Genomic DNA, 72089 nt, shown 5'->3' with positions numbered 1-72089 from the left:
GCCTTTGCGACTTGCATTGAAGGAGCTGCTGAGCATTGAGACGTGAAATAGTCCAGCTGAGTTCTTCTCTTGTTTCTTTTAGTTATAGCAGTTATGTACAGCAATCTGTGAACAAGACTTGGTGTGAGTTAGGATGAGATCAAGTTTATAGGGGGTGCGAATTGTCATTGGCATAAAATGTCATAAAACTGCTCCTAAATATTTAATTGCAGTTAATAACCTGTTGATCAGATTTGTTCTCCAATTAATCCAACCTTAAAATCAGACCAGACCTCCACTGGTCATACTTTACCTGTGAACATCCTCTGTGACTGGGCAAGATATCTTCTCCACTGAGTGTAGCTGTAGTTACTTGTCCCTTTAGTCAATTGGATATTGTGCTGTAGTAGCATCACAGAGCCTAACAGATGCAGTTATTGCACAATAAAGGAAGTAGGTGAATATATTTGCACTATGGTTTGGAAGGAGCAGCCTCAGCATAACCGCTTTTCAAATCTTAGCTGCAATACACTGGAATCCACACAACAGTGAAGCTAACAAAGTCATCACTTCGACAACCAGATAGCATATCACCATTTTTCAAGTGTTCTGAATTAAGAGCAATTAAATATTTAGGAGCAGTCTTATGACATTTTATGCCAATGATAATTTGCATTCCCTATAAACTTGATCAAATTATAGCTCATACCAGGTCTTGTTCACACATTACCCTATGGGCTTGTTAACTTCCTTAGGTGCCCGGCCTGGAAACATCTCAATTTTTAAATTCTCATCTTTGTTTTTGAAGCAGTTCATGCCTGCACCAATCCCTAATGTTGTAAACTTCTCAGACTCTACAACCCTCTGAGATGTCTTGATTAGATTAGATTAGATTAGTTACAGTGTGCAAACAGGCCATTTGGCCCAACAAGTCCACACCGACCCTCCGAAGAGCAAACCACCAAGATCCATTCCCCTACATTTACCTCTTCTCCTAACACTACGGGCAATTTAGCACGGCCAATTCACTTAACCTCCTCTTCACTCCTCCATTTCTGAGCTCTTTCACATCCTTGATTTCCATCGCTCCACCATTGGTCATTATGAATTCTACTGTCTAGATCTTTAACACTGGAATTTCCTCCTGAAACCTGTACTGGCTCTCCTTCAAAACATTCCTTTATGCCTTTGTCCAAGCTTCTGGTTACCTGTGCTAATGTAACCAACTCCTAATGTGACTTGATTATGGAATCCCTACAGCATGGAAGCAGGCCATTCAGCCCATCGAGTCCACATCAACCTTCTGAACAGCATCCCAACCATATCACCCCACATTTCCCATATCTAAACCACATAACCTGCACCTCCTTGGACACTATGGGCAATTCTGCATGACCAATCCACCTAACCTGCACGTCTTTGAACTGTGGGAGGAAACCAGCAAACTCAGAGGCAATCCATATTGTCAGGGGATGATGTGCAAACTCCCATACAGAGAGTTCCTGAGAACGGAATCAAACCCAAATCCTTGGTGCTGTGAGGGCAGCAGTGCTGACCACTGTACCACCCTGATGTCAAATGCTATTTGACAATATATCTGTTAAACATTTTGGGACATTTCATAATATTACACATTTCACTACATTACTGAAATTGCATAAGAGATGCATGCACTTCCAGGTATGGTATATGTATACTTTCTGCATTATATTCAAATGATGAGAGTTAATTGTTTAAATAAAATGAAGACACAGACAATAACTTGTAATTTAGTGTGTCTCTTCTGATTTCACATTTATCTCAAACAATGTCACAGGTAATGCTACAGGTCTAGTCGGTTGATAGATATATTTATACCAGAGAATGCAGCACAAAAATGGATTAATCATTCTTACATGTGACTAAGGAGTTGGTTGCTGTAGATAGTGGTGATTGGGCAAGAGAACAAGAAACTAACCAGTTAAGTTCATAAGCTGAACACAAAAAACCCCCACAAATGTTGGAAATTAAAAATGACAGAACATGCTAGAAACACTCAGTAGGCCAGACAGCATCAGCAAAAAGAGAAATAGTTGAAGTTTCAGGTCAGAACTAGAAAGCGACAGAGATGTAACAGCTTTTAATCAAATACCAAGACAGGCAAAGACGTAGGAAATGGGAGGACAGAACAAACTGGATGGAGTTAAATGGCAAAATGGATGATGATGCAAGGCAATTGGAATGATAATGGGACAAGGAAAGATGGATCTATCCATGTTATAAATGTCAGCAACAGAACCATTAACAACACTTGCTGTCAAAAAGAAATGCTCAGTTGTTAAGGTCTGAAATTGCTGTAATTTGTGCTTAGTCCAGATGGTGTCAGGTGTATAGTCAAAAGAGACATTTTATTCCTCAAGCTTCTATCAACTGTACAGGTTTGGAAGGACCTGTAGGTCTGATTATAAGAAGTGGGATGAAGAATTAAAATAACACATGACAAGAAACTTAATGTCAAAATTTGTGAACTGAATTGAGTTATTCATCCAATCAATCCCCTAAGCTGCATTTGTCTCCATATTGTACAGAAGGCCACACTTTAAACAGCAAAGTATACTAGCACTAAAGCAGAGTGTATCAATTACTGTTTCATCTGAAATGATTGCTGGAGTTCTAAAGTACAGGTCATATGACCAAAAGGACTAGGTGCTGAAAATAAACCTTTAGCCCATCTGTAGACTACTCTGCCATTTGATAAAATTACAGCTAATCTGATTATGGCCTTAATTCATTGCCTGACCACATCTGCACAGTTCTTGTCAATCAAAAAACAGTTCAACTGAGCTCTGGGCATATTCAATGATGGAACTGCCATTGGCCTCTTTGAAAGAGAATTCCAAAGACCAGTGGCTCTCTGAGAGAAATTTCTCCTCATCCTTGTCTTGAATGGAATGTGCCTGGCTCTGGATTTCCCTAAGTGAGGAAACATCTTCCCAGCTTCTATCCCTTTCAGCCTTCTCTATCTTTCAAAATTATTATTCTTATTATTCAATATACCAATGAGTATCAGCCCAACCTACAGTATCTTTACCTCAAGACAATCCTTCATTCTGGGAGTTAGCCTAATACATCTTATCTGAACTGCTTCCAAATATAACCTTCCTTAAGTCAGAAGATAAGAACAGTACATATTACTCCAGGTGCAATCTCATCAATGCCCTATATATTTGTATTAAGATTTCCTTACCTTTATATTTCATCTGCAATAAAACTGAACATGCCATTGACCTTCCTAATTATTTGATATACTTGCATGCTAATCTTTTATGATTCATGTAAAAGGACACCCAGGTCTGTCTGTCCCATGCTTTCTGCAGAATCTCTCCACTTAACTACTGTTCTGTTTTCTATTCATCCTGCTCAGAGGATGGCAGGAGTTGGTTTCCTGACTGTCTTCATATCATCATCAGAGTGGGCTACAATGCTGCATTGCACTTCATCCAAGACAGGATTATCAATTGTCAGTAGTAGAATCCCCAGCACTGGTCCTTACAGTGTTCCATTCAATACAATTTGCCAACTAGAAAATTACCAATTTACTCCAACTCTGTCCTTCCTGTTTGTTATCCAATCAACTATTCATCCTAAACATTTGCGAGCCCAGATTGGATGGGCGGTACAGTGGCTCAGTGGTTAGTACTGCTGCCTCACAGCACCAGGGACCCAGATTCAATTCCCACCTCAGGTAACTGTCCATGTGGAGTTTGCACATTCTCCTGTGTCTGCGTGGGTTTCCTCCAGGTGCTCTGGTTTCTTCCCACAGTCCAAAGATGTGCAAGTCAGGTGAATTGGCCATGCTAAATTGCCCATAGTGTTAGGCGTAGTGGAATGGGTCTGGGTGGGTTGCTCTTCAGAGGGTCAGTGTGGACTGGTTGGGCCAAAGGGCCTGTTTCCACACTGTAGGAAATCTAATCTAATCTAAAAATCACCCACTTTGCTATTAGTTGTTTCCTTGTGCAGTAAATATTTACATGGCATTGTATCAAAATCTAATTGCACTACATCTACAAGTTACTTCTTATGCGGCTGGTTTGTAACATCATCAAAGAATACAGACCATCAGGTCCAGGGAATTTATTGACATTTAGGCTCATTAGCTTTTCTAGCACTTCTCCTTGAATGTTCATAATTTCAATTTCAAATTCCTCCCTATCTTTTGCCACTTGATTTACTTTCTACTGTAAAGACAAATAAAAAATGCTTGCTCAAAGTCTCTACAATTTCCAAAGTAACACATTACTGATTTCCCAGTCTCATCCTGTAAGAGACTGATGCTTAAGTTTGCTACTCTCTTGCTGTGTAATATTGTAGGAAGTTTTAATATTTGTACTGATTTTTTTTGCTAGACTTCTCTCATGCTGCAACTTTTGTTTGTGCTGCTATAGGAATACTGTCTTCATCTGGTTGCAACTGCCTTTATTAAACTTAAGGTTACTAGTTTCAGACCCAAATTCCTCACCATCCAACTGAATGCAAACTTTTATCATGTTATAATAATTTTAACCTTGAAGAATCTTTACTAATGAAGTCAGTATTAATATTTTCACATTTTATATTACCGGACAAGAAAAAAAACTGTTCTGTATTTGGTTGTAGAACATTTTGTTCTAAGAAACTAAACCAAAATACACTCTACCAGCTGGTCTTCCTGGATAGTGTCCTGCAACATACTATCAGGTGGCTAATGACCTATTCTCACGAGTGACTTCTTTCCTTTACTAACTCTTTTCCTCACCCAAACTGATTTTGCAATTTGATTCTTTGAACCCAAAATCATTTCTCACTACTTTACTGACCTCATCATTTAAGAACAGTCACCTTTTCCTTTTTCTCATAACCTCCTAGAAGAACCAATCAGCCTGATTCATTGGCACCCAATCCATGGCGATCAACTTTCACTCCCTCCACCATCGATGCACAGCGGGACAAATGTGTTTCATTTACAAGATGCATTGCAGTAATTTACCAAGGCTCTTTCAACAGCACCTTCCAAACCTGTGACTACTACCACTTTGAAAAACAGGGCAGCAGATGTATGGGAAGATCCTGCTCTGCTAAGATCCAAACAATCCTGCCTTGGGACTGTATTGCTGTTCTTTCACTGTTGTAAGGTCAAAAGCCAGGAATTCTCTTATTAACAGCAATGCTGGTCTATCTATATCATTGACATGCAGTGATTCAGCAAGTTGGCTCCAAAACTTTCTCAAGGCCAATGAGTGAAGGGCATCAAATGCTAACATCATATGTAAGAATGCTAAACAGTTATATAAGAATGTGCAGTGGGAAGGGAATATATGGAGCAATGTTTTTGGTGGTGATTTGCTGCTGGCATGGTTGGGAATAGCTGAGGATATTTATTAAATGTGGAGGTTGCTGGGATGAAAGATGAAGAGATCATGATTCTGGGATGGAAGAGAAGATGTGACAGCAAAAGTGTGGGAAGTGGGGAAGACACAATTAGGGGCACAATCAGATGCAGTGGAAGTGAGTCCTCAGTGAAGGAACAAATGATAAACCCATCGAATGCAAACTCTCCATTTAAGGGATTAGGTTTAACCAAAGGTTATAATGCAAGGAATGTGAAACACAATTGTTTGACTATAACTGACAGCTGTCTCCTCGGAAATAGCATGTTTTTTTCACATTAGATTAATAACAGTGTGGAAACAGGCCCTTCAGCCCAACAAGTCCACAAGTTACCCGCAATGCACTAATTAGTCAACTGCATTGAGCAGATTTTGATAAACATATATTATTGCCTTTGTTGGATTTATATTTACAATGGAGGTAAATTGATTTTGATCAGTTCTGTCGAGGCTTTTATTTTTAAAAAATCAGAAGTAATTTAGACAGAAATCTAAATGTATAATTTCTAAGAAGTTAGTCAGGTGGATAAGAACTCCTGTAGTGTTAACAGATAAGTAATTATACTGTTGAGTTCACGACAGCTAGACCTTAGTTATAATTAGGCAAAAGTGAGGACTGCAGATGCGGGAGATCAGAATCTAGATTGGAGTGGTGCTGTAAAAGCACAGCTTTGGAGGAGCAGGAATATCGACGTTTCGGGCAAAAGCTCTTCATCAAGAATGAAGGCAGGGAGTCTCCGGGGTGGACAGATAGCTGGAAGGCTGGGGTGGGGTTTAGTTTCAGAAGTTCAAATTCCCAGTTCAGGGGAAGATAGAGTTCAGTTCAGAAGAGAATGATTTTTCTTCCTGCAGGAGAATTAAGCTTTTTTAGATTGCTCAGGGGAACCAGTCACCATGAGAGCAGTAGCTCCTTGTGTGTGGAGTTTCCAAGATGGGAAGGTTTTATACAAGTCTTCAAGTTGTTAGAACTGAAAAAGACTGAAGCCATCTGAACTGTGAAAGATTTAGTCCAATGTACTTGGAAAGGAATTAAAAAGCTGCCTTCGTTATCCAAAGAGAAAAAAAAACTGGGACAAGTCAGTTAAATAAAGATTTTAAAAAGCTGAGAGAGAACTAATGTTTGTTAGATTGAATGACCATAATGGATAGCGTTGGGATACAGGGTGAAATTTTGTTTTGATGTTTGTGCTAAGATCTTTCTAACTGTCTTATAAAGATTTATTTGTTTTATTTCCTTATTCTTTTGTGTAATAAACCTATGTTCTGGTGTTAAAGAACATTTTCAGCCAAATGTGAGCATGTTTCAGTGAAACTAACTGCAAAAACTAAACCACATGATCTACCAACCTAGGTTTCGCCTGTGATCGGACTTGTCCAATGTTACCACCAGCTGGGACCAGAACAGTGTGAGATGCGGCTCATTGATCACATTGTAAAAAAGGGAAGTGCGGATGCTGGAAAAACAGAAACAAAAACAGAAATTGCTGGAAAAATCAGCAAGTCTGGCAGCATTCGTGGAAAGAAATCAGAGTTTAACATTTCGGGTCCAGTGACCCTTCTTCAGAAATAGGATCAACTGAGAGGTGTGAACGGAGCAGTGCTGAGCTTTCAATTTACCTCAGGAGAGTAAGGGGAAAAACTTCGCAAAAAAGAGTTTGTGAAACATTGTGCTTCATCAGCTACGGTCACTTTCTGGTTTAGAAATCTTGTTTGTTTTTAGTTGCACGAGCCGCATCGGCCAACTTTATTTCAGCAAGTAACACAACTTCATCCCAGTCCACTTCCCCTCTTTTAATCCTACCCCCACCAAACTCACAGTCCACCTCGTCCCACTTCCTCACAGCAGCAATAACCTTTCTTGGTACCTACACTGAAACATTGTGAAACCTGCTGTGAATCCAGCTTACCTTCGGAACAGGCCGGATAGTCGAAAACTCGCCAATGCGCTCCTTTTATGTTTGGAAGTAACTTGGGATCGCTAATGTACGTGCTACACATTTTAAGGCACTGTTTGCAGTCAGACTCGATTTGAGGAGATGTGGTTGCTATTTCTTGCGGAAGTTTGGCGAAAGCACTTTGTCAATTAAATTTCCAAAAAAAAGAACAAAATGTAAACTGTTAACATTGGACACCGTTTTAGTAATGTTTGTCATCTCATTAAACCCCAGCGCTATGAATTGATGATATCCACGCTGACTGAGAAACGGAATGAAGCAGTTTAAGAGTCTGTGACTTTAAGCTTTCTCGGCTTTACTGCAGATATATCCCGTTGCTCCAAACAATTTATCCACATCCACATCCACATTTGTGGGCGGCACGGTGGCACAGCACTGCTGCCTCACAGCGCCTGAGACCCGGGTTCAATTCCCGACTGTGTGGAGTTTGCACGTTCTCCCCGTGTCTGCGTGGGTTTCCTCCGGGTGCTCCGGTTTCCTCCCACAGTCCAAAGATGTGTGGGTCAGGTGAATTGGCCATGCTAAATTGCCCGTAGTGTTAGGTAAGGGGTAAATGTAAGGGTATGGGTGGGTTGCGCTTCGGCGGGTCGGTGTGGACTTGTTGGGCCGAAGGGCCTGTTTCCACACTGTAAGTAATCTAATCTAATCCCAATATCCTGAATACTGCTGGGGGGTTTCTGAACAGTATTCACGAGACCATTGAGCCTCTCGGCGGACAATATTAGAAAACTTGTCCAATTGTCTGGTATACTCTGAACTCTGAAAGAATACACGAACGAAATGCAAAACAATTTCTTCAGGGATCAAGTAACACCCTGATGCCTTTTGTAACTCTACAGCGTTTTCATCCAATTTACAATGTTCCAAATCAAATCTGCCCACAGCATTCCGCTCTTGCAGTATCCCCAAGAGGAGGAAATCTGTGTTTGGAGAATAAAATTTCATTGATTTAATAATAAAATTCAATGAAATCGTGAAATGTCATAACTTGTATTTTATAATGTCGCAAATGACAACATTAATTGTATCATACGGATTGGGAGGTTAAATTGATATAACCCTGCTATGAACAAACATGTCCCATCCTCATTTTTGTTCACGGAGTCGGAGGATGATTCCTCATTGATATTCTTTGAGTCAAACCGGTTACAAATGTTCAATTATCGCGACGATCTAAATACACACAAAGAGTGAACTATTTACCGGAACCAATCCAGCACAATTTCCGTGGTAGGTACATTCTGAACTCCTCGGCCTGTGCCTGTGACTAACTGCAGTCGCCAACTCTTAAGTTATCCCTCTAAGGCGCTGTGTCTACTGCAGGCAAACCGAATCTCTCCCGAGCAACTGGAAGGGCAAGTGATCCGTCTGATTTTGAATTCTAACCCAGCCGATGAGATGTCCGCGAGGAGATTTATCTCCGTGACCTGCATAGGGTTAGGATTTAATTTGGTCCCAACTTTTTGGGACCTTGCTCTCTCTGAGTTTAATTAATACTTTTACCTTTTTGTTTCCAATATTGGTGAAAGATTAACGGCTCTCAGTGACTTCCAACCGAGTTCATTTTTGCACAGCCCTCTCGCTGAGTTAGAATTTAAATTGGAACATGTATCGATCCTTGTAAAGAATAAAGATTTAGTATCGATTAACAATCTTCAGTTAATATCACAATCTCCGATCATTCCACGTTGAGTGTATTTTATACAAAGGGGGACTGATTACCACATGTTCAGAAGATAATTTAGCACCCTGAGTTTGTTTTAAATTTTGGCGGTTACTGCCCTCCATTGAATGAGTGATTGGAATTGCTAACAAATGCTCCTGGAACAGTGGCGGTTCGGAAACGTGCGATATAACCTGGTTATTTCGTTATCAGCCTCACACTGGCTTTCAAAACATGGCAAATAAAACGAAGAATTGCAGGTACCGGAGATCAGACACAAAAAGAGCTGGAGAAATTCGACATTTCAAAAAGATTCACATGAAAGCGAAAGGCGGCGGATTCCGCTCAGGTCAGGACAGACAGGACACACCGTTCTGTTAAAATAGAACTTTGTGCACGGTCCCAGACAATAAGAAGGTGGTTTTGTTTCTTCTCCCAACGAATATCGAATTTGGGGTGATTTATATTTCATTTCCACGACCAGTTCATATTCTCACATCGCTCCTTTTTCCCAACTGATTGGGTCAAGTCTGGGCTGTGTGATCTGAAGGAATTAATTGGGCAAAATTAATTTCTCAGGTTAATTGTGTTTCAGTTGAATCGTTGGAAGGTGCTAGGGGTCTGTACAACGGAATTAAGATTGCCTTCAAATCCCTGACAGAGGACACACTCAGAAATGGCACTTTAATTCAATTCTGATACAATTCTGTTGCCATGCTTCCACGAACATTCCGATCTTTTGTTACAGTACCCGCTGTTTAGCCCGCTCGGTTAAACGAGTACGAGAAAGAGAAAAACAACGAATTTGCTGGAAAAAAAAACTCAGCATTTGTGAATAGAAAGCAGAGTTGACGTTTCGGGTTTAGTGACCCTTCTTCAGAACAGGTTCTGATCCTGCTCTGGAATTTTTCCAGCAATCTCACCTTTTGTGAGTTCCAGCATTCACGGTTCTTCCAGGTTTTTTTTTCAGATTGAACCTTTCTGAATCGGGGTAACCGGACTCGAAAGGTCTCTCTCTCTCTCTGTCTCTGTCTCCATCTCTCCACACGGGCTGCTAGACCTACTGAGTTTTTGTTTCAGATCTCCAGCATCCCCAGTTTTATGTTAGAGAGAGAGAAAGATAGGGAGCTGCGTGTAACTCAGTGGCGTGGTTCAATTTCACCGTGTTGTTCATTTCCCTGCAATGTCTCAATCTGTTATAGAGGTTTATAAAATCATGGCGGGCATGGATAGGGTGAATATTCAAGGTCTTTTCCCCAGGGTAAGGGAGTCCAAAACTAGAGGGGATAGGTTTAAGGTGAGCGGAGGGGGGACGGGGGGAATAAAATGGACCTTGGGGCAACGTTTTCAGTAGAAGGTGGTATGTGTATGGAATGAGCTGCCAGAGGGAGTGGCGGATGCTGGTGCATCCAATCATTAAATGTTGAGATTCCAGTTTACAACCGGCGAGTTTGTTTTGCATTTACCTAGCAACTTATTATCTACTCCAAACGCCATCGACGTTATGCTACTTTGAAATTCTGCGCCTCTGAAGGCGGTGGGTTCGCGGTCGGTTTTATGACAATGTGGCTGGGTTCTTGCTCGGTTGGGGAATCGAAGGTCCCGGGGATCAAATGAGAATATCAAGTTCGAAACACAAACAAGTGGTCTCACTTAAAGCCGCCAGGGCAGGTTGGAGTGCCTTGTTCGGCTGCACTGTGGTATGTTGGGTTTCTTCAGGTTGGGCCCCCTGCGTTACCCTGGCTGTATTGTAAAGACAAACCCGGAGACTTGCGGCAGCACTGTCAGGGTCAATGGCTTGTTCTGGTACATCAGGGGTACAGATGAGCCCGTGAATCGGACCTTCTGACCCAGGGGTGAGGACACTTTCTCCTCATCACAACAGCCAGTTACAAGTAGTCTGAATCTGTACAGAAACGTTATCACACACTGCCAAGATAGATGGGATTTGGACCCCGACCTTCAGGACCAGAGGCAGGGACACGACCACTGCAACATAAGGCCCTAGGGGAGCTCCAGATTAACCATGAAGTGGTTCTGTGAGAGAGTGAGGGAAGAGGTACCAGTCTGCACTGGGACCAGGTATCTGACAGTTCAATACTATGGTGCCTGAGACCACTATACCCAGGTACCTGAGAGCCCTATACCAGGGTACCTGAGAGCTCTATACCCGGGTACCTGAGAGCACTATACCAGGGTACCTGAGAGCACTATACCCGGGTATCTGAGAGCCCTATACCAGGGTACCTGAGAGCTCTAAACCTGGGTATCTGAGAGCACTATACCCAGGTACCTGAGAGCTCTATACCCGGGTACCTGAGAGCACTATACCAGGGTACCTGAGAGCTCTATATCAGGGTACCTGAGACCACTATACCCGGGTATCTGAGAGCACTATACCCGGGTACCTGAGAGCACTATACCCGGGTATCTGAGAGCACTATACCCGGGTATCTGAGAGCACTATACCCAGGTACCTGAGAGCACTATACCCGGGTACCTGAGAGCACTATACCTGGGTACCTGAGCACTCTAAACCTGGGTGCCTGAGAGCTCTATACCCAGGTACCTGAGAGCAATATACCCAGGTACCTGAGAACACTATATCTGGGTGTCTGAGAGCACTATACCCGGGTACCTGAGAGCACTATACCTGGGTGTCTGAGAACACTATACCCGGGTACCTGAGAGCACTATATCTGGGTGTCTGAGAACACTATACCCGGGTACCTGAGAACACTATACCCGGGAACCTGAGAACACTATACCCAGGTACCTGAGAACACTATACCCGGGAACCTGAGAACACTATACCCGGGTACCTGAGAACACTATACCTGGGTGTCTGAGAACACTATACCCGGGTACCTGAGAACACTATACCCGGGTACCTGAGAACACTATACCCGGGTACCTGAGAGCACTATACCCAGGTACCTGAGAACAGGTGGCACGGTGGCATAGTGGTCAGCATTGCTGTCTCACACTGCCAGAGACCCGGGTTCAATTCCCACCTCAAGCAACTGACTGTGTGGAGTGTGCACATTCTCCCTGTGTCTGTGTGGGTTTCCTCCCACAGTCCAAAGATGTGCAGGTCAGGTGAATTGGCCATGTTAAGCTGCCCATTGTGTTAGGTGTAGGGGTATGGGTGGGTTGGACTTGTTGGGCCGAAGGGCCAGTTTCCACTATTGTAAGTAATCCAATCTAGATGGGCTTTTCTTGTGGGTGGCACGGTGGCACAGTGGTTAGCACTGTTGCCTCACAGCGCCAGAGATCCAGGTTCAATTCCTGACTCAGGCGACTGACTGTGTGGAGTTTGCACGTTCTCCCCGTGTCTGCGTGGGTTTCCTCCGGGTGCTCCGGTTTCCTCCCACAGTCCAAAGATGTGCGGGTCAGGTGAATTGGCCATGCTAAATTGCCCGTAGTGTTAGGTAAGGGGTAAATGTAGGGGCATGGTTGGGCCCCAGTTCAGCGGGGCGGTGTGGACTTGTTGGGCCGAAGGGCTGTTTCCACATTGTAAGTAATCTAATCTAATCTAACACTAGATCTGGGTGTCTGAGAACACTATACTTGCTCTAAACCTGGGTGGCTGAGAGCACTATACCCGGGCACCTGAGACCACTATACTTGGGTACCTGAGAGCTCTATACCTCGGTACCTGAGGGCACTATACCTGGGTATCTGAGAGCTCTATAACTGGGTACCTGAGAGCTCCATACCCGGGTACCTGACAGCTCTATGCCAGGTACATGAGAGCTCTATACCAGGGTACCTGAGAGCTCTAAATCTGGGTGTCTGAGTGCACTATACTTGGGTAGCTGAGAGCTCTATACCAGGGTACCTGAGATCTCTATACCCGAATACCTAAGAGCTCTATACCTGGGTGCCTGAGAGCACTACACCCCGGTACCTCAGAGCACTATACCCGGGTACCAGAGAGATTTATACCCAGGAACCTGACAGGTTTATAGCCAGGCACATGAGAGCTCTATACCTGGGAACCTGACAGCTCTATATCTGGGTACCTGAGAGTTCTATACCCAGGTATCTGTCAGGCCTATACTCAGCTGCCTGACAGCTCTATACCTGAGTACCTGACAGCTCTATGCCCGAGTATCTGACAGCTCTATACCTGAGTACCTGACAACTCTATGCCCGAGTACCTGACAGCTCGATGCCTGAGTACCTGACAACTCTATGCCCGAGTATCTGACAGCTCTATACCTGAGGACCTGACAGCTCTATGCCCAAGTATCTGACAGCTCTATACCTGAGTACCTGACAACTCTATGCCCGAATACCTGACAGCTCTGTACCTGACGGCTCTGGACCCGGATTACTGAAAGCTCTATGCCCAGGTATCTTACAGGTCTATAACTGGGTATCTTACAGGTCTATATCCTGGTGCCTGACAGCTGTAAAGCCGGGTATCTGACTGCCCTGGGACCAGCCACACCTCCAGGTGCTCCAGAGCCACAGGCACCTGAGCCAGAATCCCCGCCTCCCCACTTCCCTGTCCAGCCAATCAGACCGTTGAGTGGGCAGGAGGCGAGCCAATAGGCTGAGGCCTGGATACGGTGGCTGGGCTGTGCCCGGGTTTGGTAGGGGGGGGACCTTTATCGGAGCGCTCAGGCGAGCGGCTGAACAGAGGCAGCTCCGGCAGAGCCGGACGAGATGAGGAGCTGCAGAGAGCGGACAAAATGCGCTGCCGGCTGCCGAGCCCCGGCTGTCTGATCACCCTGCTGACGGCGGCGAGCATCCTACCCCCGGGAGAGCCTTACTTCGGGTCGGTTCCTGGCTCCTCAATGTAACATCCATCCTCACAATAACTCTTAACGGGATAAAGCTTCCTGTTTCACGCTGTAATAAGGTTTCCCAGGAATAATAACTGGGGATAGAGTTTGAAATATTCCAGCCTGTCTATGAAAGCTGGTGAACTCAAAAAGAAAACCACTGCTGCCTCTGTAAAGTTGCACATTATTTGTCCCTGTGCTTCACTCTATTTGCGTCCGTTAGTCTGACAGGTACCTGTCCATTCCCCCCACCAGCCATCCTGAATCATTCTCTCCCTTTCTCTTGGAGCAGATTGACCGGGAAGGAGCCGCTCTCCGTGCTATCGAGCCCGGTCCTGGAGGACTCGGGGCCCGGGAAGGTTCACCTGAAGCAGTGCGACAGCTTGAAGCTGTTCCGCCGCCAGAAGCGGCTGTGCCGGAGAGAGCCCGGTCTGGCGGAGGGGCTGAGGGACGCGATCCGCCTCAGCGCGCTCGAGTGCCGCTACCAATTCAGGACGGAGCGTTGGAACTGCAGCTTGGAGGGCAGGGCTAATCTCCTCAAACGGGGTGAGTAGGGCGAGGGGTTTAGTTTGTATCGGTCCCTCAGAGTAAGCTTTGAATAGCACCACTGATAATGAATGATGTTATATTGGGACATCCCTAATTAGGTGAATAATCTGCTTTAGCTCCGGGAACTCTTGTTCACTTTTACATGAGCAACAATGTGTAGCAGATGGAGATCTGGGTCTCTGAGTGTTTTACGCAATGTATTATGTGTCTCTGCGCGTGTATATCCGTGCATATTGTTGTCTGTCTCTCTCCTCGCTGTTTGAATGTATAATCTGTGCTTGATTAGACCTCTAGATGTGTTGTCTGTGTGTTTGAATATACCTGGGTGTGTGTCCATGTGGTTAACTGTGTCCCTCTCACTTTGCACGTCTGCGTCTCACTGTGTGCCTCGCTGTTTTTGACTATATCTGTGTGTCCCTCTGTGTCCCCGTCTGATTATGTCGGTCACCCTGTCTCTGTTTTTAACCATATCTGTGTGCCTGTATCTCCGACTTTGACTGTGTGTCTTTTTGTGTATATCTCCGTACATTTACCACTCCTCCGTCTGTTTAATTTTCCAGCCTAAGGACTGGACACTTTAATTTCCGGGATTACATACACATTCGAAACCTCTTTCACCCCAACTGTAACCGCTCCGACCAATCTCAGTGGCTCGCCATCTCTCTCCGCCAGAGATGGGCGTGTTGGACGCAACTCCCAAATTGCTCTAATTCATAAACATCTCTGAAATGATCCGGCCCGGGTTGGGGGAGGTGCGGGTCGATACTCGAGCTCAGTGTTTTCAAATCGCGTTCAACAAGTTCGCCAGAACAAATTACTTTCTGGAGGTGCACCTCTAAACCAAAGACACAAAGTGCTGGAGAAGCTCAGCAGCAACTGTGGAGAGAGAAAAGCAGTACAACGTTTCGAGACCAGTGACTCTTCAGCCTCCAGAGCGACTTGAGTCTGAAGGAGGCAGGCTATGAGGTGGAAGGTAGTGTTCTCTGAGTAAGAGGAACCTGGGGAAGGAGATTAAACGAACCCCCGCTATTAGTGTGTGGTTTCTGGTAGTAACCTTTCCGAGTTCATTTCACTCGGCGGTGGGGAACTATCTTGATCCAGTGCTTGCCATTTTCTGTAGAGTATCAGTCGGTATTCCAGGCATAATCTTGTTGTGCAGTGTAGAATACCAAGATAACATTACACCCTATCATTGCCCATGTGATATTACTATGTTCTGAGGAATCCTGGTGAGTTACAATAGACCAATTCGCATTACCGCGAGATTCTCATGACCAATGGTCTGTTGAGCAATGCAAAATGTCATTCGTTGCAGCATGTGCTCAGCTCCGGGCAACCAACATATCGGAATATATTGAATTTGGCAGAACATTACTGTATTCGGCAATATTTGAGGAGATTACAGCGGATTATAGAATATCATAGATTAGATTAATATCACAGGAGGTAAAATAGGATACCTCGGACCACAGTTAAATATTGCAAATAAAATGTGACCCGGGAAATCATTGCGGTGTTATTTGGAAGTGGGTGCAGTGGTCACTGAATAGTTTACTTGCACACTGTAGTGAGGATGTTATTGGATTGTATCGGGTGTCATTGTAAACAGGGTTGGAACACAATGAGATGCACCGGTAGATTTTAGATGATCCGTGCCAGATCCGCACTGTTTGGCACCAGTCTGAAATAATATCGGGGGCTGTTTAATGACAGCGGGCTCGGGTTAAAACGCTGATTGGGAGGTCTCCTGGTCTGAGTGCAAGGCGTATTCCCCCTGTAGGAAACGGACTCCAGCGACTCGACAGGGAAACTCCCAAGATGCGAGTTTTAGCCCATTCAGGGGATATTGCCTCCGCTGGAGTGAAGGTTCTGCCAAGCAGTCCATCCCGCTTCAAGATTACCCATCCCACCCCCCCCCCCCCCCCCCCCAAACACACACACACACAAACACTCGCCAACCTCCACCTCCCTAAAAACTTGCAGTTGAGTCCTGGGAAGAAATTGCAGGTTTCTGTTTGGACTGAGCTGCGGAGTTGTGGTTGGGCGGGCTGGCCCAGCAGCTTTCTCTGTGTATGAAGCATCATTGCCCAGGGTTCATTAACTTGCTTCTGCAAACAGTACCCTCACCGGGGATAGAAGTCAACCGCTCCCTCCAATCCGCGCCGAATAGCTTTCCCCCTTTCAGCCTGGTCCTGTCAGTGTGGGTGAGTCACTCAGGCCCTGGGCTGGAATCTGCAGCCTGCCACCACCCACACATACCCCTTTGTGGCTCTTCAGGGGTGAATCATATCCCGGGGTCAGTCACCAAGTAAAACGCAGTTATTACTGTTTCTAGAAATTGCGGAACATAACCGCTTCTGGCTTTAGGAAAGGACCTGCGTGTGTGAGAGAACACTACCCTTCCCGAACCTGGCTGTGAGCGGGATTAAAGTCTTGTGTGATGGGAGTTTTGATTTGTGTTTTCTCCACGTGCTCCTGTTATTATGTAGTTACGTATTTCGAAGCAAAATGTTTGGATGAAGTTGTATATCAGGCAATGCTCATCCAGGGACAGCTTTTCGAACCATGTCTGAGTAACACTGCACTTGGGAGAACACACACACATTCACAGACCCGCACTCTCCCCATCTCATACACACACTCACTCACTCTCATTCACACTCAGACTCACTGTCTCCCCTCTCATAAACTTTCTCTCACTCACACATCACATTCACAAACACACACTCTCCCTTTCTCACACACACTCACTCTCTCCCCCTCTCACACATTCACACTCAGATTCGCTGTGTCAGCTTCACACATATTCACACTCATAAGCCGGCACTTTCTCTCACCCACACATCACACTCACAGATTCACTCTCCCCCTCACACACATTCACACTCAGACTCACTGTCTTTCCCTCACATAAACGTTCACATTCACAAGCCTGCACTTTCTCTCTCCCACTGATTCACACTCACAAACTCACTCTCTCCCCACTTACATACATTTACACACAAAAAAACCGCACTTTCTCTCACACACACATTCACAGACCCGCACTCCCTCTCTCACACACACATTCACAGACCCTCACTCCCTCTCACACACACACATTCACAGACCCACACACTCTCTCACACACACACATTCACAGACCCGCACTCCCTCTCACACACACACATTCACAGACCCGCACTCCCTCTCACACACACACATTCACACTCACTGACCACACATTCTTCCCCACCCCCTCCGCACACACTTTCACATTCGCAGACCCACACATCGTCCCTCCCTCACACATTTACTGTCACCCTCTCTCACACACATACTCATGCACACACTCTCGCAAATTCGTATTCACAGACCTACACACACTCTCCCCTTCTCTCAAACACACACACACATTACTCCCTCTGTCACACAGATAATCGCTCTTGCGCACGCACATGATTTACTCACACACATTTACACTGACACATACGTGTTGAGACTTGCTGTACTGTTAAAAAATGTCCTTTAATATCCAATTGATGTGCAAGATTAATTACTAAAAAATCAACACGGATCATTCTCGGAAGCATTAGCTCTTAAACTGTGGCAATGAATGTTTACAAACTGATTGGAACCAGGCTCTCCTAGTTCAGGGGCTGAAGGATCACCGAGCTGCTGCAGTGGGTGGGAAGCGCTCGGAACTACCTGGAGATCCCTTTCAGCACAAAGTTCTGGCGGCTCCTTCTTATTTGCGAAGGAGGAAGGTCTAGGAGGATGATAGAAGAGAGGACTTTTCCAATGGGCCATTGCTGTGATCGTTAAGGGGATGGGGAGTTACTGTTTACGAGCTAATTTCACTTTCAACAACCCGGGGCTCGATATGCAGCCTCTGTCCGGGCTGGGATTTCACATTTTACCCAGTGCCGTCAGAGATACCTCAGCTTAACCAAGGGCTCCATGGGTCTTCAGATACAGATCAAAGTGCTCCCTTTGTGCCGCTAGCCGGTGTTTTCAATGTCCCTATCACGGTTTAGTGAGAAGGTGCACAAGAAGCTGGGATCATCCCGGGACAGAGGGACAGAGGCAGCAACAGCAGCGAGAAACCCGTTTAATATCTGCCCCCCTCTCTCTCTCTCACACACACTGCATCGCCCGCAATCTCGCTAATTGCCGCGATATTTTTAGATCGGAAAGGCGTTCGTTCGTTCCCAGAGGAAAAGGGCGTTCGGATGGATGTCAGCTCAAGCACGCAACGAGCGCCTTTCATCTGGGCGACATTTCAGTCAAAATAACGCGAGCGGGCTGTGGGGTGGGGCCCCGGTATCGATGCAACAACACCTTTTCATCCCCGGCTCCCAGTGTGAGTGCGGAGACCACTGAGCCCGGTCCAGGAACAGAGAATGAAACCACTCGCACGTAACCAACACAGAGCTCATAGCCTGTCACCGGAGCATTTAACCGGCTCTCAGAGAGAGAGAGAGGCAGGCAGACAGAGAGAGAGAGACAGAGGGACAGGTAGGCGGGGAGAGACAGAGAGAAAGCGAAACAGAAAAAGACAGAGAAAGAAACAGAAAGAGATAGGCATAGAGTGAGACAGGCAGAGAGAGAGAAACAGAGACATAGGCAGAGAGTGAGACAGAAGAAGACTGACGACAAAGAGACACACAGAGAGACAGACAGAGAGAGACAAAGACAGAGAGAGAGAATCAGAGAGATATCGACAGAGAGGCAGAGAGACAGACAAAGATCGAGATATAGAGAGAGAGATACCCAGACGGAGAGACAGAGAGGTGAAGAATGCTCTCCGGTGACACTCAGACGGTTGTATACAATGCAATTGATAAATCAACAAGATTCTGTTTTTATTTTGCTCTCTTGGTTTAGTTGTCACATTTATTACTAAGCTACCCTAGGACAATAGTAGGAACACTGAATAGCTACAGTGAGGGAGTTCATTCGTAGCCTGTCTCTTTGCCCGCCTTCTGCAAATGGAACTCTGTTAATCCCAGGTTCCCCGCTCTCCCCTCATTGTCCCGCCAATGTATTTTCCTTTCGGTCCTTATACGATTCTCCACTGATAGCTCTTATTCAGCCTGCGTCAACCACACTGTCGAGGGGTAGCGCATTTGGTTCTTTTGCTAATCATCTTAAATCTGGCTGCTCTGCTTCTCGCACATTAGTCAATTGGGACTGTTTTTCTATGTTTACTCTGTTCATGGCCCTCAGCACTCTGAAAGCTTCTTTCAAATCTCCTGTCAATTTCCTCCAAGGGGAACAGCCCCAGTTTCGCCAATGTGCCCATCTAATTTTTCTTTCCGTTTAAGAGATGTGGGAATTACTGGAAGGGCCAGCAGTTATTGTCTATCACTTTGGCAAAGATGGTGGTGGGTCATATTTCTGAACTGCTACTGTGTGGGTGTGTGTGGGGGGGGGGGGGGGGGGGGGAAGCGGGGGGGAACACCCACTGGGCCGTTAGGGAGGGAATTCCAGGATTCTGACCCAGCAACAGTGAAGAATGGTGATATAGTTCCATGTCAGGATGATGTGTGACTTAGAGGGGAACTTGCAGGTGATGGTGTTATCATGCATCTTTATCCCTTTAGATAAAAAAATGAGTTAGAGTTTAGAAAGTGCTACTGAAAGGACTTTGGTGAATTTCTGCAAAGCATCTTGTAGTTGGTACACGCTGCTATTAATGTGTATCAGTGGTGGAGGGAGTGAATGTGGTGCCAATCAAGTGAATTAGCTTTTCCTGGATGCCGTTGAGCGTCTTGGAAGTTGTTGGAGCTGCACACAGGCAGGTGAAAAATATTCCATCGCATTTACAGCTGGTGGACAGGCTTAAAAAATCAGGAGGCGAGTTACTCACTGCAAAATTCTGAGTCTCTCAACTGCTCTTGTAGCCACAGTATTTATTTTGCTGGTTTAATTCAGTTTTTGGTCAATGGTCACCCTGAGGATGTTGATAATGGGGGATTCAGTGAAGGTAATGTATTGAATTTCAAGGGCTGATGGTTAGATTCTCTCTCAGTGATGATGATGATTTTCTGGTCATGCACTGTCCCTTACCCCTAGAATAATTTTCATAACCCCCCTGCCTCATCTCCAAAACCCTAATCTCTTTTTAAAGTCAGGTGGTTAGATTCTCACTCATTGATGATGATGATAATTTTCTGGTCATGCACTATCCCTTACCCCTAGAATAATTTTCATAATCCCCCCTACATCATCTCCAAAATCCTTATCTCCTTTAAAGTCAGGTGCCTAGAACAGGACATAATACTCCAATTGTGAGTGGTGCAGAGTTTTATAATACAGTTCCATTTAAACTTCCATGTTGTTGTACTGCATACTGCTATTTATAAAGGCCAAGATTCTGTAAGCATTTTAAATCAGTTTCTCAATCTGCCTTGTCACCTTCAATGATTTGTACACAAATCTTCCCAGTCTCCTTGCTTCTGTACTTTCAATTTGTGCCCATTTGTTTTTTTTTGTGCCCACATTCTTTCTACTTAGAATCACTTCACTCTTCTCTACATTAAATTTCATTTGCCACCTACCTGCCCCTTCCAACAGTCTGTTTGCATCTCTTCAAGCCTGTCCAAACCCCCTCTCCGTTCAGCATACCTACAAAATTTGTGTCACCTGCACCTTATACACTCAAGTCCAGGCCATTAACCAAATCAAAACGTGCAGTTAAAAAAACCCTGAAAGAATTGTGAATACTGGAAATCAGAAACAAAAATATGAAGAATTGGAAAATGTCAACAAGTTGGGCAGCATCTGTGGAAAGAAATTAGAGTTAACATTTCGGGTCCGGTAACCTCCTTCAGAACTGAAGGGTCACTGGACCAGAAATGTTAACTCTGATTTCTTTCTACAGATGCTGGCAGACCTGCTGAGAGTTATTGGACCTGAAACGTGAACTCTGATTTCTTTCTATAGATATGGCCAGACCTGCTGAGGTTTTCCAGTAATTTCTATTTTTGCATGGTTAAAGAGCTTGGAACTGTTGGTAAATTTAATAATAAAAGACAAAAAGAAGAACTGTTTCAACTCAGCAAGTTAGGTAGTGTCAGTTAAAGGAGTGACATGAAATTCTGATGATAGATCATTGCCCTGAAAGGTTAACTTTTGTTTCTATCTGCAGATGATGCTCAGACCTGCTGAGTATTTCCCGATTTTCTGATTTTTCCATATTTCTGAATTCTGGCATCTGCAGTATTTTGCTTTTGTGTTGGAACTGTTTGTGTGGTGTATTAGTTAATGGCCATTAGTATCAGATCTTAGATAGAATTATCTGGAATGTACAGAAAAAGTGCATTCCATCCATCCATCCGTCTCTGCTGGTGTTTATCTTGTACATGAACCGCCTCCATTCTATCTATATCATTTCAATCTATCAGCACTAACACACATTAACATTGTACCTTTATGGCCGAAAAAGTGTCATGAAACAAAACATGAAACCAAGATCCAGAGAAGATAAGTGAACAAAGTTTGATCAAAGAAGTTAGTTTTAAGGAGGCTGTTAAAGGAAGTGTACAAAGTTAAAAATCACACAACACCATGTTATAGCCTAACAGGTTTATTTGGAAGCACTAGCTTTCGGAACGACGGTCCTTCATCAGGTGGTTGTGTGATAACCACCTGATGAAGGAGCAGCGCTCCGAAAGCTAGTGCTTCCAATTAAACCTTTGGACTATAACCTGATGTTGTGTGATTTTTAACTTTGTATACTCCAGTCCAACACCAGCATCTCCAAATTGCGTTGAAGGAGGTGAATTAGTTAAACATGTCTTGAAGTCCAATGGGAGAATTCCAGAACTTAAGGCTGAGGCAGCTTAATTTATCCCTTATTATCCCCTCTCCCTCATGTATCTGTTTCTGTGAGGCCTTTTTGTACAGTGGTAGCTACCTCGGCACCAGGGGATCTGAGTTCACATCTATCTCCAGATATGATGACCACACTGAAGTGTCTCTACATTTCCACTCATGTCCATTGATTTTCTTCCCCTACAGTTCCTTGAATAAAGTCAGAAAATGTTTGAAAAACATATTCCAGCAGGTAGAGAGAGGAAGGGAGATGAGCACTGGCCAAATTGTAATTTTAAGTGAATCATTTTAGTTAATATCTAAATTCTTATCCTTTTCCCAGGTTTGGAAAGCACTAGGCAAGTGGTAGCGTCCAAAAATCCAACCTGTGCAGTCCAGTGGGTAACTAGTCTCCCAATTCACCGAAGCCTGTCCACTATCTACAAGGCACAAGTCAGGAGTATAATGGAATACTTCTCACTGGCCTGGATGGGCACAGCTCCAACAACATTCATGAAGCTGGACAAAGCAGCCCAGTTGATTGGCACCACATCCACAAGCATCCACTCCCTCACTACCCACAGTCAGTAGCAGCAATATGTACTATATACGAGATGCCCTACAGAAATTCACCAAAGTTCCTCAGACAGAACCTTCCAAACACATCCACTTTCATGTAGAAGGACAAGGGGAGCAGTTATGTGGGAACATCACAGCCTTCAAGTTCCGCTCCAAGCCACTCATCATCCTGACTTGGAAATATAACCCTTCATTGCTGCTGGGTCAAAATCCTAGAATTCCCTCCCAAAGGGCATTGTGGGTCAACCCACAGCACGTGAACTGCGGTTCTTTAACAAAGCAGCTCACCACCACCTTCTCAGGGACAACTAGGGACGGGCAATAAATGCTGGCCAGCCAGTGACTCCCACGCCCTATGAATGAATTGAAAGAAGTCACACAGTATTTGCAGGGCGTTCACATTTGGAGGGTCAGTGGATTCGAAAGGTTAAATTTCTCTCAAGAGATGCTGTCAGACCGCGGAGTTTCTCCAGCAATTTCTATTTTTATTGCTGATTTCCAGCATCCGCAATTCTTTGGGTTTTATTTTTGCAGAAGCGCCTTTTGTCAGAACTAACATCCGCAGTGAGGTGGGATTTGTTGCTGTTTCCTATACTCACTGATCTTGTATAAATTTTCTTTGGCCTATTATTATCTCCTGGGCAAGTCGATCATCAGATCACTACATCAGGCGGGTTTTTGGGGGAGTTGTCACTTGCTCCCACATTTGGGCGGGGTGGGATTTATTCGAAGTGACAGTTTGAGTGGGACTGACCTCCCTCCTGCGCTCTCACTATTTTAAAGGATTTTGCTGCAACGAAGGGGCTGTGTTGCACAGCCCGAAAACAAACCAATGATAATTGAGCCCTGGCATTTTCCATTGACATTCTCACATTTTACAATTGGTTGTTCGCAATTCTTACGCTCTTCATCCTTTTCTATCAACAGAGCATTTGGTGTTGTTGAAAATAAAATGAAATGGGGGGTGGGGTGTAGTGAGTCAGAGTTGACTCTTCAAAGTGTGTCTGCTTGATCCCAGAAATATTTGAGCAGGATTTCTCCCTCTGTTCATCCAGTTCCCTCTCCATTCCCCAAACCCTGCTCCAGTTCACAATACCGAGCTTCCGTTTTCCGATCCTTGTTTACAGCTACAATCCAGCGATGAGTTAGAGCACAATTTGCGAAGTGATTGCTAATTTTGGGGCTTGTACCATTCCGCTCCGTGCGCCACTTTGAGGCAGTTGTGATCCGGTTTCTTTTAACTGGGTTAATCCTGCACAAACCAGCACCTGAAGCAATTAGGATGTTTTTACATCCGTTTTCTTAATTGTAACTCCCTACACTTTGCATCGGTTTCAATTCTTCACTTGATTCCTATCTAGTCCTGAGCTAATTCCTGCCAGTCTTTTTCAGTCCAGCTCTTGAAAACCTGTTGTCAATTAACATAGTGCAGGAATACTATACAGGACGGGGTGGCGTGATACCCTGGTTGAACCTTGACTGTTTCACATTTAATTTCATGTTATGAAACGTCATAGAGCGCCGAGTGCATCTTATAATCACTGCTGGTACGTTGCACGTCTTTGACCTGAGCCCAATATCTAAGCAGATCATTCCCAGGCGAAAACGCACACACCCACGAACATAACAGCAACGAAACACTTTGTTTATGTTCCAAACAAAATCATCAGAAATAAATATAAAATCAGCATAGCTCCAGTTTCTAATGGGAGATAGAGGACTGGTGGTGGTTTAACCCGAAGGTCACCATGTCTCAGGTTCGAGTGTGAAAAGAAGGGACCTTCACAATACCTTCAGTTTGCCTGGGAATTGAATTCTTGCTGTTAGCATCACTTTACATTGTAAACCAACCGTCCAGCTAACAGAACCAGAAATGCAGAGAAAAAACAAGCGAACAACTCATTTCAGAATCCTATTAAATTATGCAACTCATTCCAGCACTTTTAATTTAAATAATTTACCTTCCGCCCCATTGTGTTTTCTCATACACAATTCCAACATTTTTAAGTGCCAAGGATCAGTCTCGGCCTAATGCAGCAGGACCATTATTAAGGTCAGAATTAATAATCTCACAATGGCAGACTTTCCAAGTTTGGAAAAGGCTGCATCACATTTGCAGTAAGTTGATTACTGAATCAGCAGCACTAATGTGCAGCTTTAGAAAGTAACCATGCATATCCTTACCTGCCTGTCATCTTGCCAGCAATTATGATAAAGAACCTGGCAAAAAGATGATAGCTGACAGTTATTGATGGCAATGTCTATCCTGGACAGAGATTGAAAGTGTTTTCACATTTGATTTTCCCTGCAATTTGCTTCTCTTTGGCAACGCCAGTCTAATGCCGCAGGAAGTTGGACTAAACATGGGGCTGTCAAATCAATATCATATTGTCCAATATCCAATTGTACATTTACCCATCTGGCCATCAAGGAAATAAAAGCAAGGTACTTAAGATACATTAGATCTGAAATAAAACCAGGAAGTGCTGGAGAAACTCAGGTCTGGCAACATCTGCGGACAGAAAAACAGTTAATATTTTAAGACCAATTTAGCTCTTCATTGGTCATCAAAGGATTGATTTAAAGTATCATAGTCCTTGAATAGTGGGCAATAATTGAGTCATGCAGCAAAAACTTATCTCTTTGAATTTAATAAGACTGATAGAAATTCATTCCCAGCAACAGAACAGAACAGGCTATAACGTTGGTTGTCTTCAGTGACTGCTATTTAATTGATTTCAATATCTCCTGCTATGATGGACAGTCAATCCCATAATCTCTGTTCTTCACAACTACCGAAAATGTTTTCCTACCTGTTCAAAAGATTAAGAAGATCATAAGTAATGGAATCATGGCCATTTGGCCCGTCAAGCCTGCTTCAACATTGATAATATACAAGGATGACAAAATTCTGCCATATTACAACATTCTACAGTCTCTCTTGACTTAAATAATATTTTGCTTTTGTATTCTTCCTGTCAAAGAGGACAACCTCACAGTTCCTACATTTTGCACCATCTACCAATCTTTTTTGTCCAAGTGCTTAAACTATTTATAGCTCTTTGCAGACTCTTTCTAACCTCACAACTTGAATTTGCACCTATCTTTGTATCATCAGCAAACTTGGATACAATATAGCCTATCCCTCAATCCAAATCACTAATATAGATTATAAATGGTTGAAATCCCAGCAGTAATCTCTGTGGGACTTTGCTAGTTGCAGTTTGTCAACTTAAAAATCACCCATTTACCCAAACTCTGTTTCCTGTTAGTTAGCCAATCCTTTACCAATGCCAATACATTAAGTCACTGCCATGAGTTCTTTTCCTATGTTATAACCATCCTTAGAGGAGACTGGCAGGTGACAATAATCATTCCACAAGCCAATGCTGGAATGATGTGCCAAATTAGGTTCTTCTGCCCAATATAAATTCTATAATTTTATGATGTAATACATTTTTAAAGCCTTTTGGAAACCCTAGTTCATTACCTCTAGTGGTTCCCCAATATCTATCCAATGCATTACATCCTCAAATAATTTGTCAAACATGATTTCCCTTTCACAACGCTATGTTGATTCTTTCTTTCTATATTACGAGATTCTAAACAATCTGCACAACTTCCTTAATAATGAATTTTACAATGTTTTCAATGATAGACTGAGTTTCCTGCTTTCTGACTCCCCTTTTCTTGAAAAGTGACATTATATTTATGGTTTTTCAATCTGCTGGGACCATTTCAGAATCTAGGAGATTTTGGAATATTATAACTAATGCACCTCTGTAGCCACTTCTTTCAAGATGCTAGAATACAGGCCATCTGATCCTGAGGATTGGTCAGGCATTGGTTTTCAAGAAAATGTCTTGGGTCAAGGTGGATATCAATGTGAGGTGATTAGGGATCAGTACAATTGATTGGAGAGGCTAGTGAAAATGATTGGGGCATCAACTTTACACTTAACCAGGAATTAGAGCAGATTTTAATCCCTCCTACATTTCCTTGTTAATTATTCAGGTAATAAGTCAGAATGCTCCAAAGTATTTGGCTGTAATTCAGATCTGGTGACTTTTTTGGAGGGTTCCAGAGAGGGTCCAGTTGCCACAGTTGAGGCCAAAGAGCACATCACAAAACAGAAATTGGCCAAGATCTTCCAATACAATGGAAGATCTTATCTCAACTGGACCCTGCTGACCTGCCATTTTGTTTGAGCTGTTTGGACATGCATGCTGCTACATAATAACCAGTTAACTGTGGGCTAACAGCACTGCCTCTTTCTATGGTAAAGTTCTAAATGCTCTTTTTTGCTCAATATTACATTTTAATTTTGTGCCTTGCACTGTTTCATCATGTTTCTGAATTTAATTTCTATGTGAACATTCTCAAGCACTTTTTGTAGGTTTTTTGTCCTATTCATATGGCAGCTGTACATGTAGCCATTAAATGTAATTAACAATGTAGACTTAAAAGATGCCTCACATAGCAGCACATCCAATACCCATCCATCAATTCAATTGTTTGCAATGCACCATGGGGATCGAATGGCACAATCTGAAGTCAAAAGAAATCTTACCACACCCTGTCAAATTTCTACTAATTGTTAACACCACCATATCCAAGGTAGAAGTGACAATGCAGGTTTAGGATATAAGCAGTGTGCCTAACCATGTGCACCATGTCGTTAAGAGTGACCATGTTGTTTGATTCTTTCATCTGTTGATTTCTTTCTTAATAAAGGAGACATTTTAGAAACTGCACTAAAATTTGCTGGAGCATGATATCCCATTTGATAGGCTTTTCCCATTCTCCTCTGCTCAAAATATTTTTTAAACAGGATGATTTGTACGTTCATAATTGTGAACACTACTAAACTCACTGTATATTACGGGAAATTATACATCATATTGTATGTTGACTGATTTGCATGCTGGCTCATTTGTTTGGTATCTGCACTTTTTATAATTGCTGGTTTCTTTCTGTTTTGGACTGGTGATGGTTCCCACCATGGTGAAATTCTAATGCAATCTTCAATTGTGAAGAAACCTGAGTCAACCTGACCAGGAAGGTTCAAACTGCAGATTATGCTGATCCTGTTCAAAGCAATGGTATGATCACTGCGAAGTGTAGTAGCCGGGCATGGCTATGTGTCTAAACAATACAATCTCACACTTGAGGAATGGTCAGACAATCAAGTCATAATATTCTAGGTTATGTACCTGCTGGGAATGTGGGACTAGTGTAGTTAGTGATGTATTTTTGGCGGTACAGACTCAATGGACTGAAGGGCCTCTTCTGTACTGTCTGATTCTATGAAGGTACAGGGCAAGTCTGAAGTATTGTGCTTTTATTTCCTTGATAGCCAGAGGAGTAAATATACAATTGTATGTTGGACTATATGATACTGATTTGACGGTCCCATGTTTAGCTTTTAGTGCACATGTAACAGGGAGGTAATCATTAATAGTTTGCATTTGGTTGAGTAACCTTGGAATAGCAAGTCTGGCAGATGAGACAGGTGAAGCCTTGTTCTGCTGGTCATTATTGAATGATACCTTTTTAAAGGCACTATAGCACAGATAACTGGCAAGCGTAAGATTGGCTTTGGCTGTGATGAGTTACTTGATCCAACAATAAGTTGGCAATAGGTTAACACAGGAGAGTGGACCATTGAATAAGGTACTATTGGGCAGTGTCTGTCAGTGAAATAGTATCCCAATGGTTGTCAAGAGGTGAACAATATTAATTTAGAGGAAAAGCTGAAGAGAAATCAATGTTTGGAACATTTGAATTTGTAATGGTTGCCTGGAACCATGTTGTTTGCAAACAAGGACAGTTCCAACAAGACAACAGATGGAATATAATGTTGGGAAGTGTAAAATTATGCACTTTATTCATAATTCTAAAGCAGAATATTTTTAGGAATATGAAAATTGCACATTTTGATGTTCGGAGAGACCTGGCTATGCTCATAAATCAACATAGAGAGCATACGGCAAATTGTTTAAATGGAAACTGGCATGTTGGCATTTATTGAACATTATACTATAGGAATAAAGAAGTTGTACTGCAATTTTCAAGGCTTTAGTGAGACCATAGCTGGAAAATTGTGCAGTTTTGTCTCTATATTTAAGGAATGATATATCTGCATTGGAAGTCACTAATTTTGTCCCTGGAATGAGGAATTTGGCTTGATTTACTCTGACAACATTGGATCTATAGAATATAGTTTATATTGGGCATGTAGTCTCTGGAGTTCAGAAAACTGAGAGGTGATCCCATTTTAAAAAAAAAACAACATTAATACAGTAAATATGAAGAGATCATTTCTGATGATTGGCAAAACCTAAAACAGGGGCCCACATTGTCAGGATAAAGGGCCAACATTCAGGACTGAGATGAGGAGAAATTACTTCACTCAAAGGATTGTGAATCTTTGGAACTAACTATCCAAGTGGATTGTGGATGCTCCACTGTTGAATACATTTAAGGTTTGGATGGGCAGATGGGCAGATCAAGAGGTATGGGAACAGGTAGAAAAATACTGGACAATCGTGATTATTCATGATCATACTGAATGGTAGAACACACTCAAATGACTATTTGCTCTATTCCTGCTCCCATTCCTTGTGTTCATCAGTTCCAAGTTCTAATTTGGAACATTTTCAAACTGCAAAAGACTTTGGATGAAAATTATTTGTAGGAAAGTACATTTTGTGAATGTTGTTGGTTTAGTTAGCATTAAAAAACTTATTATTACTCATATGAAAGACTTTTTCCCGGGAATCATTCAGTACCCATGATGGTTGAGCATTTTTTTAAGACCTTTACCAACACAGCTATGAATCTGACTGACGTGGTTGGTAGAAAGTGAAGACTGCAGATGCTGGAGATCAGAGCTGAAAATGTGTTGCTGGAAAAGCGCAGCAGGTCAGGCAGCATCCAAGGAGCAGGAGAGTCGACGTTTCGGACATGATTCTTGAAGAAGGGATCATGCCCGAAACATCGATTCTCCTGTTCCTTGGATGCTGCCTGACCTGCTGCGCTTTTCCACCAACACATTTTCAGTTCTGATCTCCAGCATCTGTAGTCCTCACTTTCTCCCAGAAGATTTTAACCTACTGAGAATCCTCTTACAAGGATGCCTTCCTTGAAGAAATTCTCTTCTGAAGGGTTCATGCCCGAAATGTCGATTCTCCTGCTCCTTGTATGCTGCCTGACCTGCTGCGCTTTTCCAGCAGCACATTTTCAGCTCTGAAATGGTTGGTAACCTGGAAGGGCTGATATCTCCAAACACCCTCCCTGTGGCTGAGGTCTCACCCTCAGTCAATGGAGAGGTGAACATAAGATTCTATGACAACCCCTCCACCTTACCCCTGCTCATCTGTAACACAGAATCATCATTTCTATTTTGGTGAGCTTCCATGAGTTCACATAGTTACCTTAACTGGGGTAAAGTGAACCCACGTACATTGTTCTTGACTACAAGCAATAAAGCAGGATTAAGATACCACAGTGACACTGGCAAGGGCATGTGTCATGATTCTGTGAAAGGTGAATTGATATTTAACTCCCCCTGCACTGTTAGCTTGAAACAGCTTGTTAACCACTCCAGCAGTGAGCTGAATTTGTACACAGTCCACCTGCTATGTTGGAGTTAAGTATCTGTTATTAATTGTATCCCACTCATCTCAGAAAGGCAACAATCCCTGCAGGGTTACAGCTCTACTGCAGCTGACAGCTTTATGGCCCCAACTTGCTGCAATAATACTCTCCTGATATAATTCTTGTCAGAAAGCCTCCACAATTTGTGGAGTGGAGGGGACTTGCCCCCTTCATTCCTCGAGCTTTGGGGGTAGATGGACATGTTTGCTAATGAATGGAACCAAGAATCTGAGTTGAATTCTGACCGCTTGAGAGATTGGATTACACTTCCCAGTTTGGATTGGCTCCTATGAGATCTGAATTTTTTTTTTCAAGAAGAAATATTACTTCAGTCCTTTTTGGCTTTGGGGCACTTCACACCACCTTAAAAGGACATGTAGCTTTTGAACAAGAATGACCACTGCTGATGTGACCTTGCAGGTATTGGCAGACAGGTAACTATGGAAACTGACCCAGATTTGGAATGGGTTGTCTGGCCTTGATCAATGGGAGGGTAGGGATTTCACTTGTGACAGCAATTCCTGGGGATGAATGTCTGCAGGCTATTGGACCATGAGCATCACCGAGCCAGCAAATTCTTCCACAGGTGTGCTTTCCACCAGGGGCAGGGGTCACTGGATAGCGATCAGGTTCAGGAGCCCTGCAGGGTTTACTGCTCACTGCACGGCCTGGGAACATTGAGGTCAACTCTTCCATTCCCACACACCTGGCTGAGATCATCCGTCTCATCTGCACTTAAGGCTGCAATCCAAGCCTTCAGAGCTGCAATACATTCACAGAAATTAAAACAAGATCCCAAAACTCACCCAGTAAAGACAAGTCATTACAGTGAAATGATCAATGCTCTGTTATATTGGCACATTAGGAGGAGGTGTACATTGTTACCTATCTGTAGCCTCCATTCTTTGGACACTGAAACTGAAAGTTCCTTAAACGGTCATTACGTTCCTGAACAAAATAACAGTTTGCCTTCTTTCTCATGGTGACGTCAGGAACAAATGATTCATTAAAATGACTGATGTGACAAGAAGCAAATCAGAAAAACGTATTGAACAATTTTTGTTGAATATTGTGCCCTTTTAAAATACAGAAAAGTAATATTCAGCAGTGACCTTCAAGTTCCCAGTTATATGGAAAATAACACAAGCCCAATATGGGGACAGCATGGTGGCTCAGTGGTTACTACTGCTGCCTCACATCACCAGGGACTCAGGTTTGATTCTACCCTTGGGCAACTGTCCGTGTGGAATTTGTACATTCTCCCTGTGTCTGTTCGGTTTCCTTTGGGTGCTCTGGTTTCCTCCCACTGTCCAAAGATGTGCAGGTTAGGTGGATTAGCTATAGGACAATGCCTATGGTATCCAGAGATGTGTAGGCTAGGTGGATTAGCCATGGGAAATGTTGGGTTACAGGGATAGAGTGATGAGGTTGGGTGTTGTGGGGGGTGGGGTTTAATGGGTGGATGCTCTTTGGAGAGCCGGTGTGAACTCGATGGGTCAAATTTAGTATTAATTGTGACTCAGTTGGCAGCACCTATGCATTTAATTGAGAAGGCTCTTGGTTTAAGTAAAAACATGCAAGAGTTCAGGGCGATACTGAAGAAATGCTATGCTAAGGAGATATTTTTGAAGGAAACTGAGGGACCCCATCTGTCCTTTCAGTTGGATGTAAAATACCCAATTGCATAAGTGCAGAAGAATCACCCTGGCTAATAATTGTGCTATATTAGGTTCAACCAGTCCAAAAGATTGGTCTTGAAATGTTAACTGTTTCTCTCTCACAAATGCTGTTAGACCTGCTGAATCTTGCCAGCAATTTCTGTTTTTGTTTCAGATCTCCTACATCCTCAATTTTTTGTTTTATTCTGGCTAATTATTATGCCTTACTTAACATTACAAATGCAGATTGTAATGTTACAATTTACAAACATTATAGTTTGTGCAATGCTGCATGCAATTTAGCTGCCGTCAATGATTACATTTCAATTGTGCAAATATTTTATTGGCTGTAAAATGCTTTGAGACATTCAATAGTAGCGAGATGTGCTAAATAAATGCAAGTTTTGGATGATTGTGATTGTAATGAGGTCATCCTGGTGGAGCTCATAGAATATGAGTTTCTTGTTTGGGGCTGTTAATCTGGTCCAATCAGGGAGCCCTGACTGACAGAGATAAACAGGAGGGTCAGATATCCTGACACTCAAGACCTGGCTCAGAAGGAGCTGGATTAGTGGCAAGGATTCTCCATCTGTAAATAAATGGTGACTTGGTGACAGAATATCGGCCTCTGTGGAGTTACTTCAGTGATGATGAGAGAAAAACACACTGCTGATGAAATTCACTCACAACAGTCATCTTTCAGCTAGGTCAAGCATTTCTGGCATCATGCCGTTATTTGGAAAGTTTGACTTGTTTGCTCCTGCCATCAAAGACTGGGCAAAGGACATTGGGCAGATGAAAAGCAATGAGTAATTCTCCTGACAGCCTGTGGACTCACAATGCTATTGGTTATTAGGAGCCTTACCTTCCCTGAGGCAGCAGGTACAGAAACCTTTCAAGAGTTGCAGAGTTTAATCAATGAATATTACAACTCCAAGCCTCCTCCAATTCTGAGATGCTATTAGGCAATTTGAGAACCAGGGTAATCCGTATCCGGATTTTTGACTAGGTTAAGATGATTAGCAGAAGAATGTGACTTTAGTTTAGCCCTTAGTGAAATGCTGGAAGACCATTTGGTATGTGAGATTAATGGTGTAACCATGCAAATGCACTGACCAGCTGAAGCCCAACTGATCTTTAAACAGGTACTACACTTGGCTTTATCATTGGAAAATGTGGCAAGTTATTCCAATGGAAATGAACACCCATGCCAGTCCAGCTGAGCTTGGGAGACATCACTTGAATGCAGGCAATTGCATAGCCTCAGTCAGGGCATAGCCTGAACAGAGGGACTCTAGGCCAACCCACAGCAAAACCCTAAAGCAAAGCCAAGTTTTGGCTAAATGTTTAAAATTTTCTTCAGGATCTGGTATATCAAGCCATTGGAGTTGTTGCTCGAATGCGGAGTCGAGACTAGACCTAAATGCAGTAAGAGAACTTATAGGCCAGTATCCAGGGGAGTGCACACCATGAGAAATCCACCTACATCTGGTTTGGAACTGTTAAATTTCTTTGCAACATCCAAGTTGGAATCAATCAATGAAATGGTCACCTGGTTCTAATGGAGGTTGATACCGGTCTGGCTGTTTCAGTGAGAACAAAACCAATCTTTAACAAAATTTACTCTGGACTCCAAACCTTAATTTTGTGCAGCACCGCAGATGAACTGAGGACCTATAATGGGGAAATTTAACAGTATAATGGTACAACTTCAGTTCTGGTCTCTTATGAGAAGCAGCTGATTCAGTTACCATTGATAGCAGTAAAATGTTTGGGCCCAAGCTTGATGGGACAAACATTGGATGAGAAAGATTCACCAAGATCGGCTCAACATTTTTTAGGTGGAAGTGAGTGAAGTACTAATTAAGTACATGGACATTTTTCAGGAAGCACAATCAAAGGAGCAAAGGCCATCTTGTATGTTGGCCAGGAAGCAATTGTTTGATTCTGCAAGGCACACCCAGTGCCATTTGCCTTACATGCAAAATTAGATGGAGAAATCAAAAGGCTGGAAAGTGCAGGAGTCATCAAACCAGTTTACAGAATGGGCAGCACCAGTTGGTTCCGATTGTGAAGCCTGATGGGTTGGCTCGCCTTAACGTGAATTTTAAATAAATGGTAAATCACTTTTTGCAACTGGATAATACCCAATCATGGTGGATTTACATGCCAGGCTGACAGGGGGCAGCTGCCCTTCCCAAAGCTCGACATGTGCCATGCATACTTGTAATTGTGATTAGGTGAGGATTCCCAGAAGTATGCTCCAATTAAGTAAATGTTTGTACCAATATATGAGACTGCCTTTTAGGGTATTGTCAGCCTGTGCAATTATTCTACGAATGATGGAGAACATTTTACAAGGTCTGCCCCAGATTGCCATTTATCTAAATGACATGCTAACAACAGGGAAGGAAAATAAGGTGCACTTAAAGAACTTGGACATAGTCCTTAGACATTTCTCCCAGGCGGGCATATGCCTTGGAAGGGAAAAATGCTATCCCAGGCACCCCAATAGATCTACTTGGGCTAAAGAGTTGACAAGACCAGGTTACACTCATTGGAAGATAAAGTGAGGGCAAACATTTAGGTCTTTCCATGGGCTGGTGAACTATTATGGAAAGTTCATATATAGCTTAGCGTCCATTCTTGCACCTTTTCATAAAATCTTTAAAAAGAGTCAGCCTTGGAAATGGTCGCAAAGCCAAGCCATTTTTCCAGGGAAGTGAGGAAACAGCTGTCATCCTCTAAGGTGTTGGTACACTATGATCGCAAGCGAGATTTGGTATTGACATGCAATGCCTCCGCATACAGCATCAGGGTAATATTAGCTCATGGTAACTCAATGGAGAGGAAAATCCAATAGCATATATACCCAGGACTTTGGCTAATACTGAACACATAATGCTCAGGTAGTGAAGGAAGGTTTGGCAGTCATATTTGGAATCAGGAAGTTCCACTAATACCTACACGGATGTAAATTTGTAATAATAACAGGCCATAAACCCCTGCTAGGTCTAACTTAAAGAGTACAAGGCAGTGCAGCCCATTGCTTCAAGCTGAATTCTGTGGTGGGCTCTAATAAATACATATAATTACAAGATGGAACACTGTGCAGGGAACCTGATAGCAAGTACGGATGCATTGAGTCTCCTCCAGCTGGCAGATATACACCCCCTCCACTGTAAGAGGCAGTAATGGTTTTAAATTTTCTGGACACACGTCCAGTTGTAGTTGACAATATCAGTCTTTGGACACAGGATGATCCAGTCTTGGCAAAACTGAAAAAGTTGGTGGTGATGGGAGAAATCGAAGTTACAACCAGAACTGAAACCTTTTTGGATCCAGAAAGACCTGATCACTGCCAAGGGCACATATAATTATGGTGGGCAAAAATGTGGTCCCGAGCAGAGATTGCTGCCGTATACTATATCAACTCCATCAAAGTCATCTAGGGGTTTTCAAAATTAAGATGTTGGTGAAAAGTTATGCCCGATGGCCAGGATTGGATGCAGACATAGCCACATTGGTTGGGCAGTACCCAGAGTGCCAAAATAGACAAAAATTACCACCAGCAGCTCCCCCACATTTATGAAAATGACTGGGTAAACCCTGGTCTCGGTTACACGTTGATATTCTGGTTCTTTGATGGGCTCAGTGTTCTTAGTCATTGTGGACGCCCACTCAAGTTGGCAGGACGTGCATAAATTCATTTGTCAAACACGGGCATGGAAATAGAAAAACTGCGCGCATCTTTTGCAAAACACGGACTCTCAGAAGTGTTGGTCACAGACAACAAGCCAACATTTACCAACAGGGATTTTGAGTATTTTTAAAAGTTGAGTGGCTTTTGGCATACAAAGACAGCTCTATACTATCAATCTTGTAATGGTCTGGTGGAAAGACCAGTCCAAACTTTGAAGGCAGGTTAAAGAAGCTGCCGGCAGCTTCACTCGCTACCAATTGTCCCAGCTCCTATTTGATTATAGAACCACCCTTCATACAACTACAGGGGTAGCTCCAGCACAGTACTAATGAGGAGAAGACTCTGAACCAGGTTATATCTGATCTTCCTGGATGGGGGAGTGGGAGAAGTGGCATCAGGATTACCAGTGCTGGGCACAAGACTTCACTAAGCCATGGAGGAGATTGCAGATACTTTAGCTTTGATCATTATGTTGTCAGGAAAATTTCCAGAAGACTGGAGGATAGCAAATGTTGTCCCCTTGTTCAAGAAAGGGAGTAGAGACAACCCTGGTAATTATAGGCCAATGAGCCTTACTTCAGTTGTGGGTAAAGTGCTGGAAAAGATTATAACAGATAGGATTTATAATCATCGAGAAAGAAATAAGTTGGTTAGGGACAGTCAGTATGGTTTTGTGAAGCGTAGGTCGCGCCTCACAAACCTTATTGAGTTCTTTGAGAAGGTGACCAAACAGATGGATGAGGGTAAAGCGGTTGATGTGGTGTATTTGAATTTCAGTAAGGCGTTTGATGAGGTTCCCCTTGGTAGGTTACTGCACAAGATACAGATTGGGAGTGATTTAGCTGCTTTTGTCAGAAATTGGCTAGCTGAAAGAAAACAGAGAATGGTGATTGATGGAAGATATTCATTGTGGGGTTCTGTTACTCGTGGGGTACTACAAGGATCTGTTTTGGGGTCACTGTTGTTTGTTTGTCATTTTTATAAATGACCTGGATGAGGGCGTGGAAGGATGGGTTAGTAAATTTGCAGATGACACTAAAGTTGGTGCAGTTATGGATAGAGCCAAAGGATGTTGCAGGTTACAGAGGGACATAGATAAGCTGAGAGCTGGGCTGAGAGGTGGCAAATGGTGTTTAATGTGGGAAAAGTGTGAAGTGATTCACTTTGGAAGGCGCAACAGGAATACAGAGTAATCAGCTAATGGTAAGATTCTTGATAGTGTAGATGAGCAGACAGTTCTTGGTGTTCATTTGCATAGATCCCTGAACGTTGCCACCTAGGTTAATGGAGTTGTTAAGAAGGCATATGGTAGTGGGATTGAGTTTCGGAGCCATGAGGACATGTTGGAACTGTATAAAACTGTGATGTGGCTGCATTGTGGGTATTGCGTGCAGTTCTGATCACCACATTACAGGAAGGATATGAAAGCTTTGGAAAGGGTTTAGAGGAGATTTGCTAGGATGTTGCCTGGTATGGAGAGAAGGTCTTATGAGGAGAGGCTGAGGGACTTGAGGCTGTTTTCATTAGAAGAAGGTTGAGAGGTAACTTAATTGAGATTTTCAGATAATCACAGGGTTAGACAGTGAAAGCCTTTTTCCTTGGATGGTGATAGCCAGCACGAGGGGACATGGCTTTAAATTGGGGGGTGATAGATATCAGACAGATATCAGAGGTAGGTTCTTTACCCAGATAGTAGTAGGTGCGTGGAATGCCTTGCCTGCGACAGTAGTAGACTCGCCACCCTTAAGAGCATTTAAATTGGATAAACATATGGATGAAAATGAAATAGTTTAGGTCGGATGGGCTTCAGAATTATTTTACAAGTTGGCGCAACATCGAGGGCGAAAGGGCCTGTAATGTGCTGTAATGTTCTATGCTGTAAGTGAGAGAGAGACAGTTTATTTCAGGGGGTGAAGTTTAGTGCAGGGATTAGGGGAATACCCCTGCTTGGTTAAGAGGCATGGTAAAACAAGGTCAGGTCCAGTGACATATAAAGTTGGACCTAAACAACCATGTGGACCATATGAAAGCTGCAAACTGTCAAATGGTCTGGGAGCAAAATGTGCCCAGCTCCTCAACACTCTTACTGACAGTTCCGGAACCCATGGGTTCTCCCTCTCCATCAAGTGTTAAAGATACCTCAGAATTTGAGATGAACATGGTGAATGTTGCCGCCTCAATATCTTTGCCACCTGAAGAAGAGAGTGAATTTCTTCCAAGAGGCAAGCTGCTGTGTGTTACATGCCACCTGTAACAGAGGTAGAGTTGGAGGAACTCAGGAGGAGCTTTGAAAAAAGAACTGGCCTGTGTCCTTGAACTTAGAGGGGGAGGGATGTAGTGATTGTATTGAAGGCAGCCAGATGGACCACATAGAATATGATTTCCATGATTGGGGCTGTTAATCTGGACCAGTCAAGGAGCCTTGGCTGACAGATAAGAACAGGAGTGTCAGACATCCTGTCACTGTGAGAGCTGGCTCTGAGGGAGGTGGATCAGTGTCAAGGACCCTTCATGTGTCAAGGACCTGGTGATAGGACACTGACCTCTTTGGAGTTACTTCAGTGATAATTGTACGGTATGCATAAATTTGATTATTTTATATTCATCAGATTATTATTTCAGAATAAAGGGACCTTCTAAATTTTGTCATATTTTAATTAAAAGTCCCTTAAGCCTATGCATGTAACATTGTGGTAAAGATTTAAGAATATATATTTGTTCAGAATCAGTGATGCAAATGCAGTGTAATTTAGCAGCTCAATTGCTTTTCTGAGTATTATCTCACCACCTTATTATTAATAGTCTAGTTTGTTATTTTTCAAAAATATTTCATTTTTATCCCCTGCTTTCTGGGAGGTGCTGTCTTGCTGTGAGTGTAGTCCTACAGATGATAGTCATAGAGTCATAAAGACGTATGCACGGAAATAGACTGTCCAGTCCAACTTGTCCATGTCGACCAGATATCCTAAATTAATCTCGTCCCATTTACCGGCACTTGATCCATATCCCTCTAAAGTTTTCCTATTCATAAACCCATCCAGATGTCCTTTCAATGTTGTAACTGTACCAGCATCCACCACTTCCTCTACAGCTCATTCCATACGTGCACCACCCTCTCTGTAAAAATGTTGACCCTTATGTCCCTTTTTGAATCTTTCCCCTCTCACCTTAAATCTATGTCCTCTAGTTCTGGACTTTCCCACCTCAGGGAAAAGATCTTGTCTATTTACCCTAACCATGCCCCTCATGGTTTTTTAAACCACTATAAGGTCACCCCTTAGCCCCGATGCTCCAGGGAAAACAGCCCCAGCCTGTTCAGCCTCTCCCTATAGGTCAAACCATCTAACACTGGCAAAATCTTTGTCAATCTTTTCTGAATCCTTTCAAATTTCACAACATACTTCCCGTAGGAGGGAGATGAGAATTGCACACAATATTCCAAAAGTGGCCTTACCAATGTCCTGTGCAGCTGTAGCATGACCTCCCAACTCCTATACTCAGTGCTCTGACCAATAAAGGAAAGTATACCAAACGCCTTCTTCACTAACCAATCTACCTGCAACACCACTTTCAAGGAGCTATTAACCTGCATACCAAGGTCTCTTTGTTCAGGAACACTCCCCAGGACCTTACCTGGGGAATACCTCACCTGTATAAGTCCTGATTATAGTTATATACTTGATCAGTATTCATGTTTAAGAACCTCAGTCCAGCTCTGCTGCATTTCCTGCTTATTCATAATTTGAATAAAATATAACAAAGAATTGTGGATGCTGGAGATCTAAAACAAAATTAGAAATTTCAGGTGGAACTCAGTAGTTCTGGCAGCATCTATGCGAAGAAAGCCGAGTTAACGTTTTGAGTGTAGTGGATCACTGGACTTGAGAAATGTTCCCTGTATGTTTCTTCCTACAGATTCTGCCCAACCTGTGACTTTCACCAGCAATTTCTGCTTATATTTGAACTGTACCTAGAAGCAGAGGCACTAGCTGATTTTCTTTCCTTTGCTGTTAACTCCTAGAGCAGGCAGGACTGTTGTAACATTACCAACTCCTGTCATGCCTGAAATCATCTTCCTCCACACAGACCAGGAATTTTACTTAGTACAATTGCGCTGAAGTGGCATCCTTTTATCAACTGGGCACTGGAAGTTGAAAGTGAAGATGGTGACAAATGATATTAGTCAGAAAAATGTGACCATAATGGAGAAATGCTTTTGTTCTCTTTTAAAATCTACATTAACCTGATGAAGCTGTTGATCTTTTTAAGGGGACTGCTGAGCTGGGCCAGCCTGTATACAGAAAACAATGTGAATCAAATTGCACATTTTTGGAAACAAAAATAGAAACTGCTGGAAAAATTCAACAGGTTCGGGAGCATCTGTGGAGAGAAATCACAGTTAACGTTTTGGGTCCAGTGACCCTTCTTCAGAATGGCTTTGCACATTTTTGAAGCTGAGATTAAGAACAACTGCGTGCCTTCAGAAAATACACTTTGCAACACCATTTGAGAAAAATATGAAATAGAATTTGCAAAAGAAATCTAGTGCTACAATAGTTAAAATAAGTTGCATATTAATTAATTGATTAGAAATGGTGGAAAATGATATATATTCAGATTATGCAGTGTAAGATTTATGTTGTAATACATTGAAGGTGATCTCAAGTAGTTCACAGAAGACGTAATGAATATCCACCAGTAATTACAAAATAATCAAGGGGATCTTTGGGCTAATATTTAGAATAATTAACACACAGAAGGCAGCTATTAGTTATCTCCAATATAACACCATGATTAAAAACTCCAGAGTAAGATTTAAAATTTACAAGGCTCAGATGTTTTTCTGGGAAAGGAACAATTAATGCGTGAAAACATTTAATAGAGAAGATGGTTCCATTTTTGCAGAGCCAGGGCATATACAGGTAAGAATGTCAATAATAAATTTAGTAAGAGCATCAGGAGAAATCTCTTCAGAGAGTATGACAATGTTGAACTTGTTCTGACATGGAGTGGTTGAGATGATGAGCCTAGACGCATAGCCTATCTACTACTATTCATTATAAGCCCATTGACTCTCTTAGCTACCTTGACCTACACTTCACATCCTGTGTTCTGTCAGGATTCGATTTCAGTCTTTCGGTTTCGCTGTTATATCTGCAACCTTCCAAAACATTGTTCCTAAAAGACTATTCTTTATACTGGTTGATTGTGACCTCAATCACATCAAACCCATTCTACTCTCATCCTTTCCCTCCCTTGAAGAACCATGATAAGGCTCCCCTTTCACCACACCAGCCTCTACATTAAATTTCTGCCAACTCCAGCAGCAACTCCACCAAACATATCATCTCTCCTTTCAGTGTCTTGTGAGGAATGTTCCTGCCACATCATTCTGCTCCAGTGCTCTAAGAGCTCTGAAGACTTTGCCCCCAGTTTATGGTATTTTCCCATGCAACTTCAGAAGATGCAGCACCTGACATTTTACCTCCAGTCTCCTTACTGTCCAGAGCCACAAACTCATCACAAAATGAAGCAGCAATTTTCGTGTTTTATTTTTCAATCTAGTCTGTATATTCGTTGCTCATAATGTGACCACTAGAGATAAAAGAGTGCCAACTTAGATTGGGTGACTGCTTTGCAGAATGGCTCTGCTCAATCCACATGACCTGGAGCTCCCAGCTAATGCCATTTTAATTCCCCACCTTACTCTCCTGCTCTCATTTCAGTCCTTGTCCAGCTGTTATATTCCAAGAAGCTCAATGTGAGCTCAGGATTCATCTCTCAAGGAAGAACTTTTCAGCCTTCTGGATTCAACATTGCCTTTGACAATTTCAGCTCTGTCTCAGTTTTGATTAATTTTTCTTTGCTTTCAGACAGAGCTGTTCATTATTCTGTTATTCACACTTTGATGCCTGACATCTCTGTCATTTAATCTCTTCCCTTATCCCTAATCTTACCTATTTCTTTTCCTTCTCATCCCTACTTTCAATAGCACAAAACCCACCACATATCCAGTTGCCCTCAGTTTGAATAAGAATCATTTTGGACTTGAACCATTAACTGTTTCTCTCTCTCCATAAATGCTGGCAGACCTGCTGAGATCTTCCTGCAACTTTCTTGTTTTTTTTCCATAAATGTGTAAAACAAAGCTAGACGCATGCATGAGGAAGAAAGGGACAGACAAGTGTGGAGATTGAATGAGATGATATAAGGTGGGGAGGGATTCATATGGAATACAAGTGTCTGCACAAAAATGGTATAGTGAAAGGCATTTTCAATAGTATAGATTCAATACTGTTTTAACTATCCAGCAACTTTTGGTGCATTGCTGCATCTAAACAGTCTCTTGCATCAATAGAAAGCTTAGTCTATTCTGAGGGCTGGATATCAATACTAAGGAGCCACTGAATCATCTGCAGAATGAAATATCCAAGCATATTAAAAAACAGAAAATACTACAACTCAGGTAGCCTCAAAGAAACAGTCTTTCACATTGATGATCTTTTGTCAGAAAAAGGATGAAAAGTATTGAAAAAAGTAAAGGATGCAAGTGTTTATCTTTGTTTTGGAATGTTATACATCCAGAGTAGGTCTGCTATTAAATGAATTGTGTTTGCACTTGTTTTTCTATGAACTTGCAGTTTTAATTTTTGAAATGTTATGAGTTTATCGAGTGATATTTAATAGTTCATTACTTGAAAGTAATAATATTAATTTTTTTAACATAGTGGCTGCACTAGGCAAAAAATAAACAATAATTCAAATGCTATCATGGCAAGCTATGAAATTGAATGTGATGGATCTGGTAATTTGCACTGGAAATGACAACAAAAGCTGGTGGTTAGTAGATAAGTCCAATTTGGTCATTATTGTCCTTTCAGGGAAGAGAACCTACCACTAATCAGGTCTAGCCTATGTTTGATTTTGATCTCAGATCATGTGGTTGATTCTTAATGCCCTAAAGGAAAACAATGAAGATGAATAGTGACATTGGAATAGCAACTGATTCATTTGCAGCTGTATTTATAATTAAATAATGACTGTAGAACAAAGGTGCATAGGTACAAACATGTAAAAGGTAAGCTGGTGATTAATTTTAGGGAGTATTTCTTTCTGTCAAGTTTATTGCAAGTGAAACAGTCTTTTAGGAAAAGTATTGAGGTAAAAGTTTGTTAGCAATGAAGGAAGTTCGATTTTGTACTGGGGTTAATTGTTGTGCCGAGATGATAGATGGTCTCATTGCTGTGTAGTTATCTGGGCAACTGAATTTTGAATGGATGCAAAATGTTCTTCTCAAATTCTCCACCTGAGATTAAACTAAATAGTGGTCTTCCTTTTAACTTTTCCCAAAGTCTTCGAAATCTTAGTGTAACCACTATCACTATTTGTGTCTACCCAAAACACTGTGTTCTTTTGTTTTTTTTTTAACTTTGTGCCTAGTTATTGAGAGCAGCCCAGTAATGAAGGTTTGTTTCAATTATATCATAAAGGCTTACTTTAAAATTTTGAATTGTAAAACATTTTTACTCTGTCATTGATTTGTGTATGGAATGGAACTTTTGATAGCTGCTTTGGGACTCAAAGACAACAACTCAAATTTCTAACATGCTTTTAAAATAGTAAAATATCCCAAGGCATTGCACAGGAGTGCTTTAACCAAAACTTGACACTGAGCCATGTCTGAGGACAGGCAATTTGGTTAAAGTGGTAAGACATTTTCAGAGTGAGAACAGCAGTCAAGGCAGACAACTTTAAGAAAGGAGTTTCTGAGCTTAGGGATTAGATGTTTGGAGGCAAAATTGCTAATGATGACACAAAGGTAGTCAGAGATAAAAGAAACAGAAACACAGATTCCTCAGAGTATTGAAGGCCTGGAGAAGGTTATATAGGCAGGGAAAGATGAGTTGAAGAAGGGATTGGAACACAGGATGAGAAGTTTTAAGTTGAGGCAGGACTGGATCACGGCCCCAGTGCACAGGGGCTGACGGCGCTTCAAAAAATGCTTTGAAATTTCCTCTGATTAACTGTTTTACTTAACTACACAGTAAATATTCTCATTAAATGATGTGAAATTTATGACAAATAGGATGATTACAGTTCCCGTTTAATCAGTCGTACAGTGAGCTGAAGTATGACCCCAATCATGTGCAGCCAGCTCCAGTGCCATTTTTCAAAGTTCACTTGTGTGATGTGGGCATCATAGGCTGGCCAGCATTTATTGCCCGTCCCGAGTTGCCCTTGAGAAGGTATTTTCTTGAACTACTGAGAGCTATTTTCTTGCAGTCCACATGCTTTAGATTGACCCACAATGCCTTTAGGGAGAGAATTCCAGGATTGTGGTCCAGTGACAGTGAAGGAATGATGACATATTTCCAAGTCAGGATGGTGGGTGGCTTGGACAGGAACTTGAACGTTGTGGTATTCCTATGTATTTGCTGCCCTTGTTCTTCTCGATAGAAGTGGTTATGGGTTTGAAAGGAGTTGTTTAAGGATCTTTGGTGAATTTATGCAATGCATCTTGTAGATAGTACACACTGCTGCTACTGAGCACCAGTGGTGGAGGGAGTGGATGCTTGCGAATGCAGTACCAATCAAGTGGGCTGCTTTGTCATGTATGTCACTGACAAGTTTGTTGAGTGTAACGCTTGTTGGAACTGCACCCATCCAGGCAAATGGGGAGTATTCCATTACCCTTCTGACTTGCAATTTGTACATGGTGGACAGGCTTTGCAGGGAGTTACTCCCTGCAGTGTTCCTAGCCTCTGACCTGCTCTTGTAGCCACAGTGTTTATGTGGTGATTCTAGTCAGTTTCATCAATGGCAACTCCTAGGATGTCGATAGCAGGGATTTCAGTGATGGACACACCATTAATGTTAAGGGGAAGTGGTTAGATTGTCTCTTATTCAAGATGGTCATTGCTTGGTATTTGTGTGGCTCGAATGTTATTTGTTACTTCATACAATGTTGTGCGAATAATTTTGATCCTTCGCTTTCAGGTTTTAAGGAGACTGCCTTCCTGTTTGCTATCTCTTCAGCTGGACTCACACATTCATTGGCCAAGGCTTGTAGCTCAGGCCGCATGGAGCGTTGTACCTGTGATGAGTCCCCGGATCTGGAAAACAGAGAAGCATGGCAATGGGGTGGCTGTGGGGACAATCTCAAGTACAGCATTAAATTTATCAAGCACTTCCTGGGACCGAGGAAAGCCAGCAAGGACCTGAGAGCCCGGGTCGATATGCACAATACCAATGTGGGCATCAAGGTGAGGAATTCCTCCTGTCTATGTGAGCTGTTAAGTAATTGTTTTGAGATCACTGTCCCCTTATAAGCTATGATGTTAAAAGTGTATCACTTTCTGATCAGAAAAAATGACCTGACTCTATTATCATATATATTCCCAGACTCTTACCTCCTTTCTGAAAAGTTGGATCCAAATTTAAGTTTAGCAAGTTATTAAAATGTGATTGATAAAATGTACACTTTACATTTTACTTTACAAGTGGACTTTAGTTGGGAACATCTGCAAGCAGTAAAAAACTTGCTCTGCTAATATTCTGCCTCCTTGTGTGATAAGACCTTAAGATGTAGGAGCAGAAATGAGTCCATACAGCCCATCGAGTCTGATGCACCACTCAATCATGGCTGATAGGTTTCTCAACTCCATTTTCTCGCTTTCTCTCTGTAACCTTTGATCCTCTTGAAACACAAAAAACTATTTCTGTCTTAAATATACTCAATGACCTGGTCTCCATAGTCGTCTGTGGCAATAAATTCCATAGATTCACCACTCTCTGGCTGAAGAAGTTCCTCCTTAACTCCATTCTAAAAAGTCTCCCCTTTACTCTAAGGCTATGCCCTCGGGTCCTAGTCTCTCCTACCAATGGAAACATCTTCCCAACATCTACTCTGTTCAGGCCATTCAGTATTCTGTATGTTTCAATTAGATACCCCTCATCTTTCTAAACTCCATTGAGTATGAACCCAGAGTGCTCAAACTTTCTTCAAATGTTAAGCTTTTCATTCCTGGGACCATTCTCATGAACCTCCTCTGAACAAGCTCCAGGGTCAGTACATGCTTTCTTAGATATGGGGCCCAAACTGTGCACAATACTCCAAATGTGGCCTAACCAGAGCCTTATAGGGCCTCAGAAGTTTATCCCTGTTTTTACATTAAATCTTACTATTTTCACGCCACTTCCCAAATTCCATTGTGAACCAATTTACAAAAGCACTACTCATGCACTTACATTTGTCATGTGATCCTTGAAGAGACTATATAACAGGACATAGGAATGTACAATACAGGAAATGATTTTTTTTATCCCTTTGGTCTATCTTAATGCCTAACCATTTTCCTCCTTCACTACAATTTTTCGTCTTTTATTCGGACATGGGAGGTGAACATTGCTGACAAGGCCAGCATTTCTTGTCCATCCCTAATTTCCACTATCACCCAAATCAATGTCTTTTGATTGAATAAAATACTCCACAGCTACAATATTTATGGCCAGTTTACTCTGTATTTACTGCTGTCTATGTAAAGACTGTCAACTCTCCTCTTCTGAACTTGTTCTTTCCCCAATTTTCCTGAAGAAGGGCTGATGCCTGAAAGGTTGATTCTCCTGCTCTTTGGATGCTGCCTGACCTGCTGCGCTTTTCCAGCAACACATTTTCAGCTCTGATCTCCAGCATCTGCAGTCCTCACTTTCTCCTCGAAGATTTTAACCTACTGCAAATCCTCTTGCAAGGATGCCTTCCATGAAGAAGCTCTCTTCCATTCCTGAAGAAGGGCTCATGCCCGAAACGTCGATTCTTTTGCTCTTTGGATGCTGCCTGACCCTCTGCGCTTTTCCAGCAACACATTTTCAGCTCCTTTCCCCAATTTTCCATACTCACTTGCGTTCAAAATAAAATTTTAGTTTCTAGTATTTGTGATAATGTAAAACTCATTGCCCTAATCACTCATTTGAGGCATAGGCCCTCTTTACCTTCCTCCATCTCTTTTTAAAATTTATTCTTTTGCAAGACGTGAACGTCCATGGCTAAGCTATCATTTATTGTCCCTATTTAATTGCCCTTGAGAAAACTGCCTTCTTGAACCACTACAATCTATATCATGTCGGTACACCAGCAGAAAATGAGTTCCAGCATTTTGACTTTGTGATACTGAAGAAGCAGAGATATCTTTCCAAGTCAGGATCTTGCGTGACATGGAGGGAAACTTGGAGGTGTTGGTGTTCCCATGTATCTGCTACCCTTGTTCTGCTAGATGGTAACAGTTGCAGTTTTGGATGGTGGTGTTGAAAGAGTTATGGTGAGTTGTTGAAGTGCATCTTGTGGTTGATACATCCTGTTGTCACTGTATGTCAATGGTGATGAATGTTGAAGGCGGTGGATTGGGGGGTGTTAACAAAACAGGCTGATTTGATTGTGCTCGTCATGGGCAGATCTTACAAACTTGCTGATGTGCAGGTTTCGAAGTATATGGACTGAATTAAGGAGATGGCCATTTTTACCAACGATCAGCATGTTCTTCTGTTGAAATGACTGAATGGAACAATGTTGTGAGTATTCCTGGGATCCGAAGCTCCATTCCACGTTTGCCTATTCAGAAGACCTTCACTTCTAACTTGAGACAGGCTGTATCTTTAGGATGAAATAAAGTATAGTGTACAAAAAAAATCTGATCAGCTTTTTGAACATGAGGAATTGCTGCTGTATAAGGAGATGATGGTTTGGGAAATTATTTTCCTGCCCTTCTTTAAAGCTGTCCATATGCACAAAATATCTAGGCTTGGCTTGCTGTTTCCCCTGGACTGAGGCAAGCAATTCATTTGGAGGAGAATTGCAAGTGTGAGCTTGCCTCCTTAATGCTTCGGGTCTCAACTTTACTCGACACATGGTATTAAAAAGCGAAAGTATTGAAAGAAAGTCAGTAAATCATGCTGAATTCCTAGGGTTGATATTTTCTGCAGGTTGAATTATTTGTGATTGACAAGCAAAACATTCCAAGAAAGCTATCGTTTCATCAGTCACTATAACATCACAATCAATCTAAGTTTCTACAATTTGTTACCAGTTTTGTTTTACAAAATAAAATGACAAACATCCAGGTCTTCTAACTGGATACTAGCTACTGGGCAAAGTTATAGTCTGCTGTGTTAGTGCAATATAATCCTTCGGGTTAATGTGATTATTAAATTTGCAACCATAGAAATTTTATATTGGAAAATTTTAAATTTGTATGCCAATTGTGTTTTCTAACCGAAGCTCTTTGTACTTTAATTGCAGCTACCAGGTACCCAAGTACTGATATAGCAGGGGGCTGAGAGCAGGGGTTAGCAGGTTACCTGTCAGTCTGATAAGGAATATCGCCTGAAGAGTATTTACTGAGTGAATGCAAAGAACTGCAAATAAGGAATTAGTCAGGATAAAGCATGTTTATGCAAAGAGTGTAAAGCATTGCAATGCTTTTAGGAAACTAGAGATGGTCACTTAGGGATTTGAAGCTCTTCTAATCCACTATTGACTGGGATAAGCTTTGCATACTGACTTATCAAAGCTATACTTGTTCAAAGTGGGTTAAGCTAAATTTAAAAGAGTAAAACTTCTGAAATCTTATGTAAATTACAACTTGCAGTCTGGACTGTATTACATTGTCACCTTCCATTTAAAGAATTACAAACACTCTCTGTACATATAATGCAGAAAGATATTATGAGATATTTGCATGTTAACATTCATAGAGCTTAATTTCCAGATGTGTGACATTTTCAAAGTTGCATGATTAATTTACTTGTGGATGTTCATTTTGTGCTTAACAGACTGAGTATGTTAATGTTGAAATGGAAGATTTTTGACTCCTACTGTCAGCACCCTGGTCTTTGGGATCAGGTAAAGCACAGAATGTGTAGGGTAGATCACTGTGTACACTGCTGTAAGTGTACACCACACAAAAAAAATCCCACTACTTCATTGTATATTTTTAAGAACAATTATGAGAGGATATGTGTGAACCTGATTCCACAGTTAATGTGTTAGTTCAAATTAAGAATAAGTTTGCAGTATTTTGGCATGAACTGAGTTGGCAGTGTCTTGGATTGATTTGGTTGGTGATCCTTACTGACAGAACAAGAGTAATTTCAGCTCTCCATGTGGCTAGATTCAATAAGGGCCCTAAGCTGAAACTACAAGAAAGTGGCTGCATCAACTGAGGCAAATAATTCAGGGCTTAGTCCTACTGAATTTGCATTTTTTTGCAGAATCAATGTTTGGTGTTGTAACTAACCACAATAAAAAGAGAAAGCTGCCTCAAAAATAAAAGGAGGTCACACTTGCTTTCTTTCAGATCTGTCTGTTCGTTGTGTGGTGAAGGTTATAACATTGTGCTTAGGTTTCATTGATCAATCTATATTTGTAGTCTTTCAATCATGGGAAGTAGATTGAGAGCACAAAGTTCATTTAGATGAGAGACACTCCCTGATTTTTCATCTTGAAAGCAAAATTTGATTAAATGGAAATGTTCCAAACATTATTTTAGTAAAATTCAAACAAAATTAAACCCTTGGTTATTTGTCTTACTGATCTGCATGATCTAGAAAGATGGCAGAGTGGACAAGGGGATCATTTTACATTCATGCAAGAGTGTGGAAGGAACAATTGTGAAGCTACAGCCCATTTTATACCTCTGATGATTTTTATTTCTATTAATAGAGAGAATTGTAAAACTAGCTGCCAATTTGCTATCACACCTTTAACACCAATACCTAAACGTGACCTCCACGATGTGTGCATTTCTGAGTTGCTGTTTTACAAGACGACTAATTGTCATATTGTCATGATATTTTAGGAGGAGTTCTCAAATGAATGGAGAATGGAATTAAGGAAAAACATATGACCAAGTGAACTTACTCCTTCAAACAGCTTATGTACGATCTGTACTGACATGGAATCACCTAATTTAATCAGAGGGAGGAGAATAATTCAATTGACAATTCCCAAGTCAGGAAATTGGTCCGAAAGACAGTTCCGTGATATTCCATTCTACGAATCTGACAGAAATCAATCTGACCCTGTCTGAGTTCACGTGATAGCATTTGAGATGTGGAAATAAGTTTCCATTTGCGAAGGTGGCTACAGTTTTTCATTTAATATAGTTAATTGATCAGAATGCAGTGTGGCTATTTCCAAAAGAATTCAGATTCATTTATTTTATTGCTGTGCGAGTGGAATATTTTTCACTTCATTCATAGGAAGGGCACTGTTAGAGAGGCCGGTTTTGTTGTCCCTCTCTAACTGAATTGCTTCCAACTGGTTCAGAGGACAGCTTTGGATGGTCTCTATTGCAGGTACTAACTTGTTGTTTTATTAATACAATAAAGATCTCAGCTACTGTTGTGCGACATGAACTCCAGATCATTCATTGAACTTTATGGATTATGAATTCAATAGTGTAACCACAATGTTTTTGCTCCTTTAATTCTAAAGTTGAGTAGAAAGTAATGTGCTCTGAAGCTCTTTAAATAAATAAGCACAGAGATCAAAACAGAACAGGGTTCTAATGGCTGGTGTTTAAGTTAGTGTTATATCCTTGTCTACTCACTGTATTTCTCCATCTTTCAGGCTGTGAAAAGTGGTTTGAAGACCACTTGTAAATGCCATGGTGTCTCTGGGTCCTGTGCAGTTAGAACATGCTGGAAGCAACTCGCATCCTTCCATGAAACAGGAAAACTTCTCAAGCTCAAATATGAAACTGCTGTTAGAGTTCACAGCATCACTAATGATGCCACAGGTGAAACTGAGCTCATCAGCCCCAAAAAGCACAGTTACACCATAAAGAACCACATCCCAAGGACTACAGATCTCGTTTACATCGAGGAGTCCCCAAGTTTCTGTCGACCGAGTAAATACTCTCCAGGAACTGCGGGCAGGGTCTGCTCAAAGGAGACAAACTGTGAAAGTATGTGCTGTGGCCAGGGTTATAACACCCAGAGCCTCCTGGTGCACAGAGCCTGCCACTGTCAGGTGCAATGGTGCTGCTATGTGGAGTGCCAGCAATGTTCTCAAAGAGAAGAGATTTACACTTGCAAGCACTAACAAGAAGAAAATGAGACAATGAAGAAGAGGATAACAAAATAAAACCACGGTTTGTGGTCTCTTGTAATAATGAGACAAACTCATAAGCCCAGAAAAGACACTTGTAAAACATTCGAGATAAATTTCATTGACTCCATTATTGAAAATGCAAGCTTTTGGAATTTAAAGAACCTTACTTCAGAAGATACTTACACAATTCATTTCATTCGGAAATCCAGATCTATCCAATTGTCAGAACAGTCCAAAATGTGTGCTGGGATTTTGCGTTGGCTGGCATAATTGGCCAAATTGATCGAAGCCACACAAGATGGTTTTAGAATACTCTCCTTCATTTCATTTCAGTTAAAGAGTGACCAGTAAATAAATAATGACCCACAAAGGTATTCTGACTGCTTAAACATGCTCTCTTTGAAATTGTGGATGCAGTGCTGGGGAATGGGTGAAACTGTTTGTTATCTTTGGGCCAATCCTATAAAGAGTGCAAACAAAACCTCCTATGATACAGGGTGTGAGAGGGACTGCAACTTCCTCTACCCATCATTGTTCAAAGGAGCCTTCATCTCATAGTCAGATTGATGGAGGCTGTTATTTAACCTCTGCTCAAGTTTTGAACCAACATGCCCCCAGGACAGTATTAACCTTTATCTAGGTTTGTCCCTGCGTTCTTTCAGCTGTTCTGCTACTCAGTCACCTGCATAGCATGTTGTGAATGAAATGCATGCACAATGAGTAACGTTCGCTGAGGCTACAGATTCCTGGTTAGTGATCACGTGTGATGACTACGTAAGAGAGACTCTCACAGTCTTTCAAAAATAATCAATAGTTGTCAAAATGTAGAACAATATAGTATAACTTTTAGCAAAAGAAAATACACATCTTAAACATAAAATCTGCTTATAAAACTTGTTTGATCTAAATCCTGTTCTCATGCTGCGGTGTGTGAATGGCTAGTTCTGTTCCCAGAAGTGGGACATCAAGCCCCAGACTTTGTGGTGAACAGGGAAATGTCTGCTTTTATCTTTGATCTTAAGGAAAGCTGCCCACAAAAATCTAGTGATTCCTGTGATGTGGATTTCACATTTCCAGGCATTCATTTGATTCTGGCATCTACTCCAGTGGATCTTTTGCATTTAGTAATAGTGATTGTCAGCAAGCAAACTAAGTGGCCTATAACATTAAACCTTTCTCACAGACAGCTAAACAGGAAGTAAAATGCACTGAATGTGCATCACTTTTTAACCATTTTGCAGACAGTGAAATAAAAATTGAGATGTACACACGGGAGCAAGATAGAAGTTGAAATACTGTAAATAAACTTTAAAACAAAAATATTTTTTATTAGCATTAAAACTTTTATCATAATGAAGAAATTTTGCATAACTCAAATGATATTTGTTTATCAGGATCAAAGATGTTGCTCATAAATAATTATAATTTTGCATGTTGTTAAAAAAAATTACATCTCATTCAACAAAGCTTAGTATAGTTGAAGGGTTTTAAAGTGAGATTAAATTGTAAAAACTGGAAGTTCATGTAAATTCAAATGACTTCTAAAGATTTCCATCCTCAGGACTTCTATAGGGCACTCTGAGATGGAACAGGGAATCTCTGCAGCAATGTCTAGATTTCTGCACTGAACTCTGCATGCCTAGACGCTGGAACCTGCTGTCATTCTCACAGTTTTAATGACAGCAAATGTTGACAGTTTTATTGTCACTTAAACCACAACATTTGGCAAATTGTCTCAAACATAGAAAATTAGGAATGACCCCTAGCAAGCACAACAAGACTATCCTTTTCTTGATCACAACCCTACCAGTTAACTTCTCACTTCATTTCTAAATCCCCCATCTTAAATTGACATCTATTATGTATTTAACTTCATGGTGGCTCAGTGGTTAGCACTGCTGCGTCACAGTGTCAGACCCATGTTTGATTCCACCCTTGGGTGACCGTCTGTGTGGAGTTTGACATTCACCCCTTGTGTGTACTGATTCCCTCTTTTAGTCCCAAAGATATGTGGGTTAGATGGATTGGCCATATTAAACTGCCCATAGTGTCCAGGGTTGTGCTGGCTAGGTGGATTAACCATGGGAAATGCAGAGATAGAGTAGGGGACGGTGGGATGCTTTGCAGAGGGCCAGTGTGGACTCAATGAGCTGAATGACCTGCTTCCACACTGCAGAGATTCAATGTGCATTGACTTTGGGTGAAAATATTTTGCTTGAATTTCATCTTAATTTTCTCATTTTTACATGTCTCCTTGTATTCAAGCCGATCAGTGCATTGTGCAATGCAGTTGCGGATACTTCATCAATTCTTTCCCTGCCCCTAAAAATGGTTTCTTTTCCTCTAAGAAACAAAGGCCAACATTGTGAATATTTCTTTTTTACTTAATAATACTCAAAATGAAAAGGGAAAGTTGTATTCACATTTACACTCAGGTGATGTTGGGAGTCCATCAAAGGTATAAACAAGCTGATAAAACTAGTAATGAGAATCTCGAATGGAGACATACTAGCCTTTTTGAAAATTAAGATATATTATTTAAGATATGGTAATTGGTGCATGTCTATAATGTAAATATTGATGTTTATTTTACAAGTTTTTATGGACTATTGTAAGAAGCTTAAAGTTTATTTTTTAATCTAAACTGGAATAGATGCGTTTCTACTAACAGACCTAGTTTAGGAAATAACTTTGCCCCAAATACTAATGGTAACATCGAAAAAAATCTGCATCAAAGTGTGTTTTTACACAAATGTGTATTTGGTATGCAGTGGAGATACATAAAATGTGAAAAATACTTCACAAGGATTTCTTTACATATCGGCGCAGTGACCAGTGCAGTATTAATTGTATCCTGCACAGTCATATTGCATGTTTGGTTTCATTGCCAAGCATTTAAAGATGCATTTTTGTCTGCTGGTGGAAGCAAGTTGCTGAGAAAAGTTACTGGGAGCAGCATGGCGACTTAATGGTTAACACTGCTGCTTCACAGGACCCAGATTCAATTCCACCCTCAGGTGAAAGTCTGTGTGGTGTATGTATATTCTCCCTGTGACTGTGTGGCTTTCCTCCCACATACTCTGGTTTCCTCCCACAGTCCAAAGATGTGCAGGTTAGATGGATTCGTCAGGCTAAATTGCCCATTATGTTCAAGGATGTGTAGGCTTGGTACCTTAGCCATTGGAAATGTGGGATTACAAGGGTGGGATGATATGCTCTTCAGAGGGTTGGTATGGACTCAATGAGCCAAATAGCCTGCTTTCACACTGTTTGTGATTTTTCAAAGTGCCTGTGATATACTGAACAATAACTGAGTGAAGTATATAACCCAACAGACCAGCTTCGAGCCTGGCAAAGGAGATTTTGACACTTTTCTCATCAAAGCTAGTAGCAGTGTTTATGGTTTAATTTCCTCTGCATGCTTTGTTTTAGCTGGCTGCTTAATACATTTCTGTAAAATCCTTTCTCCATGAACTCACAGTAGCAGTTACGAATGCCATCAACAAGGTGGATTGCAACAACTCACCCAGGTTCCTTAGATAGCACCTTCCAAACCTGTGGCCTCTAGCATCTCGAAGGAAAAGGGCAGTAGATGCATAGGAACACTACCATCTGCAATGCCCCTCCAAGCCACAGACTATCCTGACTTGGTACCTGTAGTGTATCACCATGCCTTCACTGTCACTGGGGTCAATCATGGTTCATGTTCCTCCCTAACAGCACCAAGGACTGCAGCTCCAAGAAGGCAGTTCACCACCACCCTCTCAAGGGCAATCAGGGATAGACAATAAATGATGATCAAGTGCCCACATTCTATGAATTAATTTAAAAAAAAGAACTACTTGTAATATATTATATTTTTGAAATAAATTTTGGGTACAACCACTACAGCAACAAGTGCACCTTCCTAGTGCCTTAACACTTATACAATGTTCTAGGACTATGTTGCAATGATACAAATGGGAGTTGCTTGCAAATATGTTAACAAGTGTGCTTGAAGCAGCGTGGTCACCCCCGATGCTTAAGAAAACAGTTGATTTATTCCCCATTGAAATAAACAGTAAATGGAATATGGCAAGTCAAAATGGCTCCCTTGCAGTGTGTCATGCTAAGCATGCTGTTGTAAAATGAGATATTCCATGCAGTAAAATAAGAACCATAAAGACAGGCATTGTGATATTCTGGTGAACTTGCTGTTGGAATTCCATCGGTACAGGCTTTTGAAATAAAAAGCAGCACAGGGGCTCAGTGGTTAGCACTGCTGCCACACAGCACCAGGGTCTCAGGTTTGATCCCAGCTTCGAGCGACTGTCTGTGTGGAGTTTGCACATTCTCCCCGTGTCTGTGTGGGTTTCCTCCCACAATCCAGAGATGTGCAGTCTAGTGAATTGGCCTTGCTAAATTGCCCATAGTGTTCAGTACATCATTCGGAGGGAATGGGTCTGGGTGGATTACTCTTTGGAGGGTCGGTGTGGACTTGTTGGGCTGTTTCCACACTGTATGGAATCTAATCTAATCAGAAAACACTTCAAGGTGAAGCTTATTTATGTATCCCTATGCAATTGCAGGTCTCTGAAAAGGAGTAAACTAGAAAACTACGACCTGTTTGAAATACTTCATAGATGCAAAAAAAGTTCCATTAAAGATTCTGGGGCAGAACCCATTGCTTTATTAATTTATCTGTTGATGCTCTAAGGGAAAATAAAATTATTTTTCTACCTCATGTGTACAGCTTGTAGGTAAATAAAATCTTAAAATGTATTTAAGTTATTTATCAGCTTTATATAACAGAAAGAGAAAATCGTTTGGATCATTTTGGGCAGACAACAGCACATTTTTCATGTTTGTGTTCAATGTGTGTTTTTTTCTGCTTTTTCTATATTGTTATTTATATCTTGTTTCCTGATGGTTGAAAAACAGGTTTCATACATTTATAGAACAAGTTGCACTAATGTTTCTCAGCTTCTGGTGGTATTGATATCAATAAAAATGGTGTTTGATGACTACTTTGGAAGATGCTTGTTTTATTGTCCCTTAACTCTAAGTTTGGATTTAATGTTGGATGGAATTAAGGGAGTGGATGAACAGTTTCTTGAAACCTTAAGATAAATTGTGGGGTTTTTAAAAATGTAATTAACATGATAAAAGAAATAGCTTTCATTTACATAGTACCTTTCATGATCTCGGGACATTCAAATTGCCTCGTAGCGAACAAAATATTTTATAGATGAGAGAGTGTGGTGCTGGAAAAGCACAGCAGGTCAGGCAGCATCCGAAGAACAGGAGAATCAACATTTTGGGCAAGAGCCCATCGTCAGGAATGAGGCTTGTGAGCCGAGGGGATGGAGAAATAAATGGGAGTGGGATGGGGCTGGGGGCAAGGTAGCAGAGAGTGACGGAGGTGGGGTTGGGGGTAATGGTGATAAATCAGAGAGGAGGGTGGAGTTCTCACTTTGTCCTAAAATATTTTATAGAATGAATCTAATTGCTGGTGTATTTGAGGAAATGTGACAGTCAATTTTTTGCACAAAAAAATTCTCACAAACCTCAATGGAATAACTTAATTAAATTAACTTTATTGTCACATGTACTTGCATGAGTATAGTGAAAAGTTTCCAAGTTGCCACTTATGGTGCCATTTGGGTACAAAGATACCTAGGTACAGATCCTGGTGTACAAATTCATAAGAAAAAAAGTAGAAAAATAAAGAAATAATTCCTTTATTTCAGCATTACAGATCTTCAAAAGGGCAAAATCATAGGAATAAATTAGAAAAATAGGGAAATAAAAAGTTCAGAATAACACTCCTTCCACAATAATGTAATGAAAAAAAAATTGTTTTAATTTAATTTAATGGAATTTAAGGCAATATCTACTTAGTCTACTGAGATAAATGACTAAATAATGTGTTTTGGAGTTATTGGTCGAAAGAAACATATTGACCAGGACATTAGGGACATCTCCTTTGTTTTAGTTTGAAATGGGATCTTTTACATCCAGCTGAGAGGGCAGAGAGAATCAAAGAGAACATTTCATACAGTGCTGTCTTGTATACCGTCCAAGTGCAGATTATGTTCTCAAATCTCTGGAGTGGCCTCATAGGCAAGTCTGTTACCAATGGAGCCCTGGCTCAGTCTTCTGCACCAGCTCTGATAACAAGATGAATATAGCTAAAGAGACCTACCATTAATTTGTGATAGCACCCTTCAACACAGCAAAGTTACAGATTTCTAGTTTGCTTGTTTTACAAATTCATAGCATTTGTTACTTCACGACCTAAAGAGAAGACAATGAACCAATTGCAATGAATAAAGATCAAAACACATAGAACAGTGCTAAAAATTAGAACCTATACCAGAAAACTGGAACAGGTTGGACACTAGCATTGACATTTCCAATTCCAACTCAGATCCCAGACTACTGTTCATTTTAATAACTTGAAATGTAAATACCCATGACAGATTGAGGGCAGTACCAATGATACAAAGACTAGGGCAGGATATCAGCTCCAGTATTGACACAGAACCATAAACCCAGTATCAATATAAGCCATGTCACTTTCTCAGCGAATCTGACCAAACCATATTTTGAATGTGAAACAAAAACAGAAATTGCTGGAGAAATTCAGCAGGTCTGGCAGCATCTGTTGGTAAAAAGTAACCCATCTTCAGAATTAGATCAGGAACATTGACTCTGTTTCTCTCTCTATTGATGCTGCCAGACTTGTTGAGTTTCTCCAGCATTTTCTATTTTTTTTTGTTTCAGATTTCCAGCATCTGCAGTGCTTTGTTTTATTTCCATTTCATGAATGTGTCCTTTTCCTTTCTGGAATCATTTTTTATAATTTGCTTTAATGGTCTTCCCCAGTAATGTATTTTTATAAATCTATGTAGCTTTGAACAAAATAGAATGTATCTGCAAATACAAACCTTCATTACAATAGTAATATTCCTTTGTTGAAAAGTTTAAAATCACAATGGGCCTTTTGCAGCTCCTCTCTCTGATTTGCAGTCTCAATTTCCTGCCTTGCAGCTCCTCTCCCTGCCTTTTGCCATCTCTCAATCCCCAGTAGTAGACACACGTTGTCACCCCACCTCCTGGATCCACTCCCTGGGCCTCAGACTCACATTCTTCGCCTAGCCACTGCATTGCGGCTGTGCTACCTCTGGCCTTAGTGATATCCAGCTTTTACTCAGACATTTCCTCCGGCTTCAGGGCTCTGCCTGACCTGCTGATTGCTGCCACTCATGTTTGTGCTGCTTCGCCTATCACAGGCAGCTTTCTCTCCCAAGTTCACTGCTGATGGGTTTACAGTCATCAGGTCAGGTAGCATCTTTGAAGAGAGAAACAAGATTGGTGTCTCAGATGTTCACTTGATGGAAGTATAAAATGGTTACAGCTGAGAATGAAGCCAATCAGCTCTCTGTCTCTGTTCTAGCTCTGTGCAAGACAGGTACAGCTCATCTCACTCCCTACCCTATCACCAGAGGCCTGTATTTTTAAAAATGTTCAGATAATTATCAAATTTCCTTCGGAAGGCCATGATTAAAATGACCTCTATCACTCTCTCAGCCCGTGTATTCCAGATCCTAACCACTTGCTTTGAAAGAATGATTTTTCCTGATTTTGTCTTGGGTTCTGACGGGGCCTGGCATAGCCTCAAGTAGGACTGTAGCAGTGGAAAATTTTTAAGTTATCTTTCTTTTTTAAAATTTTATTTTAATTAATGTGAATGACACTTGTGTATGGCAATGGTACACACTTTTCATTGTATTTTGTATTGAATACACGTGACAAAAAATGATTTAATTCAATTATTTTCTTTTGACAACTGTCCTTAATTAGCATGCTCTGTATTTTGATCCTGCCACTAGTGAGAATAGTTTGTACAAAATCCCTCATCATCTTGAGCACCTCTATCAAATCCATCCTCAAACCTCGCTGCCCCAAGGAGAGCAGCCTCAGATTCCCCAATGCATTCACATAAATGAAGTTCCTCATCCCTGGATATTCTTATAAAAACATTCTGTACTGTCTCTGAAAACCTCAGGGCTTTTTGAAGTAAGGTTACAAGAACTGGATGCCTTTCTCTAGTTGAGGACCAACCAGTCTTTTATAAATGTTCACTGTGATTTCCTCATTTTTTGATTTGATTTATTTTTTTTACTGAATCAAGATAGAGTGAAAAGTTTTGTTTTACGTGCACTAAAGGCAAATCATGCCATATGAATTATATTAAGGCAATAGGACAGAATGAAGAATGTTATAGCTGGAGAGAAGGTGCACAAAGAGTGAGATCAACATTCAAATTCAAAATATAAGAGGTCTGCTCAGAAGTCTGATAACAACAGGGAAGAAGTTGATCTTAAATCTGTTAGTACGTGACTTTAAGCTTTTGTACCTTCTGCCCAATGGAAGAGGTTGGAAGAGATTGTAACTGGAGTGGAAGGCAGCAGGATGTGTAGATAGAGTCAATCATTAGAAGGTTGGTTTGCATGATGGATTGGGCTGTATTCACAACTTTCTGTAGTTTCCTACAGTCCTGGGCACAGCAGCTGGAATACCAAGCTGTGCTGCAACCAGATAGAATGCTTTCTTTGGTGTATCTATAAAAATTGGCAAGAGTCTTTATGACTATGTTGAATTTTGCAATCCATGTATCCCTTTATCAACCACTTTCTCAACCAGCTTCAGTGATGTGTGTACTTTTATCCAAGGTCCCCTCTAAAGCCTTTTGAGAATTGTATCCTTTATTTCATATTACTTCGCCTCATTTTTCCTACCAAAATCCTTCACTTCACATCTCCTTGTATTAAACTACTTCTGCCATGTGTCTGTCCATGTCACTAGCCTTTGATGTTCTTTTGAAGTCTACAGAGGAACCTCGATTATCTGGCATTTGATTACCCAAATTTCAGATTATTGGCAAGACTGCAAGGTTCCGATGCTTGGCTAGATTATATTATCTGACACTCAATTAACCTGAGTTCAATTAACTGAACGAAATACTCCCCACTCATATCCTTCAGATAATCAAGGTATTATCTGTATTGCACTTTGCAGTTCACAATGCTTCCAAATATTGAATTATCAGCAAGTTTCAAAATTGCATCCTACACACCCAAGTCTAGGCCATTCATACAGAAATTCTAGTAATGAGCTCTGAGTATTCCAATTTAAATCTTCCACTAAACCTTCTTCAGAAAAACACCATATTGCAAAACCAAAAACAGAAACTGAGGGAGGATCACTGGACCCAAAACATTAACTTTGCTTTCTCTTCACAAATGCTGCCAGACATGCTAAGCTTTTCTAGCAATTTCTGTTTTTGTTTCTGATTTACAGCATCTGCACTTCTTTCAGACTATATACAAAATATTTTATTAATGGCTGCTGACACCTTTTTCTTTTTTTTTGAGTCCTACAGCACAGAGACAGGCCCTTTGGCCCAAACTGGCCCATGCCAGACAAAATGTCCATCCACACTAACCCCATTTCTGTGCACTTGGTCCATATCCTTCTAAACCTTTCTTATCCAAGTATTTGTCCAAATGCGTTTTAAATGTTGTCAATGTACCCACTTCCACTGGCAGCTCAGTTCATATGCATACCACTGTCTGTGTAAAAGCATTGCCCCCTCAGGTTCCCTTTTATTCTTCCCATCTAACCTTAAACTGCTGTTTTTTAGACATGTGCTTAGCACTGCTGTCCCACAGCAGCAGGGTCCCAGGTTCGATTCCAGCCTCGGGCGACTGTCTGTGTGGAGTTTGCACATTCTCCTCATGTCTATGTGGGTTTCCTCTGGGTGCTTTAGTTTCTTCCCACAGTCCAAAGGTGTTCAGGTCAGGTGAATTGGCCATGCTAAATTGCCCATAGTGTTAGGTGTATTAGTCATAGGGAAATGGGTGGGTTACTCTTCGGAGGATTGGTGTGGATTGGTTGGGCTGAAGGGCCTGTCTCCACACTGTAGGGAATCTAATTGATTTCCCAACCGTGAGAAAAAGACTGAGTGCATTTACCCTAAGCATGCCTCTCATGATCTTATACACTTCTATTAGAATCCCCCTTCAGTCTCCTATGCTCTAAAGAAAAAAGTCCTAGCTTGTCCAACCTCTTTCCATCACTCAGACCATTGAGTGTTGGCAACATCCTTGTAGATTTCTTCTGCACTCTTTCTAGTTTAATAATATCATTCCTATAGGAAGGTAACCCAAACTGAACACAATGCTCCTACTGCGACCTCACCAACATCCTGCACAACTGCAACATAACTTCCCAACTTCTACACTCCATGTCCTGACTGATGAAGGCCAGTGTGCCAAAAGCCTTCTTTTCTGCCCTGTCTACCTGTGACTCCACTTTCAGAGAACTGTGCACCTGAACTCCAAGGTTTCTGTGTTCTACTACACTTCTTAAGGGCCTTCCATTCACCATGAAACGTCTGCCTTGATTTGACTTTCCTAAATGGAAGATCTCACACTTATCTATATTAAACCTCATTTTCCATTTCTAGACCCACTTTCCCAGCTGAACAAAGTTCTGCTGCAATTTCTGATAACTTTCCTCATTGTTCAAAATATCTCCAATTTTAGTGTCATCTGCAAACTTACTAATAATGCCTTATACATTCTTATCCAAAGCATTAATGTAGATAACAAACAGCAATAGGCCCAGCACTGACCCCGAGGGACTCCACTCATCACAAGCCTCCAGTCGGACAAGCATCCTTCCACTATTACCCTCTGCTTCCTACCATCAAGCCAATTGTGTATCCAATTTGCCAGATTCACCTGGATTCCATGCGATCCAACTTTCCAGAGCGGCCGACTATGTGGAACCCTATCAAAGACCTTTCGGAAATCCATATAGACTACGTCAACTGCCCTGCCCTCGTCAACCTTCCTGGTCACTTCATCAAAGAACTCTAACAAATTTGTGAGGCATCATCTCCCACACACAAAGCTATGCTGACTGTTCCTAATCAAACTCTGCCTTTCCAAATGCATGTATATCTTATCTCTCAGAATCTTCTTCAGTAACTTACCTGCCACAGATATTAGGCTTACAGGTTTATAGGAAGGTTTTTCTTTGTAGCCTTTCTTGAATAAGGACACAACATTTGCTACCCTCCAGTCTTCCAGGACCTCATGCATGGCTAATGATGATGCAAAAATATCAGCCACAGCCCCCGCAGTTTCTTCTTTTTTTGTGAATATATTTATTAGCAATTTTTTTAACTTTACAAACATATAAAATGATTGAAGAATACAATCAATAACAATATAATAAAAAGAAAAAAACCCACAAATTACAATGCAACTACTGTCTACTAACTATTAACCTACCCTCTAATACAAAACAAACCTTAACACTGTGAAGCAACACCAATAAATAAATAACTAATAGATCAAAAAAAAGCAAAACAAAACCAAAAAAATACACAGAATACAGAACAGCTATGCTCGGCGCAAAGCTCCCAAACAAAGGAACGGGAGCATTGTATATATAACCGTATTAACTCAGGAGACCCCCTCCAGGGCCCAGTGCTCGACAAACCTAACCATCCTGGTTAAACAAATGCCCTAGTTAAGATAGCTAACAAACCTATATCCAAATAACTCAAGTCGGGCTGCCATGTCTTATAAAAATGGTCTGTTGTGTGGTGCACCACATTTGTAAAAACGTCGAAGGGAATGTGCTCCATAATTAATTTCTGCCATCCCAGCAAGCCTGGCGGGTTTTCAGACATCCAATTCATCAGAATATTCTTCTGTGCACAGTATGCAAGAATATTAAATAGTTTCTCCCCATGTCCGTCTAAAGATGGTAAATTCGGTAGACCAAAGAGGAGAGATATCGGGTCTACTTTGACATCGGTCCTCAATACCCTCCCTCCAATAAACACGGAGCCTGTGGCATGTCCAGAAGCAATGGGTAAGAGTACCTGCACTTACTTTACATTTTGGGCATACTGAAGATGCCTCTTTTTAAAGCTTCATCAGATGATCCAGTTGCAGGTGAACCCTGTGCAGAACTTTTAACTGCGTAACGCATGTCCTATTACAGATTGAAATCTTTCGAGCATTCTCCCATATGTTCTCCCATGCTTCAGAAGAGATCTCCAGTCCTAGCTCTTGCTCCCAGACCTCACATAACCAGTTAATATCCTGCCAGGCTCTGCCACCCAGTGGGTGATAGAGGGCACTAACTGAAAGGGTCCTTGTGGAACATAGCAACAACCTCTCTGTATCGGGATTATAGGGCTTGGTGAGAAGCATAGTCTTTTCTGGATGAAATCCTTAACCTGAAAAAAACCAGAAAAGATCTCTGCTGGGAAACCGTATTTGCAGCTCAGTTGCTCAAAAGACATCATACCCTCCCCCTCAAACAAGTCTCCCAAACTAGGAACTCCTCTCGCTGCCCATAGTTTGAACCCTGAGTCCATCATCCCTGGTTGAAACCCTGGCATGCCAACTATAAGCGCAAGTGGCAAAGTCTTAGATAAGAACTCTTACACTGACGCATCGCCCTCCATGCCTTGACTGTACTAATGACAATGGGCTTCCGGCAGTGGTCCATAACTGTCCTCATCTTATCCATGAACAGCATGTTAATAAGAGAGCTCTTTGCCTGGGAGGCCTCAATATCCAGCCATATTGAGTTTGGATCATTACCTACCCAGTCACAGACAAAGGACAGCAGGGAACTCAATTGATACCTCCTGATGTCTGGGAAATCAACTCCTCCCCCTCCTTGAGGCAACTGCAATTTAGTAAGTTAGATGATTGGCCACCCACGATGCCAGAGAAAGGAACCAAACCATCCCATAAGCTTCCGCAGCGTTGACCTGGGAAACATTTTGGGGAGCATATGCATGGGATAAAGCAAAGGAGGAAGAACATTAACTTAATGAGAGATATTCGGCCCAGCCATGAAATTGGAAGAGCCACCCATCTCTAGAGCTCTCACCGAATATTGATGAGCAAGTGAGCAAAGTTAGTCTGAAATAACAGATCAAACTTGGGGATAATAAAAATGCCTAGGTATTGGAACCCTGCCCGTGACTACTAAAAAGGGAATTTAGGGCCCCCTTTAACTTCTGGCACACCCTTGAGGTTCCCCAAAGGCATAGCCTCTGAATATTGCAAAGTTAATCTTATATCCTGAAATAACCCCAAATGAATTGATATATTGTATCAAATGGGGATGGAGGTCATCGGGTTTGATAAAACATCATCTGGAAACAGTGTAATCTTGTGCGCCCTCGATCCCACTTCTGGAGCGGTTATGTGGATGTTCTGACAAATGGCCTCTGCCAGCGGCTCTATCACCAATGTAAACAACAATGGTGAGAGGGGGCAGCCCTGCTGACTACCCCTACCAATCCTAAAACTCCCAGATTTCACCTTGTTGGTAATGACTGCGGCCAGAGGATGGCGATATAAAACCTCCACCCACCTCGCAAAGACCCCACCCAACCCAAACTGTTCTAAGACATAAAAAAGATAAGGCCATTCCACCTGGTCAAATGCTTTCTCTGCATCTAAGGAAATCACCAATGCCTAAATCAATCATTGCTGACAAACTTGGACCATATACAGCAGCCTTCTAATAATATTATATAAAGCCTCTCTGGTCCTCTTTAACAATATGGGGGAACACCATTTCCAATCTCAGCACCAGGATCTTAGACAGAATCTTGAAAACTCAATTTAATAGAAAGATGGGCCTGTATGAGACACAATCCTCAGGAACCTTCCCCTTCTTAAGAATTAAGGAAATATTAGCTTCTCTCAAAGATGGTGGTAGGCATTCACGCGTATAGGAGTAATTGCACATCTCCAACATCATCCCTAACAGAATACCTATAAACTCCTTATAAAACTCACCCGGGAGACCATCAGTGTCAGGCGCTTTCCCACTCTGAAGTTGCCTAGCTGCCTCTTGTATTTCCTGAACTGTCAAGGGGGCATTAAGGAGAGAGGCCTGTTCCAAGGTTGCCCCTGGGAGGCCCAGGTTCTTAAAAAAGGCCTTCATTTTAGCCCTCCTGTCCTTGCAACCTTCAGATTGATACAATACAGAGTAAAAACTCCAAAAAGCCTCATTAATCTTTTTAGCGTCGTATGTAAGGACTCTGGCACTTCAGTAATGGATTAGGGAGCACACTTTTTCCTGGTCAGATAAGCTAAATACTTCCCTGGCCTATCCCCATACTCGAACAGCCTTTGTCTCGCAAAAGCAAGTTCTTCCTTTGCATTTTGTGTCAGTATTGAATTCAGAGAAGCCCGGAGGGCCATGATCTGCTGTAGATTAGTCACTGAAGGCTGCGCAAAATGTGCCACCTCAGCGGCTTTCAACTGCGTCTCAAGTAGATGCTGCTGTTCCTCCTGCTGTCATATCCGGCTAGCCCAATAGGAAATAGCTAATCCCTTAGCAAAGGCCTTAGCAGTCTCCCAAAGCATAGACCGACTACTAGCCGTGCCATGGTTGATAGTCAAGAATTCCTGAAACTCCTTCAAAAAGCATTTGATAAATTTGGAATCCTTAAGGAGAAAAGGGTCCAAATGTCAGTGCCGCAAACCTAGCCCCTCACTCTTGGCCTTAACTTCCAAATATACTGTCGTGTGATCAGAGTTAGCTATATTCCCAATTTTACAACCCAGAATCCAGAAAGGCCAAGGGAGCCAGAAAGAGGTCAATCCTCGTGTGAAATTTATGTGGGTTTGAAGAAAAGGTGAAGTCCTTGTCGGTACGGTGAAGACATCTCCACATATCCGTTTTCCCCATCCCCTTGCATAAGTCAGCCACCTGCATGGCCTGCAAAGAAATAGTTGGGGGCCCATTAGGCATCCTGTCCACTGTTGTGATCCACAAGACAATAAAAATCTCTGCCATAATGATGTGCCGTGTTTCAAAGGTACTCACCTTAGAGAAAGCACTAATCAAAAATTTGAGGGGAGAACAGTAGACATTTAAAATGCTGTATTCCTCCCCATCTATCAAGGCTTTAGGTATCATAAACCATCCCTGCTCTTCTTCCACCTGCTCTAATAATGTGAATGGAAGATTTTTCTGGGTAAGTACTGCCACTCCCCTATTTTTAGAAGTAAAGAATGAAAAGAATGTCCGGTCATAACCCCCCTGTTGTAACTTCAGGTGTTCCTCATCATCAAGATGGGTTTCCTGCAGCAGAGCAATATTAACCCTTTCTCTCTTAAGGATAGAAAGCACTTTTTTCTTTTAACAGGTGAGTGCCTTCCCTTGATGTTCCAGGTGGACCATTTAATAAGACACTTAGCCATACCCCCTTTCAGAGGGGAACCCTGCTTACAAAGCACCGAGCACAAGTAAATATAGATTCATAGCGTTGAAGAATTATGTATACAAAAACTACTCTATCATAACTACAAACAACTATTACTACCAAAAAACTACAAAGGAAACGAACTATAAAACCCTGAATGGAAGACTCTTCCCCCTGCCCATAGGGGGCACTCGCCCTACCTACCCACACCTTCACTGTTCCTTCAAACCTGGACAGTACCCCAGCCTTAGGCCAGAGAGAAAAAAAAACAAGGAGATGATCCTTAAATCAACAGAAAAAAGACAAAGTCAGGATGAGCACTTCACCCATCCCTGGCTTCATGTCACCCTAACTTGTGACTAAAAGAGAAACAGAACAAACAAAAAAAAGGGGAGACAACAAAGAACATCCACAAAATCTCCCATTATAAAATCCAGTTCTTAAAAAAAGGAACAACTTATTCCAAGTTCTTTTTCTCCCTTTCCAAAAAAAAATTATTAGGGAGAAAGAAAGGAATAAGAAAACGGAAAGAAAACATGGGGAAAGACAGAAAAGAGAATGAATATTAACCATATTCTTCAGGCCAGTCCATCTATTTTAAACTGTCTACAAAGTTTTTAGCTTCATCCACTGAGTCAAACGTATAAACTGAGTCCTTGTGGCTGAAACGAAGTACTGTGGGGTATCTCATGGAGTACTGGATGCCCAGGTTCCTCAGCCTCTTTTTAACTTCACTGAGAAATCCTGGAGGAACATGAGTTTTTGACCCTTGTACAGCAGTGCCTGCGGATCATTTCCCAGTAATCTAGAGGCTTCTATTACCTTTTACTTGTCCTTATATGAGTGGAAGTGCACTAGGACCGGGCGGGGGCGCTGCTTTCAATCTGAAGCTTGCTGGAACCGATGTGAAGGCCCCAAAACTTCGGCAGCCAGCTTTCAAAGAAGCTGATTGGCTGCTCACCTTCCTCACATTCAGGGAGCCCGACAATTCAAAGATTTATCCTCTGACCTTGATTTTCGAGGTCGTCGATATGGTCTCGCAAGGCCCACACCTCTCGCTCCAGCACCTGGATTCAACTGGATGAGGACTCCATTGCAGCTTCCGAGGCCTCAGTTCGACCCTCCACCTCCTCCAGCCACTCTCTGAGGCTCTGGATCTCCTACTCATGCTTCTGCAGCAAGGAAGCGATAGGTTGGACCTGAGTACTAATCTCCCCACGGAGCTCCTCAATCTCAGCCTCAACCTTCAAGGTAAGTCTCTCCATCGCCGCAGCCAATTCCTGTGAGTCTGCCAGGTCCCCGGGGGGTTCAGGAGAGGCTGCTGTTGCTGCTGTCTCTGGTATGCCTGGTGCTGCAGGCGAGTGTCCTCCCTGCTGCTCTTTGCTCACTCCTTTTCCCTTTGGCATCCTTCCCACTCCCAAATATTCATAAATATGTGTTCTGTAAGGTTTTAAACTAATAATTCCATCACATAAGTTGGCCAGGGATGGCAAAAAACACCAGTATACCTTGGCTGTTAGGCAGAGCTGTCCACAGCAGTTCTACAGAATCACCACCATCTTGCCGAGACCCCCTGCAAATTTCTTCTCTAGCCTCTTGCAGTGCTCTTGGATATATCTGGTCAGGACCAAGAGATTTCTCCACCTTCATGCATTCGAATACATCCTATACCTCTTCTACTGTGATATGGACTGTCCCCAAGATATTACGACTAACTTCCTCAAGTTCCAAAGTCTTCATGGTAAACACAGAGGAGAAATGCTCATTGAGGACCTTGCCCATCTCCTGCGGTTCTACATGCTCATGTCCACTTTGGTCCTCGAGGGGTCCTATTCTCTTTCTAGTTATTCTTTTTCATTTAATATACTTAAAGAACCTCTTTGGATTCACCCAACCTTCTCAGCCAAGGTTATTTGTTTCATTGGATGATTCTTCAGTTATTTCATCTTGATTACTGTAGTGATACTCACTTAATCAAAAATTCCCTCCCTCCTTTCCACCACCACTGTCCCAGCTAAAGCACCTGAACCCTGGTACATTAAGAGTATGAACCCCAGCTTAGCTTTTGTAGCTACTTTCCTATTTATTTGTCTCTGTACACAACTAACATCATTAAAATTCCGTTAAAACTGATGAACTTTGAAGAGAGGTAGATGAGTAAATCCACATGAAGCTATCAAAAAGGAACATGGTTGTACACTTGAATGCTTGAAGATCGTTAATGTCAGTGAAACGAAACATTCAATTTTCACCATTGTTACTGCTCACCTATGCAAAATGATTACTTTTCACTAAATAAGTAATGAAAATTTAAAATAATTGTAATTATCTGCAATAACTCCAGCTAATATGTAAAAGGCAATGAATGCTGTGCCTGTTACAATTAGACTGTCTTCCTGATATACGTTATAGTGAATGATCCTTTGACCAGTCATTGACCTCCTTCCCTTTTTCTGGTGATTAACTAATGATGAAGACAGCGTATTGCAGTTAATTGCGTTTGCAATGTGGTTGCTATGGCAAGTAACAGAAGTGTACATTTAAAGAGAAGTCAACCATCTCTAGCTGTCGGTGACCAATTTACTTCAAACACCAGGCAAACAGCTGATGCTGAAAAGCAGAGACTGAATAACTAACTGTACCACACATCAAAAGGTCCAGTTAATGCCTCCAGGTCACTATATATTAAATAAATCAATTAAGATGAGAACTATTTGAAACTGAATGGCAACACAATAATTTACAGCAAGAGGTGCGCAAGAGACTAAAGCAAATTGGATGTATTTCATTGATTTTAGTGAATGTAAAAATTGTGACAGATGAATAAGTGGCAGCTGATCCAATAATGATCATGGTATACCATAGTATGAAATTAAAAGGACTACCTTAGATTGTAGTATGAAGACCCAAGGATCCTCACATGCCCCTTCCTTAGTGCTTATAGCAGTGAAGCATGTGGTGATAAACCTTCAGTGGTTACATTTGATAATAACGTATCACCTTCTCACAGGCAATAGAGAGAGGAGATGATGGTATTTTAACATTTTGCATGTTACAGGTGGTTGGAATGTCTCAGTTCTCTGCCATCTGCTCATTGATCTGTTTCAAAGTCTGAGGCTGTTTTGCATTGAATTGATTTGGAGATGCCGGTGTTGGACTGGGGTGTACAAAGTTAAAAATCACACAGCACCAGGTTATAGTCCAACGGGTTTAATTGGAAGCACAGTAGCTTTCGGAGTGCCGCTCCTTCATCAGACAACCACCTGATGAAGGAGCGGTGCTCTGAAAGCTACTGTGCTTCCAATTAAACCCGTTGGACTATAACCTGGTGTTGTGTGCTTTTTAACTTTGCATTGAATTGTTGAGCTGCATATACTCCACATGAGAACCAGTTCATTTCTCAATTTCCCCAATGGCAAGCTTTGTTCAAGCTTCAATAAAACTTGTCATTGGGGAAATTGCTGTCTCTCATGTGAAACTGCTGGACAATTTGGACCACTTTTCACCGTAGAATCAGAGAGATGTACAGCACGGAAACAGATCTTTCGGTCCAACTCGTCCATGCCGACCAGATATCCTAAATTAATCTAGTCCATTTGCCAGCGTTTAATCCATATTCATTCTCCAGATCCCTTTTAAATGTTGCAATTTTACCAGCCTCCACCACTTCCTTTGGCAGCTCATTCAATACATGCATCATCCTCTGCACAAAAAAAATTGCCCTAGATTGATATAATCAGATTAATCAACCTGACTGATTGTTAAAAGGGCAAATTTATGCAAATTCTTTTGATTATAGAATATTAAGGGTTGAGCTAACTATTGTTTAAATGGTTAAATAATTTGATAGGATAGATAGAGACTATTCTCTTTGGTTCAGAAATGTAGAATCGATGGGCAAACTCTGAAAATTAGAATCATGTTGTTCAGGTTTGATGTCCAGGAACATTTCTTTACACAAAGGGCAGTGGAAAGTGGGAATTCCCTACCCCAAAAAAGATATTAACACTAGTCCAATTAAAATTCAACAACAGTGATTAATAGGATTTATTTCAGAGTGCAAAGAGTTAGAACCTAAGTCCAAGAACAACAGTAAGTTATTCAACTCTTTGAGTCTGCTCCACAATTCAAAAAGATCATGGGAGATCCACCTCAGTTACACCTTACAGCCCTTAAACCTACTAAATGAATGAGCATCCTCAATTCTCTGTAGTAGAGTTCTAGCAGTTTACCAACCTTTCAATGAAAGTCATAATTTCATTGACAGTAGTAGTAGTTTTGAACACATGTCCCAGAAAGATTAACCTCTTAAATCAGTAACTTAAACCACTGCCATCCATGCCAAACCAAGATGGCTAAATTAACATAAAATGCAAATCAACTGTAGTCTAATTCAATAGTAGGAAAGACTGGAATGATGGAATAACCTACTGTTATTTCTATGTTCTAAGATGCTCCTTTGGATTTAGGCTGGAGGATGTTAGTGGGGTTGTCAGTAGAAGGAATGCATATTTTGCAATGTCTCTAATTGGTCTCATGATTGCTACATCTATTGCTTTTTACTATCGTGACCAGAATTGAGTCTTGTACATGTATGAATCCATTGTCTCACAATCTCAATTAAAAAGCATAAGTTTTTGCTCACTGGTCTCCATAGATTTTGGATGCAGCTCTCCCCATTGCACATGTTGCATTACTTTGTCTATTGGTTATTATACTGGTCTTTCAATCTACAAATCAGGATCCCAGAAAAAGAAATTATAAAATTAAGCCATCATTGAAACTTACAGGCATACGTAAATGCCCGGTTGGATTAATAATGTCAGACCTACATCTCACACACATTCACAAATGTGTTCCCTATACTTCCCCAATTCACTCTGTTTTATTCAATTTTAGGAGGTGAACACCACTGGCTGGGGCTGCATTTATTGCTACTTCTAACTGTCTTGACAATGGTGGTGGTAAGCTACCTTCTTGAATCTTGCAGACCTTGAGGTATGGGAATTTCGATAGTGCTGTTGGGAAGGAAATTTCAGGGTCTGGATCCAGTGAAAGTGAAGGAACAGCGATATATTTTCACGGTCCTATCGTGTATTTTTTGGAAGGGAGCTTGCAAGGGGTGCTGTTTCTACACCTCTGCTGGCCTTACCCTTCAAGGTGTTTGATATTGTGGGTTTGGGTGGTGCTATTGAAAACACTTGGCTGAGTTGCCAGTGAGCATCCTATTGTTGCCACTGTGCATTACTGATGAAGGAAGTGAAATTAATGCAATGTCAATCAAGTCAGCTGCTTCCTCCCGGAAGATTTACAGCACCTTGAGTGTTATTGGAGCTACCTATATTCAGCCAAATGGAGACCATTCCATTGCACTTATAGAGGTTGACAAGCACTGGGGAGTCAGTAGGTGAGCCACATCACAAAATATTTAACCTTTGACCTGCTCTTGTAGTTGCTATTTTTAGGTGGATTGTTCAGTTCAGCTTATAGGCAATAGAATGCCCCAGGATGTTTATAGTGGGGGTTTCAACAATGGTAGTTCCATTGAACATGAAGGAGAAATGGTTCGTGGTGGTCATTAACTGGTACTTATATGGTACAAAGGTTACTTGCGAGTTAATAAGACCATACCTATTTCATTCCCGATTTGGAGGTGCTGGTGTTGGACTGGGGTGTACAAAGTTAAAAATCACACAACACAGGTTATAATCCAATAGGTTTATTTGGAAGACTAGTGCTTTTGCTTCCAAGTAAACCTGTTGGACTATAACTTGATGTTGCATGATTTTTAACTTCATTTCATTCCCACAATAGCGTCACATCTACTGCAAGACTGTGCTGAATAATTCAATCCAGGTTTTGTGATTGGCATGTGTTTGTGAATGGGAATTGTGAGTGACTGTGTGAGTATGTCCCTAAGTGAGCATGAGTGACATAGG

General features: G+C 41.7%; 1 protein-coding gene across 1 annotated transcript; it reads left to right on the top strand.

Moving 5' to 3' along the window:
* The first annotated feature begins 13665 nt into the window (after positions 1 to 13665).
* Positions 13666 to 55648, top strand: wnt9b (wingless-type MMTV integration site family, member 9B). The gene is made up of 4 exons (XM_060848804.1): positions 13666 to 13788; positions 14088 to 14341; positions 44738 to 45003; positions 50364 to 55648. The coding sequence occupies exons 1-4, from the start codon at positions 13703 to 13705 to the stop codon at positions 50835 to 50837; spliced, it is 1080 nt and encodes a 359-aa protein (XP_060704787.1). The 5' UTR covers positions 13666 to 13702; the 3' UTR covers positions 50838 to 55648.
* Positions 55649 to 72089: the final 16441 nt, after the last annotated feature.

Source organism: Hemiscyllium ocellatum, chromosome 32, assembly GCF_020745735.1.
Source record: "Hemiscyllium ocellatum isolate sHemOce1 chromosome 32, sHemOce1.pat.X.cur, whole genome shotgun sequence".
NCBI lineage: Eukaryota > Metazoa > Chordata > Chondrichthyes > Orectolobiformes > Hemiscylliidae > Hemiscyllium > Hemiscyllium ocellatum.
Note: the sequence above shows the minus strand (reverse complement) of the source record. Positions and strands in the feature narration are given on the sequence as shown.

Coding starts and splice junctions, on each gene's coding strand:
- wnt9b (XM_060848804.1), top strand. CDS start 13,703: ATGCGCTGCCGGCTGCCGAGCCCCGGCTGTCTGATCACCCTGCTGACG. Junction 13,789..14,087: donor CCGGGAGAGCCTTACTTCGG/GTCGGTTCCTGG, acceptor CTCTTGGAGCAG/ATTGACCGGGAAGGAGCCGC. Junction 45,004..50,363: donor ATACCAATGTGGGCATCAAG/GTGAGGAATTCC, acceptor TCCATCTTTCAG/GCTGTGAAAAGTGGTTTGAA.